The sequence below is a fragment of the Cibotium barometz genome, chromosome 43 (assembly GCF_041138505.1).
Source record: "Cibotium barometz isolate CiBa-2024 chromosome 43, ASM4113850v1, whole genome shotgun sequence".
NCBI lineage: Eukaryota > Viridiplantae > Streptophyta > Polypodiopsida > Cyatheales > Cibotiaceae > Cibotium > Cibotium barometz.
The window spans coordinates 27,599,980-27,669,868 of record NC_141088.1 but is presented as its reverse complement, the minus strand read 5'-3'; the positions used below and the strand labels follow the sequence as shown (position 1 = coordinate 27,669,868).

Here is a 69,889-nt window from a genome sequence, read left to right as displayed (position 1 = left end):
CTTCTTTCTTATGCACACGTGCACTCTCTCTCTCTCTCTCTCTCTCTCTCTCTCTCACACACACACACACACACACATGTAAATATATATTATCTATAATATTATGTTTTATTATATTTAGAGACGTATACCTATATATGCATGTGCATTTATAAAATAAATAAACACATATTCACATATACTTTTAATTAATATAAAATTTTAATACGTGAGGATGCATGGTGATATGTGTTCACTCTTAAATAAGTGTATCTTATATACAATGTCTTTTGTCTTATCTTTTGCATACATATATGTGTGATTGTGTGTGCACATACACACGTATGTGTGATTGTGTAATGTCTTCACACCTGCATGTGTCGTGCAAGTGTCTTGATTGTGTGTATGTGTTAGTGTGTGTGTGTACATGGTGTGTATGTTTTTATTTATGTGTATCCATAGCGAGCGTCTGCATGTACAAATGTGTGAGCATGCGAATATACTCGTGTGTACATGTATGTGTGTGCACGTGCAAGTGCATATGTGTGTGTGAGTGTATGCATATCCATGTGTGTACACATGTATGCACATGTACTTGTGTATGTGAGTGTATTTATGTGCTTGTGTGCATGTATACACATATGTGTATGTGCAAGCTTGAGTATGTGTGCAAGTGTGCATATCTCTATATGTTGCATATGTGTCCATGCATGCGAGTGTGTGTATGTGTGTGTGCACGTATCATGTGCTTGTGTCTGTGTGTTGTGTGTGGGAAACTCCTCGAAAATCCCTACGTGTAGAAACTCTAGATTTTCCTTTTCAAAACCCTGTTAGAAAGCTGTTTTGCTAGGCTGTAGAAGGTTTGTGCATGTACGCTATGCGGGTACACGATGGGTTCATGGGTACATGGGCTGGTCATGTCGTACAGTAGAAGGCCTGGTGCATGGGCTGCTGGTCTTACAGAGGTCAGGGCTGTTGGTCGTATAGCAAGGCAAGGAAAAGCATGCTTCGGAATTTAGAGAGTTGTTTTTTTTTTGGGTGAGATCCCTTTCGCATTTCTAAAAAGAGGGTTTCTTTAAAAAAAACATAAAAAAGTAGGGGTACATGAAAGTTCTTATTTACTACCTTGACTTCATCCATGATGGAGTAGCTCCAGTTTGATGACATCCTGTTGGACCATGAGGAGCATCAATCTGAAGGGGATCAAGTGAAGTACGAGCAAGAAGAATTCAGTAGTTTTATGAGATCATGTGTTACTTCTCTAGAGGGTAGCGATTGGTTTAGAGCCCACTCCTACAGATACGGTTGCAGTGGCTCCTTCGTTCATGCCAAACACTCTCGTGGGTGAGGAGGAGGAGTGGATATAGGAGGTTGTAGACTCTTGGCTTAACCTTTGGCATATTCACTTTGAGTTTCACCCTTTCTCGGATCCTCAGAAGATATAGATGGCGAGGAGTTTCTTGAAGGTGAAAGCCCTTACCACTACTTGGGTGGATTTTGAGACTCGATTTCGAGATGAGTTTCTCTTGGCAGGGGATGAGTTCCACATGGTGTCCAAGTTTTCAGACTTGGATATGCAGAACATGTCTTTTGACATGTATGTACACCAGTTTAGAGTTGTAGCCTCGAGCAGGGCACAAGGATGCCATGACTTTGTGTGGATTCTTTACCATGGGTTGGCATGAGATCACAAACTTCACATGAGGAACAATCATAAAAAAGCACTTAAGAATGTTGTCAAGTATGCTAGGGTTATTAAGGAGACAATGGCTGGCTAAAAATAGAAATAGGTCTCTAAGAAATTTCACACTCTAGGTAGTTCCGAACAAGGTTTCTAGCATAAGTAAAAGTTTAAGTTTGGAAAGGCTTCACAAAATCAAAACGAAACCCAGGCTTAAGGTGATTCTAATCCGAAGAAAGAGAAGAAAACCCTCTAGGGTCTCTGGACTTTCCGAGATTACCGGGTGTTCCATTTGTGGCCAGAAGGGCCATATGAAGGCGAGTTGTTTGCAGGCAAAGAAAGTGACCACCACCAAGGTAGCTCATGTGGTTGAAGGAAAAGGTAACCCTAACATTTCTTCCATTGATACTAAAGTTCTAGATCATAGTAATGTTGAAAAAGTATTTGCTCAATGCTCCACCCTCGTGTTATTACTATGGGTGACGGATGTGGTCTATTTTGTAAGGCCTCCTTTATAAGGAGTAGCCGTTGTGGTGCAACACCTTGGCATCCAACAGTTCCTCATTTAGACACTGGATGGTTACCAAATATGACCATGGTTATAAAGAGAATGTGGGGGACAGAGAGTTGCAACCGCACGTGCGCACACACACACACATACACACACAAGAGAGTGAAAGACACAAGAGAGATGGATGGTTGAGTTTTCTTCTATCTTCTTCTCTTCTCTATAACCATATAACTAAAATATAAGAGTACATACATAAAGCGAAAGTACTCTCCAACAACAACATACAAAATGGTCGGTCTATATAGTGTGAACGTGACTATATGAGCTGGCGCTATAACTATGTCATAACTCTAGTACTCCAAAGTGGCTGTCACATAGCCTGTCACATCCACCAACCACTGGCAGCATATCGACCATAATCTCACCAACCATGCCAGTGGCATAAGTGCGAAAGTTGTCACCCAGGCAGGTCATCAATGTTCGCCATAGCACTAGATGAGCTCGATATCTCAACACCTCCTCGAGCTCAACTCCATACATTGCACTCCAAGAGTCAACTCCTAAACTGTGGAGCTTCTCTGTGCCCAATGCCTTCGTGAAGATGTCAACCACCTACTAGATCTACATTAAGTGCTAGAACCTTCTCCCTCATAAAGTGATAGTGCACCTTAATGTGCTTCGTTCTAGCATGATATACTGGGCTACTGGCCAATTGTATGCTACTCATGTTGTCACAGTAAATGATAACTTCCCTATCCACGGGCTCACCCATATCACCAAGTAGCTTCTGAAACCAAGCTACCTCACAAGATGCCATAGCAGCGCCCCTGTACTCTGCCTTTGTACTCGATAAGGCACCTGTTGGCTGTCTCTTAATACTCCAAATCACAACAGCACTCCCAAATGAGAACGTAAAACCACTGGTAGATCTCCTGTTTGCAACACTACCAGCCCAATTAGCATCTATGTATCCATGTAGCTTTATCTCTATACTAATCTCATAGAAAAGTCCATAATCAACTACGGACTTTATGTACCTGCTAAGAATCCATCTAGCTACATCCAAGTGTGGCTTCCTAGGGGTCATGGTCAAGAAGGAAAAAGCCATGCAAATAAAATGCATGAGATTAGATAGTGGGAGAGAATATTTCTCCAATGAGTTCAACAATTTCCTGAGAAAGCAAGGAATCAAGAGACAGTCTACATGCAAGTACACTCAACAACAATAGAATGGTGCTGTAGAAAAGAAAAAACAGGCACATTATAGAAGTGGCACATGCCTTGATGGCTGAAAAGAATATGCCACATTATTTTTGGGCAGAAACAATAGCAATTGTTGTGTACGTTATGAACAGGACACCCACTGTAGCTGTTCATGGTATGATGCCTACCCAGACGTTTACAAGTATAAGACTGGATGTATCTCACTTAAAAGTGTTTGGATGTATTACATATGTGCATGTTCCTGAAGTGAGAACAAAGTTGGATCCAAAGGCAGAGAAATGCATCTTTATTGGTTACGCTATGGAGCAAAAGGTTATAGATGTTATCACCCTACCACTCGTGAGATGCGAGTAAGCAGAGATGTTGTCTTTGACGAGATGAGTAGCTGGTATTCACCAGCAGTGAAGGCAATAGAAGATGCAGATGTAAGAAGTTTTGATGTTACACCACATGTAGAGAAGCAATCACACATGCTTAGTGGACTTGGAGAGTCCTCTAACAGTGGATCCAATGTTAGCCCATGGTAAGGCAGGTTGAGGACATATGTAGGTACACATATATCACACAGAGGGAAGGAAAAGGTAGATCAACCTTTTGCACCTACTATGTCAACAAGTCACTCATATGTGGATGGTGACTCTAGCGGCTCTGAGCAGAGCCTTGATGAGGAGCTTGGCATTCCATCTATGGTTACTCCTGGTGTCAGGAGAACAAGGGCTATTTTGAGGACACGTGGCAGTGATCCAGGTGTACGTAAGTCTACGAGGGTTAGGTACCTTGTTGACAGGTTGAGATATGATGGATATACAACCCATCTCACAAAGTTAGATCCAAAGGCAGAGAAATGCATCTTTATTGGTTACGCTGTGACACTAATTGAAAGCCAATACATGACTTTTTCACGGTATGCAGCTCTTGTTTTAGCTACAATTTTCTTGCCTTTGTGTTTGTCTGGAACATCTGGACTAGATTCTACCATGCAAATGCTAGAGTGTTGGCATCATGTATGTGTCCTATCATTGTGTCTTTGACACTAATTGAAGGCCAATACATGACTTTCCTTGCATCCTGGTTCCAATCCTTGAATGCCTGTATGTCTACTAGAGTGGCATTCTCTTCAGACAACTCAGGACGCTCCTCATTGTCTCCTTCGACATAGTCTCAAAATCCTTTACCCATAAGGAAATTGATCATTCTAAACTTCCAAGCATGGAAGTTGTTCTTGTCTAGCTTCTCACTAGCAATTTGATTGATTCCGTCAACTAGACATGTTTTCTTGCAACAATAAAAAAACTACAACAGATAATTTCTATATGCAACCTGTAACACAATAGTATCTTCTATGACTATTGCAATGGTACTTCAACACAACCTGTAGGTCACCATATCTAACCAAAGTACATGTACAAACACCCAATGCCAACAATACATATGTAAATACTGTCTGCACTCCTAAAATGCACTATTGCATTGCAGTAACTAGATTTCAATTAGAGACAGTTCTCAACTAGAACTTCTCGAAACTGTCAAAAATACCTTGCAGTAAAATAGCAGGGACCGAGACGTACCTAAAACACGATTATAGCTGCAAAAGTGTAGTACAAAGTACTATGTACCAGACAGGCACCTCCAAGCCTACGAAGAAAGCTCCTCAATTGGAGATGTGTAGCTCTCGGAGCTATCGAGGAGTATTGTACCTAAACCAAGAAGGGAAAGAGATGTTGATGCTCTTACCCATGTACCTCTTCCTTCCTTGCTTGTTCTTGCCTCTTCCTTGCCTCCTTAGCTCTCACACAAACTAGAGCTCTGATATCGTAAAGAGAATGTGGGGGAGAGAGAGATTTTGAGTTCCTTACAAGCAAACACATACGCACACGCACACACACACACACACACACACAAGAGAGTGCAAGACAAGAGAGAGAAGGATGGTTGAGTTTTCTTCTATCTTCTTCTCTTCTCTTCTCTTCTATCTTCTTCTCTTCTCCATAACCATATAACTAAAAGATAAGAGTATATACATGAAGGGAAAATACTCTCCAACAACAACATACAAAATGGTCGGTCTCTATAGTGTGAACTTGACTATATGAGCAGGCGCTATAACTATGCCGTAACTCTAGTACTCTAAAGTGGCTGTCCCACAGTCTGTCATCCACTAGTGGCATATCGACCATAATCTCACTAACCATGCTAGCGGCATAAGTGCGGAAGCTGTCACCTAGGCGGGTCATGAATGTCCGCCAAAGCACTAGTTGAGCTCGATATCTCAACAGGGAGGAGATGGCTTATGTAGATTCAGCACTCTGCCAAGTCAAATGCATGCTTATTTGGGCTATGTGACTCCATTAGTGAGTGCTTGCATGGTAAACCTACAACGGTCTGTCTAATATGGTCCCAGTTGGATCATTAGGCTTATTTTGGACTCAATTTTGGCCCTTTCTTCTCTAGAGCGAGAAAGGGTTTGGACCAATAGAAAGAAATCCACCGCAACAAAACTTTTTCTATTTATGTAAATTTCATATATTATTTATAAGGATTTATTATTAATAAAGAAATACAAATTGCCTAATAAAATACTTAGACCAAACTATATATTATCAGTTTCGTTATTCATATATGAAAACTATGGTTACTGCTGTTAGCTCATTTACTTTCACACGTTTTAGAGATTATCTTCTTCCCTCTCCTTTTTTCATGTTAGATTAGCTCTCCTCTTGCATTCGCTTATCCCTTATCGTTTTCCATGGCAACCACATGACCTAGGCATTCAACCTCCTCTATTAGAGCTATTACAATATACAACAGTTTTGATGTGGATAATCAAAGGTGGATTCCTACCACCATCTCTATTAGCAGTTGGGGTATGTTGCAGATGAGGAAGAGAAAAGGATAAAAAAATGAGTTCATTGGCATATATAAAGCCATCGTTAAAGATTTCAAGTTCTCTGACACAAATAGAAGTATGAAAGAAATCCTTATACAATATGCTTACATGCACTTAGAGTTGCATTTGCAACGTTTACCTAATGGCATCCCACTCTATAGACCAAACTATAAGTAGGTGTTTTTTGAAATGATTTTACATTATGTCTATGTAATGAGTTTCTTTTCTATATTATCAATTGTCTTGTATGTCTGTATAGATGTATATCCTTCAAACTTGGTAGATTGGCAACCAATAGATAGTATAGTGGGAATTGTTGATGCGTTTCATGCTTCTATTGGTGAGAAGCAATACAAAGGAAGATCAAGTAGGTGTTTGGTAGAGAGAGGAGTTTTCTTTTATGAGAGGTTTTATATGGCACCTCACAGTGTTACAAATTATGGCTCTTTAAAATCATCATCTCTTCCTTCATTCGACAGTCCCAGAATGGCCGATACCAACTGCAGAAACAACTAAGTGCTATAGATTAAAGATATATCAAGATGTATGCAACCAAATGTGGCAAGTGATCAGGTGAAAATAAATGTGTTTATGCTATTGCATGTGTTCGTTGACTTTTTTTACGATGAGAAGGCTAGAAAAACAATGTCAATGTTTATCTGCAAGTCAGAGAAATGTTTGGATTTTCTGGATCAAAATTGGGATGTGAAAGAACAAAATGGGTTACCTGCAAAATCCAGCGGAAGACTATTATCCGTAAATATATGATTAGCTCTCATAATTTTATTTTAGCCTTTCATTACATGAGATGGCTATTGATCAGGACTTGGAGGATGACATTGAAAATCCATTGATTCTATTAGAGGTATCGTTTGAGCGCACGAGCTTCTGATAGTATTGAATATAAGGTCAAACAGTTCCCTACGCCAAGTGAGAACTGACTTGGCAAATGAGGATGACCTACAAGTGCCTGATAATTATGTGTTTAAGTGCAATGACTGTAAGTTATGTCAATCGAAAGGATCTTTTCTTGGAAAAAAAAGAAGTTATGTCAATCACACTAGCTATGTAAAAGTATTAACACATTATTAATACATGTAAAAGTATTTCATCGCTATGCCTTAATCATTATTATTAACACATTACTATGCTTTTTGTAAATAGGTTCTAAGGAGAAAAGAAAGAACCATTTCATGTAAAGACATCACCAACAAGCAAGTTTTCTTGGTACAGCTGGACTATGTAATAGGAAGTATTGGAATATAGTGTAACCGACTATGTAATAGGAAACATTGCAACATAATGTACTGGCCATATTGAAGACATCGAGAAAATGTTTGTCCAAAATTTTATACATTGTCCAAAATTTATATTTTTACATTGGTTCAAAATATTCTTTACATTGGTTTACATGAAAGAGAAAGCTATATGGCTGTTGAACTGTCCACTTGGGGGGATGTAGGTTCCTCATGGGGGGGTGTAGATGCTGGTTGGGCTATTGAAGCATCCGCTTGGGTCCTTGTAGGTTCCTCATGGAGTGTAGATGTAGGTTGGGCTACTGAAGCGTCTACTTGGGGAGATGCAGGTTGCCCATCTTCAATCGATTTCAACCCACACTCATGAGGATTGTTGAGGTGTTTGGGGATACTGCCAAGGCATTGGCCTTGGTGGTGGTTATGGCGGAGGAGGCACAAACACAGGTAGCATGTCAATAGGCCGATCACAAACGTTGTTGATTAGATGTTCTCTCAGACCTGAACAATCACAGATCGAAATTGCTGTACTCTCTGCTAATCTAGTATCCTGCACAAAAAGGAATAATTAGATTTGTGACATCAAAACATGAAAAAGAAAACAAACATATCATTTTAAAAAAGTGCATGCTTACAGTGCTTGATGACAATCCGAAAATAGTATCGCAGAGTAGCAACCTTGCGTTGTAGCACACCCTCCAACCGTAGCTATGACCATCTTGTTGTTCCGGGACTTTGCATCTCAAAACGTGTGTGTCACAACAAACAAGTCTTCTTGGGTGATGGCCTCGAGAATAGTTATTAACTTCCTTTTACTGACCTGCAGGTCATAAGGTTATGAAACAATAACCTATTTTGAATCAAGTATTGACTTCTAGCCACCCTAATAGGTGTGCTATGACCCTTGAATCTTGGTCTAAAATTGTGGAGCTCCTTGCCTAATCTAGCTTGCTAATATACAAACTACTAAAATGGCCATTGGTTTGACAAATTAACCGCTTTGAAATCATACAAATCAGTCTTCTCAAGAAGTCCAAAAATTGTGGAGCTCCCTAAATGAACCTAGTGCTAATATATTAAGACTAATGAAATGCCCATTGGTTCAACATAGCATCCCTCTCAAGAAATCATACAAATTAGCAATAATCTTGGTGAAAATCAAGAGATTCACCTTCCCAATCTGACTTAAAGTGTGTAGAATTTGATGATTTAAACTACCCTTCTTATACCAAATCTCCATATCAAAGTCTTGCATAAGCTGCTTTGCCCACTATGCCATAATCCCTCTCGACTTAGTCGATCAGATGTGCTTAATTGACTCATGAGGTCAGTCAAGACAAAAAATTTAGATGCATACTAATAATGTCTTAATGAGTGTATGATTGCATTGATTTTGAGTATGCCAGTTGACCTTGCTACTATCGATCAAGCTTCTTGCTAAGCCTTTCAAATGCCATAGGTTGGTTCCCCTAGAACAATGAGTATATAATTGCATACAACTCTTTCTTCTCAGTATGCCACTTAATCTGGCTATCAATCAAGCTTCTTGCTTTCAAATGCCATAGGTTAGTCCCCCAGTCCCAATCGTGTAATCATTGGCATCACTCTCAATCACAAACGGTGTTTGACTAGGATTTGGTAAGGCTAAAATAGGTGCATCCTTCACCTTGAGATTGAGAGTACAGAAGAAAGCCTTATCAGGCCTCTCATTCTAGATAATAGTACTATTGGACTTTCATCCTCGTGTCCTCTAATAAGGTTCATGAAAGAAATAATTAGATTTGAACAATGCTTTATGAACTTTTTAAGAAATACAGTGGATCCCAAGAATGCCCAAAGTTACCTCATTACCTGAGGAACTAGCCAATCTAACACCTTTTGAACCTAGTCAAGATCAATGCTCACACCATACTCAGAAACCTGATGACTTAGATATGTGAACAACTTATGAAAGAGCTTCCACTTAGAGAGTTTAGCATAGAGTTAATCATGTCTTAAAATGTCACATGCACCACTAAGGTGCTATGTGGTGGCACATATTCTCAATCATTATAGTGCGACATTTGTACAACATTAGAACCTTTTTAGGGATTTATTTGTTATACAAGGACATGTTAAGCACGAGCTCTGCATAGGTCTCTTTGAAGCCTTAGGTGTTATTTTCTTTCCCTTAACCCACTTTCAGATGAAGTGCATGTAGGTCATCCTAGCATATAGATGCATATAGAAAGCATGTAGTGCATGGTATAGGCTTGCCTTATAGCCAACCTAAAGTCCTTACTCTTAGGGCATCCCATAGGTCATCAAAGGGGTAAAGGATTAGCTTTAGTGCGCCCAACTAGCCACCCTAAGAGAGTATGAGACATAGCTCCATAGGTCTAGTGGTGGTTGGAGAAAGGCTAGACTCATGGGATTAGACAGAGCTCAGTTGATCCTATGGATCTAGTTTAAGTAGAAAAAAGACTAAATGTTCATCGATAGCATGGTAGATTTGAAATATGAGTACTTCCAAAATGCGATAAAATTATTTTTCAGAACGAGAAAGTTGGGATAAATAGTTTAGACCAACCAATTGTGTGGGAGCCTGGATGCTGTTGAAATCTCGCCTGTAGAGTAGGGAACTTCGATTCACCTCTCAAATTGAGAAAATGCAGTCATACTAGAGTAATCTGCTTCTTCTAATGTGCAATGATCTACATTAAGTTGTGGATTAGTTTTATTCTCTAGGTAAATGTAGCCATAGTGATGAGTGGACAAAGGCTAATACTAGATTATGAGGACACTTGTTTTCACCTTAGGAGGCTTTTTTTCCTGAGTGTGTCTCTTTTATGAGCATGTGTACACACACTTATTAGCATGTGTATACACTCTTACAAGTGTGTATATAAGATTCCTCCTATTTATGTTTAAATAAAATCTTAAATAAAAGAAATAAACTGGCTAAAAAATTGTAAATTCGTGATGAAGAAGAATTATGCTGTGCGCTTTTGCCGCACAGGTCGTAGCTGGGGACTTGCCAGACACCGTATGCGAGCCACGAATGGCTACAAGCATACAACCAGGGAAGGAAGCTCAAACAGAATGCCAAAGGGTGTGTCACTCACCGCTTAACTGCCGCCTTGAAGGATTCCCGCGTCGCAGCCGTGAAGGAGGAGCCGCCGTCGCCGCTCTACCGCCTCTCCGCCGTCTCGCCGTGCCGCTACACAGTGCGCTCGATCGCTCTCACTCTCTCTCTCTCTCTCTCTCACACGCAGGAGAAGGAAAACAAGGAGATAAGGCAAGAGCACTCTTCTATTCACAACACATGAGAATGAGGATTTTAGGGTTACATTTGACTCATATAGGTAACTTGGCCGTTCACACTTGGGCGCCCATACATGGCCGGCCGACCCTAACCCTTATCCTACTGATATCCAAGGTGCGCCTCTCATCGGCGATCACCCAATCCCTTCATCCTTAACATATGGTGCCGACAAGCCCGGCCCATGACTCAGAATATTTAAATTAATGACGTAAAATATAGTATGTCGCAATGTCCGCCATGGGTTAACATGCCCCCCTTCCTGATGTAGATTCCGTCCTCGGAAGCTATGGTATGGTAAGCTCGAGAGGGTTGTTGTGGTAGACCGTCTGCAAAACAGGGAAGTAGAGTGAAGGTATGCTGGAATTCAAAAGATATAAAGTGTATAAATTCAAGCGTGTGAGACCACAATGGATGATGCTATTAGAACTTAGTTTAAGGGTACATGAGTGAGCTAGTGTAGCAAATTAATAGGAGTTTAAAATTATTGAAAGGAATTCAAGAGTTAGCAAGGTGTCAAAGGTTAATCAAGGTTTATAACTGGCCTAAGTCAAGGAAAATAACCAAGCTTAATAAATAAACAGATAACCATACTGTGTCTACTCTAAGAACAAGTAGTTACCACGAGCCTAGGGACACAAGAAACATCAGAGTTACAGGAGCCTTTTGCCTTTTTTTTTTTTTTGCACATGACAATTTTTATACACAATGGCGACCTTCCTAAGGCAAAACTAACATCGATCCTGGTACCATGTTTAACACAAGGCATTATCCAGGAATCTATTAGCTCACTTTAGGCAAGGCTACCCCCTACCAACCAAGGCATCGGTCTGGAGTAGAATACTCCTCGCCTACCAAGTATCAATAAGGCGATAGGCCAACATTAAAGCACATCATAGACTTGTATTGCCATTTATTGTAGGCTTTTTTTTTTTAAAAGTTTGTTTTGATCTTCGCTCCTGAACTAAAATGTGTTCTTACATCTTTTCGACAAGGGGTAAAATCTATGTCCTAGAGGTCAACACACACACAGCCAGGTGTTCAAACATTAAGATGGTTTGACCCTAGACCTAAGACAATCGTATTCCAAGGTTAACTAAAGACGTCATGCTGCCTAGGAATATTTCCAATAAAGTTAAGCTCATTAATGATTTACACTAGCATGCAAGCAACTTCAAAAACTAAGTAGTACATTGATAATTTCCATGTGGTCATGCATTATAGTTTATGCAATTGATTGAACAGTAAAAACGAAAGAGAGTGGGTATGGAAGAATTACACCTGTAATTGGAGATCTCCTTGATTTGACGAGACAGCTTGCAATTTGATGTAGATATATTTTGATGAACGTTGCGGCAGTCTCTGGACTTGGAAGCGAACCCACCTCAAACTTTTTAACCTGTACAATCAACTAACAAGCACTATACCTCGAGAGGCACATGAGTGTGAAAATTCAAGACTCGTTTAAAGAATCTAAACTAGAAAAAACTTGAAAACACTAACCTACCTACCAGTCACCACACTACTACTGAGGATACGGTAAGAGGATGTTGTAGAGTCCTGGCTCTAGCCCTAAGGCTAAGCCTCTATCCGCATCATCCAAATAAATAAAATCAACCTCAGTAGTGCCATGAGTTTCATCCGTCCATTCATCATTGTCAGATATTTCCTTTTCATTTTCCCATCCACATAGACTCATCAAGAATGTAACGATGCGAGGATAGTCATCTTGTGGAAAAGGAAAGCATTGGGCTATCGGGGATATGTCCTCTACGGAGTAGGGGTCAGTCATGGTTAATAGGCGAATTAGCCATTCTAATTCCTCAACATTTTCCTCTCTGGCTAATACATCTATATGATCCCATTCAGTTTCAATTACAGGATAGCACATGTGAAATATCTGAGAAAGGTACAGATGATACCTCTCATCAAAGGCGGGAGTGGATGAAGTGTATGATGATCGTGCATCTGCCATATCTGCAAACACAGATATAGCATCAGTAGGTTTGTGAGACAGGTCAATCTAGTTCTTGATTGTATACGGATATTTATCCTCTTTTTGTGCTCTTGCTCTTTTTACTATTTTTTGTTTTTCTTTTCTTTGTTTTGTTTTTTTTTTTGTTTTTTATAATGTATGAAGCTATATATATACATCCCCTTGAATTTGGCAATTACATGGTCAGGGGAGAAGGTTAAGGAGGAAGCATTAGAATTTCGAGCGTGAGTACATGCTCCCCCTTTCCTTGGGTAGATCATATTATTTGCAATGATGTTGCAGCCTCTTGGAACCAATTTGTCTAGCGGGTCATAGGTTGTGATGTGGGCAGATAGCTTTTTATGACCCTTGTGGCCACATCCAATTGCAGAGATGGTAGTGTACGCTCCCATTGACGAATGGAGGAATTGGTTTCCATCGATACTATTACAAGGGGAGATGTAGGCTCATCGGTTTTTTGTTGGGTGTTGACAAGAGTAGGTGTAGAGCATGTAGAAACTTCTATATGAGTTTGTGCCTGGCATGAGGAGCTAGAAGCTTCATGTGGCTCCCCCCTTCCTGAGCTAGGTGGTAATGATCGATATCGTTTGGGAATCCAAACTAACTCTGGAAGTGGTGCGGAGCACTCTGTTACCTTTCCCTTACCACGGTCTTGAATTGTCATTGGGGTGGCAACAATTGGTTTGCAAGGTTTTACAGGTGATGTAGAGGGATTCACCTTATGTTTAGGGACCCAAATCTGGTCATTCCCCTCGTAGTACCCTTGGGCTACTAATAATTTTTTAGGGATCCATCGCGATGTTACATTGCCCTTTCTCGGGTAGGTAGCTGCTTTCCTCTTACGAGGCTTCTTGGTGGCTGAACGAGATTGAGCAGGGGAAGTAGCTGTTAACGAAGCTTTGGGGACCCATTTGTATGTACTCTTTGGCATAGTAAGTAAAGCTTTAGGGACCACCTTGCCTGTTTCCACTCTTGGCATTGAAGCGTTAGAGGGGTGGCCAACAATCGAAGATGGTTTTGCCACTGGACTTTGTGATTTTTCGTTATCTAATATTTGAGTGGATGACTTAGGTGCGGGATTTTGAGCGGTCAGACCTAGTGTTGGTTCTTGCGTTGTGACTTGCCTGGTTGCCCAATCGATATTGCACTTGGTGGCCATCATCCATTTGCGCCCTAAGATTACAGTCCCTCCCATGGTACCAGTAGGCATAACCAAAAAGCTTTGAATTATGGTTCCCTTATCATAGGCAACCGGAGTGTGCAGAATTCCTGATACAGGGGTTTTCTTCTTGTTGATTCCTTGAACTTGGATAGAACTCTTGGTTAAAGGTGGTTTTCCCAGTTGACACCACACGCCATATGATAGCAAATTATGTTGAGCTCCTGTATCCAATAATGCATTATACAGCACCTCCCCGTAAGGACTCTGTAACTCAATTGGGTATCTTAGAGGTGGGTCAGATTCTAGTGCATCCTCCTCTGCTTCCTCGAAAAATACTTGCGTAATTCCCAAGTTGGCTTCTCGTTGTCGCCTAGCACGCTGTTGACGTTCTTTGGCTTCGACTCTCGCTTGTATCTTTTTAAGCTCAGCTTGTTCTTTAGCTGCCTTCTTTTGATGGATTGCATGTAACTCCTCCTGGCTTAGGGGGTCATAGTATCTTTTGAATTTACTCCCATTAAGGAATCCAATGGTTTCAACTCCGTCGAGAGTCTCCACTCTGATGGTACCTTGCGGGGTAATTTCACATACTCTATATGGTCCCTTACCAGCATATTTGAGCTTCTTCTTTTCGTTTCGCACTCCATACATCAGGACTTTATCCCCAACCTTGATGTCCTTGTCCTTTAGATGGCGATCAAACCATTTTTTCCTCCTATCCTTCTCCACAAGGGCATTGTATACAGCCAATTGTCTTTCTTCGTTTAGTCGCTCAAGGATATACAGACGCTCTGCTAAGGGATTACCATCCCAACCCTCTTGAGTAGCAACACGAAGACTAGGAATGACAAATTCCCACGGCATGACTGCTTCTTGGCCATATACCATTTTGAATGGTGTGCAATTAATAGCCACTTTGTACGCAGTACGATAGGCCCATAAAGCTGTCGTGAGCTTTAGATCCCAATCCGTGCGATGAGCTTCAACTGTCTTTGTCAAAACAGAGATTAATGTCTTGTTTGTACTCTCGGCTTGGCCATTCGCTTGCGGATAATAAGGAGTAGATTTGTGATGGGATATCATGAAATTTGTTGTGAGCTCCTTAATCACGTCATTTATAAAATGCGTTCCATTGTCGCTCACAAGTTCAAAAGGACAACCGAAGCGTGTGATTATATTTTCAAAGAGGAACTTGGCTGTTGTCCTCGCATCTGCCTTACGTGTCGCTTTCGCTTCAGCCCATTTGGTCATATAGTCAGTGGCCACAATAATATAGCGAGATTGTGTGTTTCGGGCCGCTGGGCTAATTGGACCTACAAAGTCTAAACCCCACTTTTCAAATGGTTGGTTTACTTTGATTGGATGTAGGGGCATCTGATCTTTCCTCTAGGGTTTCTTATATCGTTGGCATTCATCGCAACCCTTCACAAAGAGTGATGCATCTTGGAACATAGTGGGCCACCAATACCCTGATTGTAAGATCTTTCGCGCAGTTAAGTCTCCTGAGAAGTGACCACCGGCTACGCCCATATGTGCCTCTTGTAAAATGTATAGATACTCATCCTCTCGGGCACAACGCCTAAGAACGTCATCCTTTCCTCTTTTATAAAGAGTCCCGGCTATCAGGCAATAGGGTTCGCATTCTTTGATCAGCTTTTGAGCTAGATCTTTACGAAGCTCCTTGGGTGGAAAGCCATTAACCAAAAAGTTAACAATCTTCTCACTCCATTCAGGCATTGTCTCCACCATGAACAGGGAAGTGTCAGGTAAGTCATCATCAACCCCTGTAGGAGCCTCACCATTGGGTATGCAAGACAAATGATCAGCCATAACATGTTTCTTGCCAGGTCTCACAACAACTGTGAAATCAAACTCAAGAAGAATCAATAGCCATCGTGTGATTCTTCCTGTGGAGCATGGTTTGTTTACCAGATACAACAATGCTTGATGATCCACATAGAAAACAAACTTGGTGGCAAGGAGGTAATAACGAAATTTCCTTACTGCATATATCATTGCCAACCCTTCTCGCTCCGTAGTGGTGTAGTTCATCTCAGCATCGTTCAACTGGCGACTGGCAAAGCTAATGGGGTAGTCTAGCTTGTGTTCTCCAGGTTGAGTTAACACACACCCAATAGCAAAGTTTGATGCATCAATATGCACATGGAAGAGTAAATCCCAGTTAGGCATTCTCAAGATTGGAGCACTCGCCAAGGCCTTCTTTAATAGCTCATAGGCACGGTCACATTCTTCGGTCCAAATAAACTCGATGAGAAGCTTATACAATGGTCGAGCTATCTCGGCGAAGAAGAGAATAAACCTTCGATAATAACCAACGTGGCCCATAAAGCGTTGGACTCCCTTGTAGTTGGTGGGTGGGGGTAATTCCAGAATGACCTTGATTTTACTCTCATCAGTGGAAATCCCATTTTTGGACACTATATGCCCTAAGATAACTCCGTGTTTAACCCAGAATTGGCATTTGAAAGGATTCAAGGAGATGCGATATAATCTACACCTTTCAAATATTTTTCGTAAACACATCAAGTGCTCGTCCCAAGAGGAATGAACACAAAGATCATCTAAGAAAGCTTCACAGAAGTCCCTTAGATATTCCTTAAAGGCCGTGTTTATCAATCGTTGGAATGTTGCAGGTGCATTGGTCAGGCCAAAAGCCATGACGCGAAAGGCAAACACTCCAAACTCCGTGATAAATGCTGTTTTAGCTTGGTCCTCGTCTGCAATTGTGATCTGATTGTAACCCGAGTACCCATCTAAAAAGCTATATGCCTCCTTGCCTGCCACTCTTTCAAGCACATGTTCAGAATATGGCAAGGGGTAATGATCCCTTCTGGTGGCTGCATTAACCTTTTTGAGATCAACGCACACTCTGAGTTTCCCATTCTTCTTTGGCACGATGACTATCGGAGAAACCCATTCTGAGTGCTCAATTGGGTATATGAATCCACATTTTACCAGCTTTTCAATTTCCTCTTGTACAATCTTTGCGTACTTAGGATTCATTAGGTAGGGACGTTGCTGGACTGGTTTAGCAGTGCTAATCATTGGAATCGTGTGTTGCACCACCGAGGGTGGAACACCCTTCATATCATGATATGTCCAAGCAAATATGTCCTTGAATTCTTTAAGAAGCTTCGTAAGTGCAGCTTCTTCCGCCTTGGTGAGGTCTTGAGCAATATAAACTGGTTTAGACTCCTCACCCGGATCTGCTAAGTCTATCTCCTTAACTACCGCAGGGCCATCGTAGACACCGCTACTCCCATTGGTAGGCGTTCGTTGGGCTTTTGTGTAGACCACTTTACGTTCCCCTGTGGTGAATGATTTGAAATGCTCGGGTGCGGGGTGTAAGTCTACTGGTTCTTGTTGTGCCAGACTTTTTTCTTTCAATTCCGCTTCCTTTTGTTGTTGAGCCAACTCTTGGTTTTGTCGCCTTCTTGCAGTACGACTTAGTTTTGGCTTCTCTTCGATTTCTAATTGGGCGACGTCATGAGGTTGCGGAATACACCACATGACACTTTGGAGGTATTGTCCCCAATTATCCGCTATCTTCCGATGAGCATCAATGGCTCCTACATAACTAAGCCATTCTGCAGTGGATCGCTCCTTGTTTATTGCAGTTCGTACCTTAGCTCGATAGCGTTGGCGCTTATGTCTCGTTTTCTTCTTACCAAGTTTTTGATTTTTGTTTCTATCAGATTCGAACTCACTTGGTCGATCTTCACTTTCGGATGAACTGCAAGAGGTCACTGTCCTAGGCCTTGAGCACCTTGCTTCCACCTTTGGGTGAATATTTGATTCATTTTCCCCATCAGGCTCAGGGTCAGTTTCTTCTTGAGATTCATACTCAGAGTTGCATTGGTCAGAGTCTTCGCTACTTTCAGTGTCGGTGGAGTTTGCCACGTTCTCGCCATCAGGAGTCAAGTGCATAACACCTATCATGTTTATTGGCACTAACGGTGGCATATCTTGCCCCTCAGGTGTTACCCAACTTGTGCCTCTATTTCCCCATGTGTCTATGGTTGCCGCTAGGTGTACCCAATCCACGTTATCCGACTCAGTCATACCCAGTAGGACATCCATATAAGGAGAATCTTTCCCATCATCAGTCTCTTTTTTGCATGTATAGCAATACCTTAATGGGGCGGAGTGAATAGTGGTATCCGATCGATTATCAATGATAACCTTGCTTCCTAAAGGATGTGCACGACCATTCTCAAGATCAACTCGAATGACAGAGTCCTGGAATTGTAGGTAGACATGGTTTTTCGACCAGTCATGCACCATTTGTGCTTCCCTCATGAAAGGACGTCCTAAGATCATTTGATATGACATAGGATGCTTGGAGAAATCCATTACAATGAAGGTATGTTTTACCTTGTATCCCAGGACCTTGATCTTAAGGTCCCTTAACATTCCAATAGGTTTAGCTATGGTTCCGTTTGCCATCTTAACCACTATGTTTGTGACTTCGAGGTGAGGCCTTCCCATAGATTCCCAACAGTTTTTAGTCACAATGCTCACTCCAGCACCACCATCAAGGATTCCCTTTAGAGTTAATCCCTTGGTAGTAATGGGGAGGGTGGCATTAGATTCGTCACCTTCAAAGTACTGTCCCAACTTGTTCACAGGTATTTCCACGACCGAATCTTCATCAAAGTTGGGTTGTAGATCCCACTGTTCTCCTTCATCTTGAAGCGTGTCGGGTCTATCCATATTTGCAAATTGTGGTAGCCCCGCCTTTAGTTCTCCATTGAGAAATGCCCGAAGAGCTAAGAATAGCTCAGGATCTCCGTATAATTTGGATATGATCGTGGTTCTGATCTCAGAGGACATGAAATCCATTAGCTTGGACACATTCAACGGTACTTTTCGAGACATCGCCCCTTGACTAGGGACTGGTGAAGATGGAATCACTTCCTCTTCGATGGGGTCAGGCATTCCCTCACTAAACATTCTTTCCAGCAAGAAGGGTGTTTGCCCACTTCCGGATGTCCTATCCTCACTTTCTTCCCAAATGATACTCGGTATAGCTAACGGTTTATGGTTCCGGTGAGGCTGAACTTGCGTAGGAAACACTGTGTCTGAAATTTTGACTTTTCTCGGGTTTGGCTCTAGTTCTCTTTGTGTTTCTTCCACCAAACCCCTTAAGTGTTGTACTTGTTCAATCTCCTCAACTGGGTTTGGGTAAGTTCCAATCTTTTTCTTGAGGGTTTTTGGCCCACGTGGCTTGTCTTGGGGAGTCTCAGTCAGTTTGGGTGGTCGAGGGGGCATTAACTGACTTGGTTGTGGGGCCGAGGAAGTTTCCTTCCGTTTCCCCTTATTTTTGTACTCGCCTGATTCTCCTTCATTGAGCTCCCGAGTGGGTTCCTCCCTTAAGGTAGTGGCTTTGGTCCCCATGGTTTCTATTGAATCGGAATCATCTTCAGGATCATTCATATACACGGGGTCGTCTCCTGTCCCTATGTTAGTCTTTGAACTAGGCTTGGAGCTCGTGGCATTAAGCGATCTCTTCCGCCGTGTTTTCTTTTTCTTTGCCTGAGCGATTGATGCAGTATCCCTTTCTTCAAGAATGTAGTTTTGATTTTGAAGCATTGACCGTGTAACTACATTCGCGGGTACAACGGGTGTGGTTCTTCGTGCTTGGTTGGTGACCTCAACCAAATTCAATGGCGTAATCTTGGGTGCATTAGGATTATGTGGACATTGAGCGATCAAATGATCTATGCCACAACGATTACATGTAAGTACCGGCATTCCCGATGTGCTCGCTTGATTTGGTTGCATCTGAGTAGAGATCTTCTGTAGCCTATTAGGGCACTCTGCTACACGATGCGGTCCACCACACTCGTAACATTGAAGAGGTGGTCTCCTTGCCAAGGTATTAAGGTTTTGCCCTCTTGTGGCAAGAGCAGCCGCTTGATATACAGGCTTGACTTGCCCGAAATGATCCTCCATGTAGTACTGGGGAATCATTTCAAACGTATCAATCCCATATGGAGCAGTAGGGTCTATCTCCTCTTCATAATCCCCACATGCACTATGTGACTCACAACCCATCTGGTTTATTGGGGTAATCCTTGGATGTGGAGGTTGTGGTCCTAGCACTGGCGGTGGTAACGGCACAGACTGGACTACATTCGGATTCCTTGGAACTATGTGCTGTGACGGTTGCTCGATAGGTTGTGCAGGCATTAGCGCGGGTACTTGAGGTGTGTTTGACCAAGCTAGTGGTGCCTGGTTTGCCAACATTCGCTTAAGTGTTAGGCAATCTTTAGATTGATGGCCATACTTACCACATGCATTGCAATTTCCATTGAATTTGACTCTAAATGTGGGACATTCACTCGTGCTATGTGGTCCTAAGCACACCGAACACCATTGTTGCTCTCTCCTTGGGTACATATGGCTATTCTGAGGAGCTCGATTACCCCTAAAGTATTCTTGGAGAGCCTTAGTAAGGTCGGTCACAGACATTTCAGATATCTTGGGCTCCTTGGCAATAGGTTTTACCGTCATTGGCTCGTGCCCAGATACTTGCGAACTAACGGATTTTGTTTCTGAAGACACCTTTTTACCTGCAATCATCAAGTTGTCTTCTAACTGGATTGCATTGGCAGTGACTGCTTCCCACGTTGTAAGACCTCTAATGACTAGGCCATTGTAAATGTCCTCGTGGCGCAATCCTCGGATGAATCTATCGAGGAGTTGGTTGTTATTGAAGCGTTCATCGGGAGTGCAGCGAGAATTTAGATGCTTCAATCGACTTATAAAGTCTCTCACTGACTCCCCTTCCTCGCGTTCAGCTTTTTGGAGTTGAGATGCTACCCCCCAAAGCACACCCTCACGTATGTATTCTTTCAAGAACAATCTCTTGAGAGTGGGGTAGTGAGTGCGCTCTTCAACCCTTAAGGTTCGATACCAATCTCCGGCCTTCCCACTCAAGGTTAAGCCTAAGGCTTTTCACTTATGCAGCTCATTGTGTTCTTCCAAGGAATCACACACGTGCTCAAAGACTTCAATGTGCTTCCTAACATCCTCGTTACCACTGAAGTTTTGAGTGAGCTTAGCCACTTGTACTGCCTTGCTTCTAGGTTCTCTCTCAGGCATACCCCGCATGTTTTCCGCAATAGATCGTCCGATCGTCTGAGCAAACGCTGCGAGATCACCTAGGTGAGCAGGCATAGTTGGTGGAGGCACTTCTGGGATAGCCTGGCTGATAGGAGTTGGCGTTGGTCTGAGTAGGTTGGCAAATGACGTAGGATATGATATGTGACTAGGCCTAGCTCCCCTTGGATAATGGTTATGATAAGGCGGTCTTGGAGCATACGCCATTGGCATACTAGGAGGCGTAGGAGCTACATGAGCATGAGTAACAATAGGTACATAAGGCCGATAGGCACTGGCACGCACTGTTGTAGGTACTGTTCCACTAGGTAGCGGTGTCGTACTAACTACAGCGGCAACAGGTGCACTTTCAGCTATGCTCATCATTGGGGTAGGCATTGCAGATTCCCTAATGGAAAGTTGAGCCAAGGTTGGAAAGCTAAAGTTACTGCTCGTGGGCTCAACCTGCATTGAGACTCCAGGCGAAACAACATATGAAGGGTCTATGGGACTCACCGAGGGAGTCTCCAATTGTGATAGGGTTGGTTGTTTTGCCTTGCCCGTATCCAAAAATCTCATAGGGCCAGTGGAAACTAAGTTCACTCCCCTATTTTGCCTCTCAATTTGGATAATTCTATGAATCACCTCACATATCATGTGTTGTTGCTCCTCTAGATTAGTGGCGCTAGATGTAGATCGTAGGACTTCTAACCAGCCTACATGATATGTGTAACCCGTGTATAGGTCCGTTAGAGTCTCTGTGTGTAGATCATATTCCCAATTTTCATTGAGAAATATCCCATCCAGACTTGGTGTGCCAAACGGTTCTCTTGAAGTGGACGCAATGTCACTTCTTATGGATTGGCTCCTAGGGACCTCTACTTTAGGAGGAGCATCGGATTGTGGTAGCTCAGTAGGGCCCTCATTAAACGAAGTGGGTAGAATATCCACATGGACACTCTTTGGGAGGGTAGGGTCTACATAAGATGTGAATGGCGAATCTACTACCCCTCCTTCCTCATTTACTTCGCTTGTCGCATGTTCAGAGCGTGTAGCTCTACTAAAGGTCTCTATTAGACGACTAAACATGCTAGATCCGGGTTGTGGGGCCCACACTGGCATGTTTTGGCTTGTCTCCTCAGGGTTCTTGGTAGGGTGTCCTTCCATGGCTTCTGAGTCAGAGGACGAGTCACTATCCACTATTCGTGGATCTTGGGTTGCACTCCCTTGGGTTCCAGCCGAAGGCCAAGATGCCAACGTGGAGGGATGGTGTGAGCCTACGTAGACTGAAACGCTTTCTAGTGGTTCAGGCTCTAGCACCCGACCAGAGCGTAGATGCATGTGACGTGGGTACCCTACGTGCGTTGGTAACTACCCTTGAAACTCACACAAGTGGTTTCTTAGGTGTTTCGCACCCCGTTTTTACTTGTTTTTGTGTTGTTTTTAACCCGTTTTTGACCCCCTTACTTACGGTCGAACTTGGACTAGGGCGTGTGATAGCTCGAAACGAGCGTATCGTTTAAAGGGTCCTAGTGTGCTTTACAGCACCGTGTTTGCCTATCCAGAGCTCTTGTAGTCCTCAAAACAGTCCGTTTCCTTTGGGGGAAAGGGGCAAAAGCCTATTTGCTTGTGGAGGAAAGGGTGAGGGCTTTATCCCACATGCTCACTTTACTCCTTGGGGAGTGGGCTACATATAGGGCACGACTTCCCATAAGCTCTCACTTGAGAGAAAGCTATGGAGGCTCACTCTCCTATATATATATATCAAAAGACCGAGACCGAGGCCGGGGCCGGGGTCGTGGGTCGTGGGTCAATTGGGGTTCTTTCTTTTCAAAAATTTTTTCTCCAATTAGAAAAGCTTTCCTCTCCACACGTTTGGTTCTTTCTTTGAAAATAAAATTTAATTTTTTTTCTTTTTTATAATTTTCTTATTTTTTATTTTCTGTTTTTTTTGTGGGATAAGTTTTCTAGGGTTTCCTTACGGTTCAACCTTGGCCGCGGCGCAGTTCGCACACACAGCACAGATCTGGGGATTCAGAAATCCCTCTCACACGCAGAAACCAGATAACAGAACGTACGCCCACACGCGGAGCGAAAATATAACAAAAGAAACAGGAATACAGAAGACAAATTGCAGAAACAGAGATTGAAAACCACAGAAACACCTCAACAGCAACACAGACGCCTTTCCTACAGTGTAGATTAAACTTCACGCAGTAGCCGAGCTGCAAACTGGAGCTTGGTGCAGGGCAACTCCCCGGCAGCGACGCCAAAAATGTGCGCTTTTGCCGCACAGGTCGTAGCTGGGGACTTGCCAGACACCGTATGCGAGCCACGAATGGCTACAAGTATACAACCAAGGAAGGAAGCTCAAACAGAATGCCAAAGGGTGTGTCACTCACCGCTTAACTGCTGCCTTGAAGGATTCCCGCGTCGCAGCCGTGAAGGAGGAGCCGCCGTCGCCGCTCTACCGCCTCTCCGCCGTCTTGCCATGCCGCTACACAGTGCGCTCGATCGCTCTCTCACTCTCTCTCTCTCTCTCTCTCTCACACGCAGGAGAAGGAAAACAAGGAGATAAGGCAAGAGCACTCTTCTATTCACAACACATGAGAATGAGGATTTTAGGGTTACATTTGACTCATATAGGTAACTTGGCCGTTCACACTTGGGCGCCCATACATGGCCGGCCGACCCTAACCCTTATCCTACTGATATCCAAGGTGCGCCTCTCATCGGCGATCACCCAATCCCTTCATCCTTAACATATGGTGCCGACAAGCCCGGCCCATGACTCAGAATATTTAAATTAATGACGTAAAATATAGTATGTCGCAATGTCCGCCATGGGTTAACATATGCACATGGGAAAAATATTCAAAAAAAGAAAAGCTGTTGAAAATTAATTTTTAGGTGATAACCCTAAAATCTGTAAAGGTTTTTCTGCTCACAAAATTATAAAAGTGTGATTGTGCACATATACACACATGTTTGTGTGTGTACGTCTATGTAAACGTACTTAGATCCCTAATGAATTTGAAAAATCTGAAGGTCCCGTAATTAAATCCGAAATGTGGGGTTTTGCCTAGTAAGACCAAGAGCTTGGGTAAATATGTTGGTAGCATCTTGACCTTAGGTAAATGTGTTGGTAGCATCTTGAGCTTGGGTAAATGTGTTGGTAACATCTTGAGGGATGTCCACATGGAGGTTCCATGTCAGCAGATATTTTCCATGTGACTAAGCGCTCGTCACCACCTCACCATCATTTTCTTGGTTTTTAATTAAAAAAAATCAAATAATCATTATTAATTTTTTTTAATAAAAAATTAAAATAATAATATGTAAATTTTTTGTTAAATAATATTATTTAATAAAAACATATAAAATATTTTAAAAAGTAAAAAATGTTTTTTATTAAATAAATAAATACTAATTATTTAATAAATAATATTATTTATTTAAAATAAATAAATATTTTTTTAATTCTTAAAATTATTATTATCTTTAAAAATATTAGTTAAATTGAAAAAATGATCCATAATCTAGTTCCAATCCCAATGAAATGATTACTGGCTTAGTATATATAACCTTATTTTTTGAGCCATCCCCATTCTTGGAGCTTTACCAATTTTGGACCTGTCTCCATTCCCATCATATGTTAATCTCATTCTAGTATTACTTTAATCTTAATTATCTTCATATTTAAACTCAATCTCTCTGTGCCTACCTCTTAGCATGGGTTCGCAAAGTCATAGGAGTAGAAAAGGTAATAGCCAATGGGATCCCTCGATCTACCATATTCATGAGGAGAACTTGCAAGGGTTCACATGGACAATAAGAGGAGAAGAGATTGTGAGAGCAAAGAAGGGCTCAATATTGTAGCACATGGCAGGTTCAATTGATGAGGCATCCTTCTTCCACCCATTCTCCATCTCTTCTCCCCATGACCCCACTCCACCTCCTTCTCCTCCTCATTCCACAAATATTATTTTGAGCCCTTTTCCACTCCTCCCTTAAATTCTATCCATGTGGTTGCCACTCCACCCTTGGGCCATGCCACCCGTGAGGAGGACACCCCTATCTTTGGTGCCTCTCCAACTTTTGGCACGCCCTCCAAGTTTGGCACTCCTCTCTTGGGTGTCTCACACATGAGCTAGCCACTCCTCCATTGGGCGCCTCTCCATCTTTGGGTGCACCCTCCGATCTTGTTGCCACTCCTTTCTCTCGGGCACCTCCCATGAGCTTGCAACTCCTCTACTCAGTGCCTCTCCACCCTTGGGTGGTGCAACTCTCAAGCTTGCCTTGCCTCTCTCTTGGGTGACACCTATGAGCTCGCCACTTCTCTATCTAGTGCGGCTGCGGCCCATGAGCTTGATGTCACTCCTCCTCAAACTGGTACTCATGTGCTTCTTTCTACTCCTCACTTCTATGATGCTGATGACATTGTCGAACATGTGCTTTTGCCACTCCACCCTCCTATGTCACTCATGAGGCATCTTCTCATGGAAAATCCCTTGCACAAAACCGTGCTAATTGTTGGAATTAGGGTTGCAGGAAAGCACACAAAGCTTGGAGAAGAAGAAGCAAGAATGCACACAACACAAAGTATTAGATTGTGTCAATGTACAAAAGATAAGTTAGCCCTAGAAGGATGGGCGTATATACAAGCCGGGGGAAAAAACCTCCTAAAGAGGGAAAAAGTGCCCCGGCGGTCCTAAGTGTGTTCACACACATCACTGCCTATATATATATGGCAACAAATCTCCCCTAGGAGTGATGGTGTGAACGAGAGCTGGCACTCATGTATAGCCCGAAGTAGATCAGTCCACAAAGGGGAGCAAGCCCAAAGCTTTGCGGAAAGCTTCGAACTTCTCACGAGGAAGCGCCTTTGTGAAAAGATCGACGAGGTTGTCCTGTGTTGGCACATAGGCCAAGCTGATCTCTCCTACTGAGAGTCTCTCCCTGACATAGTAATAATGCACCTCAATGTGCTTTGTCCGAGCATGAAAAACTGGGTTTCTCGCAACTGCCAATGCGCTCTGACTGTCAACAGTGAGGATAGAGGTGGCAGACTCCTGTCCAACACCCAAGTCAGCCGTAAGCCGTCTGAGCCACACACACTCAACCGTAGCTGTGAAAGCTGCCCTGTACTCAGCTTCACAACTAGAAGTGTGGCCACAGTAGGTTGCTTCTTGCTCAACCAAGATATGCATGAGCTACCGAGCATGAAACAAAAACCACTTGTGGACACTCTTGTGTCATAGCAACCAGCCCAATCTGAGTTCGAAAAAGCATGTAAATTTGGCGGCAACGATCCCTCCTTGGGATAAAACAACCCAAGATGTATGGTGCCACTCAAGTAGCGAAAGATGCGTTTAACTGCCTTCCAATGCTGAGACCCTGGACTATGCATAAACCTACTCACTTGTGAGACTGCAAACTGAATGTCCGGCCTCGTAATGCATACATAAATGAGGCAACCAACAGCTCTCTGATAGAGTGTGACATCAAAGTGATCTCCAGCATCATGAAGACTCAACTTCAAACCTGTCTCCATTGGAGTAGCAATAGGCTTGCAGTCTTCAAGGCCAAATCTCCGTAACAATGTCTCAATATACTTTGTCTGACACAAAGCAATACCTCCATCACACTGCTTAAATTGTATCCCCAAATAATGATGCAAATGTCCCAAATCTGACATCTCAAAAGAGGCATTCAAATCAGCCTTAAAATCAGCAATATGACTTTCATTTGGTCCTGTGAGCAGCATGTCATCGACATAGAGAGCAATGATTAGATGTACATCATCCACACATCTAACATATAAAGTGCTTTCTGTTGGACTATTATGAAAACCATGTGTTGTCAAATATGCATGTATTTTTTCATACCAAGCTCGTGGAGCTTGCTTTAAACCATATAAAGCCTTTTTCAACCTGCACACTTTGTTTTCCTGCCCTCTTTGAACAAAACCACGAGGCTGCGATACATACACCTCCTCATGCAAATCTCCATTCAAGAACGCAGTCTTTATGTCCAACTGATGTACATTCCAACCATTATGAGCTGCCAATGCACAAATGCTACGAATGGTAGTCATACGACAAGTAGGAGCAAAGGTCTCATCAAAATCAATGCCCTTTTCTTGAGCATAACCCTTTGCAACAAGTCTAGCCTTATAGCGATCAACACTGCCATCTGGATTTCGTTTCAACTTAAAAACCCACTTACATCTAATGGCCTTTTTACCAATAGGCAAATCACACAAAGACCATGTACCATTCTTCATTACAGCATCATATTCACTTTGCATTGCAGCCAACCAATTTTCTGATTTTTGTGCCTCATCAAATGAAAGAGGTTCTTCCTCTTCACACATACTAGACACAGCCAAAGCATAACAATCCTGATGCATAAGAGGCATGCTGAAAACCTGAACGAGTACGACTAGATATAGGTGCATCAATTTTACTATCACGCAAGGTTTGCACCAGCCATTTAGGCATACCTCTAGCCTGCTCATTTTCAGCCCTATTCTCAGAAATTACATCCCGTAAATCTGCATCAGAAATAGGCTGATCTATGATGTCGTTTGAAATCTGCATAGGTTGAATATTTGCCTCATTAGGACTTACATTTGAATTCCCACCTGTAAACAGAGGCAACAATGTATCAAATACATCCCGTGAGCTCACACCTGTCTCTTTGGTACATGATAACAAAGGCTGCACAGCATCTTCTACAAAAATAACATCTCGACTAATCAACATACGCTTTGCCTGCGGATGATACAATCTGTAACCCTTGCTCTCAGCACTGTAACCAACAAAAATGCATTTGACAGCCTTATCATCCAATTTTCTGCGTTGTTGCACAGGCACTAAAGCATAGGCCAAGCAACCAAAGACACGCAAGTGACCAGTAGAAGGCTTCCTGCCATGCCAAGCTTCGTATAGAGTAATAGACTGCAAGGCCTTAGTGGGACACCTATTGAGTACATATGCAGCACACATGATAGCCTCAAGCCAAAACGCATGTGGCAAACTTGGCTCTTGACCATACATCGTGCCATCTCCATAAGTGACCTGTTTTTCCTCTCAGCAACACCATTTTGCTGAGGGGTATACGGCACTGTACATTGGTGTTTTATCCCACGACTAGCCAGAAATGCATCAAACTCTTTAGACAAGTACTCCCACCGAGGAATCCTCCTCACACAAGTGAACAAGCTGCCACATGAGGTACATGCCCCCATGACATAAGCCATCCCATGATAGATGGCATCCTCTACCTACGAGCATAATAGTGAGTGAATAAGATCCCTCGAGCTATAAGGCACCACCCCCTAATTTCCTAGACAAGCCACACGAAAGATATCATCTAAAATCTAAAATCCAATGTGGTACCAACAAAGAAATGTGTCATGTTGCCTCGAGTAGCACACAAACCAAGGCTTGTAAGCCTTGAATGAATGTTGGCTAATGGTTATCTTAGGGTGTGAAGACCTAAACTCAAAGTACAACTCTATCTATGTCATCTCAAGCAAGTAAGCCCCATGCACTATGTACTCCCCACCATGGCGAACCCTATGTTACAATACCTTCTTGTACTCTGGTAATGCACGGTAGTGCTCCTCCCAAAACCTCTCTATCATCCCCCTTATCTTAGGGTCTAATCAACGAGCGCATCTAGGTGCACAACCACCACTATCCCATAGAGCACCCTTAACCCCACTCTCCAAGATCCTTCTCATCACAAACCCCACTCAAAAGTTCCTTATGATGATCTAAAGTATGTAAGGAGTGACACGATGCGTATAGCCCAACACGAGCATGTGAGCATCTTGGAGACCCTGAGAGAGCTAGAGAGATTGCAGATTGATATTAGAACCTCCTCCCTCTCTTTTATTGTATCTAGAGCTCTTCATTTTGTATCCTTCTCTCTCAGTTGTATCTAGAGCTCTTCATTTTGTATCCTTCTCTCTCAGTTGTATCATTTTCCCATATATGTTATGAGTTGGCTTCTCATTTGTCCTCGTATATTTGGTCTCTTTCTCTTGGTGGGTAGGACGTCACACCCATCTAGCACATCCGATGGGGTTGAAACTTTGTAAAAGTGGCTCCTTGGGGCTACTCTCCCTTACTTGAAAAAGTTTTATCCCCATTGGATGCTGGATGGGTGTGACAGTGTGTTGCCACATGTTCTTTGCATAGTACCTAAGGGGTCCCTTATGCAAAAAAGAGCAGGTTTGGGTAGGACATCACACCCATCCGCCGGTGTCCGATGGGGGTGAAACTTTGCAAGTGGATCCATAGGGCTTGGGCTTCTCTACCCCCATTTACAAGGTTTTATCCCCATTGGATGTTGGATGGGTGTGATGGTGTGTTGCTACTACCCACTCTTTTTTGTATATGGACCAAGGGGTTCTGTGTGCAAAAAAGAGCAAGTTTGGGTAGGACATCACACCCATCCACCAATGTTGATTGGGGGGGAAACTTTTTAAGTGGGTCCATAAGGCTGCCCTATCCCAGCTTGCAAAGTTTAATTGCCATTGGAGATCGAATGGGTGTGATAGTATGTTGCCACCTACTCTTTTTCTGCATAGTGCGCAAGGGTCCCGAGAGATCACAATCCGATTGTGAGTGAAAAAATCTGATTGTGAAAATTTAGAAACTAGAATCTCTTGGGCATATCTTGAAGCTCTTACAAAAATCGATTGTATTGGAGCTGGTTCTTGATGTAGAAAAGATGATGTAAGTTGTAAAGAGCCTTCTTCTCATAATAGTAGAGTGAGTTGAAAGAGGGCTTCAATGGAAAGCTTCAAACTAAGCTAGAAAAGACTAATGAAACAAGCTATTGAAAGCTTGAACACAAGTTATGGAAGCCTGTACACAATGTAGAGATCACACACACAATCCTCACAATGACAAGAACACAAAGGTGTAGAGTGTGCGAGAGAATGGCAAGCTCAAAGGAGAGAGATAAAACTTAAATTATAAATGAGGTTGCTTATATACTAGCAAGCCCTAAGGTACCCATTCACACCTAGATGGCCATGGGAAAAAAACCAATGGGACAAAAGGTCCCATGGCATAAGTACATAATCTCATGGTGAAGTACTATTAAATATTTAACAAAAAACACACATGTGATGCGATAAAGCCATGGAGATGGGATGAGAAATGGGAAGAGGTAGCAAGAGGATGTTAAGTGTGAACAGAAATGAAGGGGAAGAACAAGAAAAAGAGATCAAGTTTAAAAGAAGAGAGAAGAAGAAGCAATGAAAATGGAAGAGGAGAGTGAAATGCACAAAAAAGGGGGATTTGAAAATTGGAAAATGAAGATGGAGGATAGAGAGAAGAGGGGAGAAAGGGAGGCGGGGGTTTGGATAGGGAGGGACCTCAAAAGAATCCAAAAGTGCCTTAGGAAGGGTGGGAGCTAGAGTTCCCACCTAACACCCTAAACGCATTCGGGAGGCCCGATGATCTAGAGTCGGATCTAGCACATAGGGGCATTTTTCATGCAATGCATGAATAACCTCAACGTAGCAACACATTTTTACAAATTGACCACCATACTAAGTTTCCATCACTTCCAAAGAGGTGAAGTGCAATCCCAACTATGGAGAACTTAAGAGGAAAAGTACACATACGCTCACTTTTTACGATGTAATATGAGGTAAAGTGTAGACACAATGATAATGGATGAGTTTCCACCTAGGGCACAGTTAGCAAGCCACCAGCACTAAGCAAATCCTATGTGTTGAGCTCATAACCACATAGATGGTGGACGATTTAGTCTTTCTACTTTATTATTATCCCAAATTGCAACTATATGTCAACTAGTTGTGCAGCATTGACACTGGCCCAATGCAAGGATAACTAAAAACTACTAACAACACACACGCACGCATGCATGCATGGGCAGATGGATGGACCCAAATCGCATTGATGGATCGAGTTACAATGATTTGAATCTTGGATAGAGAAATCTCTACTATGTAGCGCAAACTAGTGACTGGCCTTTCGTGTATTTTCAAGTGGCTGAAATTCAAATTTTTCGGCAAGAACTTAACTTCATCAATCAACAAATTTTTTACATATTTACTTATAAAACCAATTAGTAGCAAGATTTTTATTAATGAAAACCAGCTAGGCTTCAACCTTATCCTTTTTTAGACTGGTTGAGAAAAAAGTTTTTCGTGAGCATCAGCTTAAAAAATTTAATGCGAGTGTAAGAGTTGCGCTGTTGTTGGCGGTGCATGTGTAGCAAGCAGTGTTCGAAAAAAACCCGGAGTTTAGTGTAGTTTGCACTTGCATATTTTGAAAAATACCTTCAAATTTAAAACTTGAAGGTACAAATAACTCCAGATTTTGAGAAGATTTTGAGAAGTTATAGGAGAAAAACCTTCAGATTTCAAGATTTTTCTTTTATAAATAATTTCACGATTTTTAGATAAAGCGTTTCCACACTAAATACTTTTTTTTTTTGGGAACACGGCTCACATAATTTTAAACTTCGAATAAAACATGCAGATATCGTAAACCAGTCAGGGAAACAGCTGCCTCGTAAATTAAAAGATGTAAGAAAGCCGGAATTAGAAAGTTTGTTGGAAGTTGGCAGTTTCTGCTTTTGGCTTTTTGCAACTCCCTGTGTGTACATAGCATGTATAAGTACGTAATAGAGAAGAAGGCGTGTACATGTATACACACCCGATTGTACTGTGTAAGTGTTGCAGCAGCAGGCAGTGTGAGGAGGGAGATGGAGCTGCAAATCAAAAAAGGAAGAAAAGAAGAGAAATGTCGAATTATATTCGATTTCCTTCTCAGCGCGCTAGTTCTGAGTTTGCCGAGCTCTCCCGCTGCTCCATCTCCCAGCTGTTCTGCGACGCCACCTTGTCGTGCATGGGGGAATATTCCTACCGCGACAGAAAAATTATCCTGATTGAATTAGTTTCCAAAAATCTTCTGATCGAAAAAGGCGGAAAAAACCAGTCACAATTCTGAAAAATCCCCCGCTTTAAAATATATATATAAAAAAGCATGAAAAAATCGAGAGAAAACAAATTAAAACTTTCGAAATCCTTGATATAAAACACGAGGATTTTTTTTAACTTTCTATACGAGGATTTTCTTTATTTTTGTTTATTTTTATTTTTTCCAACCACTAGCTAGAAAATTGGTCCCGAGATTAAGGTGCCTTTGCATGCATGGGTGCTGTAAAAAAGAACCCAAGAAAAAAAAAAAGAAAAAAAAGCAGAAATGTCAAGGATTGTTTGTGGTCTCTATGGAGTTAATTATAGCAGAGTTGAAATTATTTTTACAATGAAATAATGGTGGATTTTTCATATTTTAATGAACTCGAAGTGGTAACACGAGGGATCTCATTGGAGCTCGATGTCCCTTGGGCCATTTTAAAAGATTGGGCCAAGAAAGCAAGGCTGAAAATTGAAATCCTACCCTAACCTTCAATTTGAAAGCTTTGAACTTTTCAAAGCCATAAACAGGCTTGAGGTTGAAAAGTTAATTTAAACATGTAATTAAATATGTATGTTTATGTCTAAGAGGCCTACTCCCCACCAATGTGGGATTATAATTATGATTAAGCGCCCAAGATGCCACAAATCTCCCACACAAGAACAAACGTCCAACACTAACAATGCCTTTAATCTATGGATTGAGGAGTGAAAATCATAGGAGGAAAAACACAGTGAAGGAGTAGAAGGTAGCATACTTCCAATCTACGCAGTAACTCTCTGGCATTTGGGGCAGCCACAAAGATGTGTCTGGATGCAGGCTTGATAAAGCCTTCGAGGACAGCATTGTCAATGAGAGCAAGTAAAAAATTGTAGTAGCCATCCACGTTTAGAAGGCCGACCTGCAGGAATTGAATGGTGTTTCTGAGTGCCCAAGGAAAAATTGAAAGCTATTGAAACGACCTATTTTACCATAGTACATCACCAGACTACTTAAAGCTAGTTTGTTCATTTAATTATTTCTTTTCTGGAATTTATACCGGCTTGTCATGTATGCCCAGTTGAGACCACGTTATCATCTCCATGAGCTCTTCCAGAGTTCCGTATCCACCTGCACACGCGCGCGCGCACACACACACCCCCACAAGGCCCATAACCTTAGTAATGTGCATTGCAAAGGCACATAAAAGCCTCACGTTCTCACAAGATACCCTGCAGTAAAGAGACGTCTCCTGAGTCCTCACAAGATAAAAGCTGCATATATAGCTAGATGTCCAATAATATTTACTGCAATATATGGGTACCAGACAAAACACTTGGTACCAGGGGGTGTTCATCAATCACGTGGTTACATGTCAGCACTTGTACGCTATCCAAAGATGACACCTAGGCCTGGTTGGCCAGGCAGTGTGTGTGAAAAAAAACCCTAGGTTTAGTGTATTCTACACCCCTAAAAATTTTAGGGGTGTATTCTACACCCCTAAAAATTCTTCCCCCCCACGCCCACAAAAAAACGAGATTTAGTGTATTTTACACCCCTAAAATTTCCCCAAAAAAAACACTGCTGAAGGTTTCCACATTGCTACAAATACATTCAAGCTATTTAAAATCAGCCACAAACACCTTCATATCTAGATTTTGGGAGGCCTTTATTGTAAATACATTCAAATTCTTTAAATCAGAGGGAAAAAAAAGGTTTTCCACCATTCTTTTATTCCACACACCGGTTGGCCACTCCTGTCATGTAAAAAAAAAGTAGCCCCCTTGTGGTATGTAAAAAAAAGTACCCCCCTTGTGGTATTGGGGTGTGTGGGGTTAAAGATACACGGGGTGTGTGGGGTTAGTACGGTGTGTAGTCGGGTGAAATTCTAGTGTGCAACTAGAAGTGGAATAAGATCTCATTAAAAAAAACAACTTTCATCGACTACTAAATTTCAAAAATTTGTCAAAGTTTAGGGTATAATTGTTGTAAGAACTCAAGGTGCTAGCTTTGAAAGGTCACAACTTTGAAGAGAGGACTTCTCTGGATTGGGTAAAGTTTGAAACCTTTGATAGAACTCTTGGGATTGTACACCCTAAAACTTAGGATTGATTGTACACTCTCAAATTTGAATTTACTTTTAGCCCCACAATTTACATTTGTATACAATTGAGTCACTCTCAAAAAATCTAGACCCACAAGGTACAGACATTGCAAAAAAATTTAGAAAACACCATTGAGATTCTACTTTCGTTTTCATACCCGAGAATTGTCTTTTGTAATTAACTTATTTTGGCACTAAAAGCTGGTTAGAATTTTGATTCATTTTAGCATTAGAAAGAGCTTGTTTTGTCTGCATCACTGCCGAATTTTATAGCTCATTTGCATTTTGTATTGAAACGTGTTTAATTGTGTAGTTAGACTCCATTAATGTCAACCCAATAGCGCTGCTGTTCTTCTAATTAATTATCTATGATTAAGCAGCAGTTGTTAATAGTTATCGTAGCCCATTTGCTTTGGTGTTTTATAAACGTGTTTAATTGTGTAGTTAGGCTCAATTAATATTTACCCAATAGCGCTGCCGTTCTTCTAACTATCTATGATTAAGCAGTAGTTGTTGATAGTTATACCTGGAAGCGCGATGAAGGCGTCCGCCTGCCGAGCCATCTCCGCCTTGCGCTGGTGCATGTCTGCCACAGCCTTCACTTCCCCCACTGTTTGGCCTGTTATCTGCATAATAATTTATAAAAAAGCACGTTACAGTAATAATGATCAGCCATGTGCTTTGCCAAATCAATCATGCCAGGCGCTTTAATATAGAAAAACCAACGTGGGATTAAGAAATTAAGAAAGCTTTTATGTACACGATTTACCTCGCTTGGCATGAGCGTCCTTGGTATCACCCTGCTCCAAAGCCACACTCCAGCACATTAGCAGAGCAATGAAGCGCATTTCCACAAATTCATTTTCTTAACACATAATTAGCATGTATTTAAAATCATTTAGCCCTAAATACACACTAATTTCAGGCCACTAACCCCAACACATGCCTCCCCCCATCATGAACTTCTTTAGAAATGAGGCCCATTAACCCTACACTTCCTCCTCCATAGACTAGGTCTATTTGACGCTTGACCTGCACACACATACACAGAGTGTGAGGGTGACGTATTAACGAGGGTAAGGATGAAGGTGTGGATGTTTAGAGCACCCATAGTGCATATTAAGATCAATGTCAATAAATTTCCCAAAGTATAAAGTGAAGAAATGATTAAGATCTGTCAAAACATCAAAATGTGCTTAAAAGAGGGTATATGTTGGGACCATCGCATATACCATTTCTTTGCCGAGTTCAGTGGCTGCATCCTGGTAAACATTCCTCCTGCCGATGCATGCTCCACAGAAAACACATATCCTTTTGAATCTCGAGGTGACCTGTTGCTGTTCCATGATCTGGGGGCAGGGCAATGGCGACAGATGCTGAATAAATATTGAGAGATGATAAAATTCGACGATCAGAGCTTGCATCCCAAGGGTGTCATACAGAGAAACAATAATATATGCGAGAGAGAGAGAGAGAGGGAAGCAACTTGCAACAAGTGAACAAGAAGCAAACCTTGCAAAGTACGTATGTCTAGAAGAAGCAATGGAACCAACTCAGGGTAATTAGAGGGGACTGCAGGCTGCAGCTAATTCAACTTTAGGTAGGGGTCGTGTGTGTGTGTATGTGTGTGAGTGTGAGTGTGAGTGTGTGTGTGTGTGTGGGGGGGGGGGGGGGTGTGGTGGTTTCGATTTCCTTATCGTTCAATGCACCGAGAAGAAAGCGAAAGACACACAGGATATATATCGCTTGCGTTCATGAACAAGAGTCTAGTATACCTTTCGCGAGTCGATGGCAGCCGCTGTATATATATCTATAATGGGCGGAAGTTTTTCAACATTTGGAAGCCTGGCTTCGTTATATTGATGCGGCCCAGACAGCACTCACTGCGAGGCTCCAGGCCACAGTTAATCCGAGTTAATCATCATGCTGTAGCACGTTCACAGTGCGGCGATATACTAATATACCATTAATAAGTAATTACTTACAGTACTTCTAAGCCCCCCATCCACACCTCTCTTTTTTTTCTCTCTCTCTCTCCTCCTCCTCCTCCTCCTCCTTTTCTCTTCCGTATTATATATACTTCAACTGCTCCGTCTGCGACTCTGTGGGCTTGTCTGTCTACTGTCGTCCTGCAGACGGTTGACAAAACATGCCCTCTTTCTCCTTCCCCTAAGCCCTTCTGCAGTTCACAATTATTAAAAAAAAATTGCTCTCGTTACTCATAGCCTAAATCCTTAGTCTAAACTCTAAAGCTTAATTGCTGGCCTGAGATCAAGCCTTCAAAGTTCCATATCCTCTAGTCTAGAGTCTACCTAGAGACTATACAATTCCAAGTTCCTTTCAAGTTTGAACCCCTTCTTCTTCTTATCGATTAGATCAAACGCCGAGTATCCCGAGAAGCATGAAATCAAGTGTGTGTGTGTGTGTAGTATACTATATACGCTGTGTAACTACGTGCAGAATTCTGCCCAACGTTTCATACGACTTACAAGTTCCTACTTGCTCGTTCAGTTAATCTTTCTTGAGCGTCAGACGTCCGGATGCCAAGATTGAAGAGCTCTGTACAGGAGCGGAGCTGCAGTGTACTTTGACAAGTTTTATTTCTACGTGCCAGTAGGTAGAACTCTAGCGCACATGAGTAATATATGAGTGCGCCTCGGTTTTCTGTACAAGAAAAAGAGTTGCCGTGTCCCGTGTCCCGTAAGCAGTAGAACAACTACAGGAAATATTTTAAAAAAATACAAAACTCGATTTTTTTAAATTAAAAAAAGCCCACATAAGATGAAAATTTAAAACCCTCAGATAGAAAAGTATGTGTTTACTAGCTAAATTTTAACATTTACTCAAATTTAGAATCAAAGCACTATTAAATAAACGATGCATGCTAAAATATAAATACATAACTATATATATATAATATTTACAAGAACAAAGCTGCAAAAAATAAAATAAAAAGAAGAAGCTAGGCAACTGTATGTCAAAAAAGATCATATGCAACTACAACAAAGAAAGATGCCCCTTAGCTAGGTGTAGAATAAGGTCGAGCACACGCAAGATGGGTGTATCCTCAAGTGATGCAACAATCCCCCAAATTCCCCCTTAGCCTAGGTGTAGAACAAGGCTGAGCACATGCAAGATGATGCTTGGCACGTGGTAGCCGGATGCCCTCAAACTTCAATGAGCCTCGACTCTTTTTTTAAAACTTTGCCATCTTTCTTGTTAAAGCCCAATCCAATCTTCAATTCACTCTAGTCCAACCCCTTCTTTCCCAATCAGCCCCCTTCATGCAAGGAGCCATGCAATCGTCTTCCCCAATGATCCCCTTATTCATTCGAGCTTTGATGAGGTTTTGCCTTTCAACCCTCTTTTTTTTAGCAGGAGGGGGGATGGTAGGTCGACAAGTTGCAAGTAGTGGGGTGTAAGTGGTGACGACCATAGAGTCATTGTCTCGCTGGACATAAGGGGCTCCTAATTAAAATAGAAGTTCTTTGAGCATGATGGAAGAGTTTATGGAAGAGATGAAAATCAACCTGCTCATAATGGCTCTACATAGAGACAAAATCTTGGGGAGGAGCAACCACACGGAGTTGGTAATGAAGAAGTCGGAGGCGGTAGCGATTCTTACAACAAGGAGAATAATGGAAGTTCAACAGGTAAACTTGGTGTCTCCCTTCCTTTCCATCTGGTTAAGGTCTAGCTTGAAGTTTATGAGATTTTTGCCATGGCGTATGAAAGTTTTATATTTTTAATCTCTCTTTGTTTTGTTGAAGGAAGTGTCTCATCCTCCAAAAAGAGGAATACAAAAGATTTTTGCCATGGTTTTTTATATTTTTAATCTCTCTTTGTTTTGTTGAAGGAAGTGTCTCATCCTCCAAAAAGAGGAACACCAAATAATCCATGGGCCTTCTCTTCGCACGGCAGAGTATCCATAATATCTTTAGGACTAGTTGACCCACGGTGTGAAGAGGATGCCTCTAAGGTTCTCTTTGGCATTCTCTTCACACGATCGGGTACCCACAAGTTAACTGCGTAAAACACAAGGATTAAATTATGCTATAGGAAAATAACAATTGAGAATTAAAAAAGGAAAAACCTCATTCAACAACAAGGAATGAATATCTATGATTTTACCTCCCATACAGAGTTCATATGTTCGTAGTTTAAGCTTTTGTGAAGCAAAATTCAGTCAAATTAGACTAGGACTCTTGAAACACTAGAGCGTGTATGCTGTAAATAAAATCAACATTCTCATAGTCGTGTTATATAAATTTACATTGAAGTAAGTTTTAAAAAACTCACACGAGTAAAAAATGATACACAATTTGTGCCACATGAACCTCGTCTCATAAAAAACCAAACAATTTTTTAAAACTGACACAAGTATTAAACGTTTGTTGGCACATTTAAAAAAATACATATCTCAATTTAAAGAGCAACGAAGCTCTATTTCTTTCTTGAGATAGATTTTCTTTTTCAAGATAGTCTTTGTTTTTTCGAGCAACAGAGCTGTTTCTTGAAAACATGTAGGCTCTTTTTCCAAAGTAAGTGTCTTTTTCAAAAAATAGGTGTCTTTTTCCAAAGTAATAGTCCTTTCCAAAAAGCACAAGGGCTCATTTTCCAAAAAGCATAAGGGCTCATTTTTCCAAAGTAATAGTCCTTTCCAAAAAGCACAAGGCCTCATTTTCCAAGGACATTCATTAGCATTAAACTTTCTCAATTTTTAATTATAAACATCTTGTTTTTTGGATAACAAGGCTATTTTTTGAGCGTCGAGGCTAGTTATCTCTTATCTCTTAGTATCAAATTATCCAACCTATTCAAACCCCACTAGATTTGACTTTATGCTTTTTTTTTTTGCATTCTCTAGTACCACCATCGGCAATAGTCCATAGGCATCATCGACACCTCGGCAATTTAAACACATTGGCAGCAACAAGCACATCATCTTCGACTAATAATGTCTAAGAGTAACAATGTTCCATCAAGCATTTTTTTCATTTTTCCATATCTACGTCATAAATCTTGCACATCATCTTTGACTGGCAACATCTAAGAGCAACAACATCATAAATATTGTGCATCATCTATGATTGGCAACATCTAAGAGTAACAACATTCCATCTAATAATTTTTTCATTTTTCAACATCTACATCATAAATCTTGCGTTTCTTAGGGTTTTAGTGCATTGGAAGTGTTGAATTTCCACAAACTGCTCAAGGTATCCCACCGTGCAATAGGAGCAGCTGTAGAGGTCCTAACTATATCCTCATCCCGCGCAGAGTGGGATACCCATAGTGCAGTTTACTTATATTCTTTGTTTCTTAGATGGCAATAACAAAGAAAGACATAAAGAAAAGTGGGGGAAGACATAAAGAAAAGTGGGGGTAGGAATAGGTCTTGTTGCTAAGGTAGTAACTATAAAGGAAGAGCATGTAGCTAGCATGAAAGGGCCTGATGATTCTCACAAAATGTATCAATGCTTAGAGATATCAGAAAAGCATAAAAGGCACTTATAAATAATATCCCCAAGATTCCTTTCTAGAGATTATATAGGAGCATATGCTCAGGGGGATTCACTTATAAAGTATGTAGCATATCACCTGAGTTCAATAGAAGGATATTTTTAATTTAATTTTTTTAAAGAAATTGATTTATATAAGGGTGCCATTAATAGGACTTTTAAAAACATTTACAGATTTTGTAAGATTCCTCCCCAGCCTCTCAAAATGTTCAGCATCTTCCCTTTTTTATGATTTTTGTCTTCTCTAAATTGAATGTGATGTTATGCCTCATTGAAAAAAGGCATTCCCCTCTCTTCTTTAGTAAATCCAACCATTCTTATCCTAGATGAATGATTAATGGATAAAATCAAGTTTTTCATAATGTTTCTCTTTGATAAAGTAGAAAATGCTTACATTAGAATGAATTAAATACTCTTGGTGAACTTCTAATTAATTGTAGAGTTAAAAATTAAAAAATGGTCAGCCATACAAAGGAGGTTATGGCGAAATGTTTCTAAAATTGTGAAAAATAAGTTTTACTTTTTTTATTGAAAAAGAGTAATTCCCATCGTATATGTATTCTTAAAGTGTTATTTTTCATCCTAGATATAGAAAAATGCTTACTAAAAATATTTTATAAAAAGAAAGTGTTACTTTCTTTAGAATTAAATTCTATGTATAGAAGGAAGCTTATTGAAATTTTATTTTGATCATAAAAGAATGATTTTCATCGATCATAGATTTCATAACTCAAAATTTCCATTCAATCCCTTATTTCACAAAAGCAGTACCACTCTTGACTCTCCGTTGGGACCAGCTGGTCAGCAACCAACAACCAGATCATTTTGTCAGCAGAGCAGTAGCAGCTGGTCAGCAAACAACGAGATCCAGTAACAGATTACAATAATCATTTTCTCAACATTACATATATATATCTTTCTCGATATAAATATGGGTGTCCTAAGCACCGCGAGCCCGTGCATTGCCTGGTCAGAACCTTCCAGGATCCTCCTTAGGTGTCCTGGTACTTCACTCAGGGACCGCTTCGTTGGCCCTCGCCCATCGTACCGGAAGCACACCATTTTTCACCATACTCAGGCTAGTCAAGACCTGGGCAGGTTTTTGTCGCGAGCTGTCCCTCGATCACTCCCCACCAGCTGTTGCAACCAAACTTCCCTTAGATAAACATGTATGCCAAATGCTCCCTCCAGCATTCTGGCGTAAGACAGTCCTTTAAGAAAACAGGGTTTCTATGCAAGTTTTTAGTTTTGATTTTGTTTGAAAACCATGAATAATCTTAAATCCGTATCTCAATACTTCTAGATCCAGGTCTGAATTCCAAATAGAATTCCTCGAATTTTGTTAGCTTGATCCTCATATCAAAATCAAAAGTCTTAACTTAGTTTCAGATTCGGTGGGGGATTTGAATACATTTTTTCTGAACTGGGCACATCGTCATTGATTGAAATTGACGAAGGAATTAGGTCTTGGTCAATAGTCTGAATCACAGTTTGGGTCTGGAAAGGTTCTTCCTAAACTATCTTTCTCGAAAGGTACTATTTCAATTTCTCTTTTTCTAAACTTCGTTCGACGAATATTTACTTACAGATTTCTAAAACATGAATTTCTTATGAGAAATAAAATAATCATTTATCTCGATCTCCGACTTCGATAGTTTAATTGAATTTTCTCATTACCATCTTAGTGAATATGAAACGGTAGCATTTCTTCTCACAAATTATCTACTTATTTATTTTTTTAATTTTTGTAAAAATTAAAGAGAGGATTAAGAGAACCCTTATTTAAATATAATCATTCTATATGCATCTATTTATGCATAAAATCTAATTCTGATGAAAGTCACACTTTTATCATCATAAAAATCATTTATGATGAAAATCACTCTTTTAATATGAAAGAATTTCTTTTATGCATCCATTTATGCATAAAAATCATAAAAATCACACTTTTAATATAAAAATATCTTTTATGCATATGTTTATGCATACAAATCATTTATGATAAAAATCACTCTTTTAATATAAAAGAATTTCTTTTATGCATCCATTTATGCATAAAAATCATTTATGATAAAAATCACACTTTTAATATTAAAAAAATATCTTTTATGCCTATGTTTATGCATACAAATCATTTATAATAAAATCACTCTTTTAATATAAAAGAATTTCTTTTATGCATCCATTTATGCATAAAAATCATTACACTTTTAATAAAAAAAATATCTTTTATGCATACAAATCATTCATGATAAAAATCACTCTTTTAATATAAAAGAATTTCTTTTATGCGTCCATTTATGCATAAAAATCATTTATGATGAAAATCACACTTTTAATATAAAAAAAATATCTTTTATGCATACAAATCATTTATGGTAAAAATCACTCTTTTAATATAAAAGAATTTCTTTTATGCATAAAAATCATTTATGATGAAAATCACACTTTTAATATAAAAAAATATCTTTTATGCTCCCCTTTTTGCATAAAAATAATTTATGATAAAAATCACACTTTTAATATAAAAAAATATCTTTTATGCATATGTTTATGCATAAAAATCATTTATGATAAAAATCATAATTTTAATATTAAAAAAATATCTTTTATGCATATGTTTATGCATAAAAATCATTTATGATAAAAATCACTATAAAAGAATTTCTTTTATGCATCCATTTATGCATAAAAATCATTTAGCTTAGACAGCTGTTAGAACAAGGGTTTGTAAGACCCAGTGTTTCACCTTGGGATATGCGCTAGTTCTCTTTTAGAAAAAGAAAGATGTAACGCTTAGACTCTGTGTGGACTATAGAGGTCTAAATCAGCTGACAGTTAAGAATAAGTATCCTATCCCAAGAATTGACGAGCTTTTGGATAGGCTAAATGGAGCCTAGATCTTCACAAAGATAGATCTCAAATCCGGGTATTACTAGATCAGGATCAATGATCAAGATATACCGAAAACAGCCATCAATACTCGCTATGGGCATTTTATGAATTTACTGTTATGCCGTTCGGATTAACTAATGCCCCAGCTACATTTAATCGCCTAATGCAGGATATCCTCAGAGAATACTTGGATGATTTTGTTCTAGTTTTCTTCGATGACATTCTGATTTACTCAAAGAATGCAGCTGACCATGAGACTCATGTCCGAAAAGTCATTGAGATTTTAAGGAAGCACCAACTCTTTGCCAAAAAGAGCAAATGCACTTTCTCTGCCGACCACGTTGCATACTTGGGCTTTCGGGTATCCAAAGATGGAATTTCTCCAGATTCCGCGAAAGTCCAAGCAGTCATAGATTGGCCTGAACCAAAGACAGTGAAAGAAGTCAGAGGATTCTTGGGATTGACTGGTTGGTATAGAACTTTTATACCAAAGTATGCTCTCATAGCTTCCCCCTGGCTAACCTTCTCAAAAAGAATACCCCATTTCAGTGGTCTGCCAGGTGCCAAAGTGCTTTTGATAAGCTGAAGACCGCTTTGGTAACCAATCCCATTCTGAAACTACCAGATTTCTCTCTACCCTTTGAGGTAGTAAATTGATGCAAGTGGTTTTGCCCTGGGAGGTGCACTCATGCAGGAAGGTCATGCAGTGGCCTATCAATCCTGAAAGCTCAGAATGCATGACAGGAATTATGTTGTCCACGACCTAGAATTACTTTCAGTAGTCTATGCCTTAAAGTTGTGGAGACATTGCCTAGTGGGAAAAAGATTCACTTTGATGACAAATCATCAGAGCTTAAAGTGGATCTTTACTCAGAAGGACCTCAACATGCGCCAAAGAAGGTGAATGCAGACCTTACAGGAGTTTGATTTTGAAGTCAAGTACCGCCCAGGCAAAGAAAATGTGGTAGCAGATGCCCTCAGCAGAAAAGCCTCCTTGCTTGCAATTACTGTAGTATCAAATCCTTTGATTATTGAAGCAAGTGAGAAGATCATGCAGGATAGATTCTTTGGCCCTATTGCTACCCTACTTATGCAAGAAAGCAAAACTCCTCAGGAGTTGAACAGAGTTCAAGGCTACAGCCTGGATGATGGCATTATGTATTATAATCGCAGGCTATGCATTCCCAATGATGAGGGAACCAAGGACCAAATTCTGAATGAAGCCCATGACAGCCTTATAGCAGGACATCCAGGTTTCATCAAAACCTACGTTTGTAAAGAAAAGCTTCTTTTGGCCTGGTTTGAAAAAGGATGTACTGAATCATGTACGTTAATGTCTGACATGCCAGAAAGTCAAAGCTAAAAGAGTAAAAATGCCTGGGAAGTTACATCCATTGGACATCCCCCAAATGAAGTGGGAATGTATCAGTATGGACTTTATTACTGGATTACCTTCAGTGCAATCAGGTTACAACTCCATTTTTATGGTAGTTGACAGACTAACCAAAGTTGCCCATCTGATCCTAGTAAAAGAAACCTACACTGCAGTGGATGTGGCTAGAGTGTTCCTCAAAGAAATCTTCAGATCGCATGGCCTACCCAGGAGAATAGTAAGTGATCGATCCCAAATTTACTTCAAGGTTTTGGACTGCATTTTTCGCAGCAGTGGTGGAAACTTTCTTGGATCTCAGCACATCTTATCACCCTAAGACCGATGGTCAAACTAAAAGGGTAAACCAAGTAATCGAAGATATACTTCGGTCATGCTGTGGGGCAGGGAACCTAAGAAGTGGCTAAGCTATCTGCACTAGTCGAGTTCGCCTACAATGCTTCTTATCACGGAAGTATCGGGATGAGCCCTTTTAAAGCTTTGTATGGACAAGATTGCTTAACTCCATTAACTTGGTCCGACCCATTGATTAGGGTCGAGATGTCCAGACAGATGCTTGACGACATGGAGCAGCAGATGCAGTCAATTCGTAAAGATATTAAAGCTGCCCAAGATCGATAGAAGCAGTATGCAAATAAGAAGAGGACAGACAGAAAGTTTGAAGAAGTAGATATGGTCTTCATTAGAGTACGGCCCAAAAGAAGTTCTCTATCTCTTGGGAAGTACAAGAAGTTATCCCTCAGATATTGTGGGCCATATATCATTTACAAAGAAAGTAGGAGACTTAGCCTACTAGCTTCTTCTGCCTCCTCATCTCAAAGTTCATGATGTATTTCATGTAAGCCTTCTAAAGAAATATGTGCCAAGCCCAAATCATGTACTTGATGATGAAATCCTAACCTCTTCAACCCAAGGGACAGATTGAACTCCAACCTGAAGAAATTCTTAATGTTTGAGAAAAGATTCTGAGGAACAAAATTCTCAGAGAATTATTGGTAAAATGGAAATTCTATCCTTTTGAAGATGCCACCTGGGAGAATGAAGCCCATTTCTTGTTGTGGGATGAGGGCATCTCGCGTTTTTCAAGTGGGAGAGAAAGTAAGATTCCTCCCCAGCCTCTCAAAATGTCCAGCATCTTCCCCTGTAATCAGATCCCTCTTTAGAAATATAAAAGATTTTGTTTCTACCAGTTTTGGCCTAGAGAGAGAAAATCTTCTAGAGAGTGGTAATTCAATTTTTAAATATTTTTGGATAGAAAAATACCTCATCTTATTAAAATAAGCTCCCCTGAAACAGAAGTTTAAAAAGATTTTCAGCAGAAGGTGCATTAGAAATTAAGTATAATCTGTTCTTCAAGAGGCATTATCCTGGGGGTCAAGATTTTTTTAAAATTTTAAATTAAGGTTCCTATGGACCAATAAGATTCATCCAAATGTAGGGAGGAGATAAATAGAAGAATAAAAGAAAAATCTCCCTAAAAATGAGTAAATACTCACATAAGATGAAGAGTTCACTAAGGACAAGATTAATAGTTAAAAAAGAGAGATATTTAGATGAAATGATGCATTTTTGACACCTCAGTATGGGGGAATTTCCCTCATGAAGGAGGTACCTATTTTACATGTGTGGGAGAGTTTTAAACTCTCAAATAATGAGATATTTTTATCTCTCCTCTCTCCTGTTTTAACTAGATCCAAAAAGTGGACTAAACTGACCCAAAAATGGTAAAAAATTGACCAAACTGATCTGGAAAGTTCTAGAATTAGTTGGCTTGTTTAGAAGCTCACTTTTTCCTATAAATAGAAGCCTTCCCCTTTGTTGAAGCTTACTAGTGTTTTTGCACTGTTACCCTACTTCTCCCAAGAGCCAGAAAACTGTGAATTTACTCATAATTCATTAGTTTTTTTTTACCTTCCCTCTTCTAAAGATTGGTGGCCACTCTTGTTTCAACAAGAGTAGAACCCTCAAACCATCAAGCCAAAGGAAAGCTCTCAAATTCCTTCGTAAGTTGGAGATTCTTCTCTTTTCTATTCATTTTATGGTTTTTATGATTTTTGTCTTGTCTAAATTGAATGTGATGTTATGTCTCATTGTTGAAAAAAGGCATTCCCCTCTCTTCTTTAGTAAATCCAACCATTCTTATCCTAGATGAATGATTAATGGATAAAATCAAGTTTTTCATAATGTTTCTCTTTGATAAAGTAAAAAATATTTACATTAGAATGAATTAAATACTCTTGGTGAACTTCTAATTAATTGTAGAGAGTTAAAAATTAAAAAATGGTCAGCCATACAAAGGAGGTTATGGCAAAATTTTTCTAAAATTGTGAAAAATAAGTTTTACTTTTTTTTATTGAAAAAGAGTAATTCCCATCGTATATGTATCCTTAAAGTGTTATTTTTCATCCTAGATATAGAAAAATGCTTACTAAAAATATTTTATAAAAAGAAAGTGTTACTTTCTTTAGAATTAAATTCTATGTATAGAAGGAAGCTTATTGAAATTTTATTTTGATCATAAAAGAATGATTTTCATCATAAATGATTTTTATGCATAAATGGATGCATAAAAGAAATTCTCTTATATTAAAAGAGTGATTTTTATCATAAATGATTTTTATGCATAAAAGATATTTTTTTAATATTAAAAGTGTGATTTTCATCATAAATGATTTTTATGCATAAAAGATATTTTTATATTGAAAGTGTGATTTTCATCATAAATGATTTTTATGCAAAAAGGAGGGCATAAAAGATATTTTTTTATATTAAAAGTGTGATTTTCATCATAAATGATTTTTATGCATAAATGGATGCATAAAAGAAATTATTTTATATTAAAAGAGTGATTTTTTTCATAAATTATTTGTATGCATAAAAGATATTTTTTTATATTAAAAGTGTGATTTTCATCACAAATGATTTTTATGCATAAATGGACGCATAAAAGAAATTCTTTTATATTAAAAGAGTGATTTTTATTATAAATGATTTGTATGCATAAAAGATATTTTTTATATTAAAAGTGTGATTTTCATCATAAATGATTTTTATGCATAAATGGATGCATAAAAGAAATTATTTTATATTAAAAGAGTGATTTTATTATAAATGATTTGTATGCATAAACATATGCATAAAAGATATTTTTTATATATTAAAAGTGTGATTTTCATCATAAATGATTTTTATGCATAAATGGATGCATAAAAGAAATTCTTTTATATTAAAAGAGTGATTTTTATCATAAATTATTTGTATGCATAAACATATGCATAAAAGATATTTTTATATTAAAAGTGTGATTTTCATCATAAATGATTTTTATGCATAAATGGATGCATAAAAGAAATTCTTTCATATTAAAAGAGTGATTTTCATCATAAATGATTTTTATGATGATAAAAGTGTGACTTTCATCAGAATTAGATTTTATGCATAAATAGATGCATATAGAATGATTATATTTAAATAAGGGTTCTCTTAATCCTCTATTTAATTTTTGTAAAAATTGGAAAAATGAATAAGTAGATAATCTGTGAGAAGAAATGCTACCGTTTCATATTCACTAAGATGGTAATGAGAAAATTCAATTAAACTATGAAGTTGGAGATCGAGATAAATGATTATTTTATTTCTCATAAGAAATTCATGTTTTAGAAATCTATAAGCAAATATTCGTCGAACGAAATTTAGAAAAAGAGAAATTGAAATAGTACCTTTCGTCGAGAAAGATAGTTTAGGAAGAACCTTTCCAGATCCAAACTGTGATTCAGACTATTGACCAAGACCTAATTCCTTCGTCAATTTCAATCAATGACGATGTGCCCAGTTCAGAAAAAATGTATTCAAATCCCCCACCGAATCTGAAACTAAGTTAAGACTTTTGATTTTGATCTGAGGATCAAGTTAATAAAATTCAAGGAATTCTGTTTGGAATTCAGACCTGGATCTAGAAGTATTGAGATACGGATTTAAGATTATTCATGGTTTTCAAACAAAATCAAAACTGAAAACTTGCATAGAAACCCTGTTTTCTTAAAGGATTGTCTTACGCCAGAATGCTGGAGGGAGCATTTGGCATATATGTTTATCTAAGGGAAGTTCGGTTGCAACAGGGCGGGGAGTGTTCGAGGGACAGCTCACGCGGCAAAAACCTGCCCAGGTCTTGACCAGCCTGGGTATGGTAAAAAGATGGTGTGCTTTCCGGTACGATGGGCGAGGGCTGACGAAGCGGTCCCTGAGTGAAGTACCAGGACACCTAAGGAGGATCCTGGAGGGTTCTGACCAGGTGATGCACGGGCTCGCGGTGCTTAGGACACCCATACGTATGTCGAGGAAGATATATATATGTATGTTGACGAAATGATTATTGTAATCTGTTACTGGATCTCATTGCTGACCAGCTGCTCCCAAACAACGGAGAGTCCAGAGTGGTACTGTTTTTGTGAAACAAGGGATTGAATGGAAATTTTGAGTTATGAAATCTGTGATCATATCTGTTTTGTCAATGGATTATTTTTTTATATTAAAGTTTTAAAGAGGAGTGTGTGCGTATTTGTTTTCTAAAGCTAAAGTTAAGAAAGGCATTTCAATTATGGGTGGGTGAGTACTTGTTTGGTTCTACTGATTCCAGTGGTAGGGTGGTGGCTAACCCATGGGCCGGATGGGGTTAGGCTGGAATCAGTGGAGTTTTAATAATCAAACTAAAAAATCTTAGGATTACACCAAGATTCGAGTAGAAAATTAATTCCCTGATAAATTTCTTAATTGAGTGGATCAATGGCTATGCCTGATCTTGATTAGGAAAAAAGCATTGAAATTACTTAGATGATCAAATTATATCAATGATAGTTTCCTTCTATCTGGTTTATTCAGGTGAAGGATAGTTTAGAATTGATCTCGTTAGAAAAATTCGATAAGAAAATTCAAAAAGGTGGATTCGTCCCCGCTTTCCGAGCATGGGAAATTTTCTCGGTTTTAGTTTTTGGAGTGACCACCAGCCTAGTCTCGTGCCCTGACATTCGTGGGCGAGGCCCCGAGTGAGAAACCCTACCCCGCGCATGAGGGGGCTGCTTCCGCTTTTTCTGTCAGCTACCAGGAGTCCGTGCGTGGAGGGGGCAGAGGAATCTCACAGATTTGTATTGATAAAAAAAGGGTTAGTTTTAAATATGCAAAATCTATAGATAAGGAGATTTTGATATAGGCCTTGAATGCATGTGATATACTAGGTTTACATGTAGCGAACTCCTTGAGAGAATATGTGAAAAACATTAAACCTTACAAGCTTTTCGGTGGTAGACAAAAGCCCTTGATTGTTTACAAGAGGCTTCAAAAGTTTTTTTGATTAAGTTTTTGCAAGATAGTTACATGTTGGCTGCACATGCTCACAGGATTGCGCTCATGGAAAAAGATATACATCAATAAGGAGAGTGCGATATAGATTTGATATATCAATTGAGCTCGGCCCATGGACAGATAAAAATCCCTTTGAAATACTAAATATCCCTCCAAGCAGGAAACCACGTGATTATGGGGGATAAAGATTGAAGAAGTAACTCATGATATAAGTAAAAGGAAGGCAATTGATTTTAAATTTGAAGAGTCTCAGAAACTTGCAAAACAGAGGGCTCAAGAAACACAATAGAGAGTCATCACAGTAGATGCACACAATGAACAATTTTTGTTGGGAATACCTCAAGAGTTCAATGTGCACCTCATTTCTATAGAGGGAATTTTTACTGCCCACAACTGAAGATGTGGCAATTCTAAAAGAAAGAAGAAGGGATATCAATGATGTGATTATTCTTCTCTCTGTAAGGTATACACTAGGCCCTTCATAAAGTCTAAAACTGTATTGAAAATAAATTATTTATGAAACTAACTTCATCTCTTAATGGTAGAGAAGCAGATGACATCCAAAGATAAGTTTGGATAGTGGATCCTATGTTCTCAGCTTATATCAAAGATTCAAATAGAATAGAAGATTAATTGAGACATTGGTTCATTAGTGTCCCCTTAGATAGTCTCAATTTTTTTGTGCTTCCTTACCATGAAAGATCCTCCCTCTTTCTATTTCTCCATGAGAAAGTATTTACTAATGAAAATGTTTCTTATTCAATATCTTTTATTTCAAGAGCCAATGTAGCTTAATTGCAATTGATATTGAACGAAAAGCAGCATATTTCATGAACTCAAGTCTTGGCCTTCATAGAGAGATGTGAAATTGTAAGCATTTGTTTCAAGGTACTACACTGTGTGTGATAATGGAAACCCCAAGGCAAGAACATCCCCTTCTATCGCACCATGGTCATCTTGATGTCTCTCTATGTGAATTTAATGTCTTTCCTTTTTTTATTTACAATGTACAGATATATATGAAGCATATGGTTAGAATAATAGAGCATACGAATTCAGTAGAAGATTTATACAGGTCAATGAAATACTTCAACAAACTTGTAAAACACTTTTGCAAGTTAAATAGGTAGTTGACCTAGACTACCTAGAAAGATTCCCTTCCCAAATATTGAATATATATATATATTTTGAGTATTGGACATAAATTTACAATGTGATTCTCACAAAAGACTGAAATTTGCTTAAATTTTAAATAACTTAAAGTAAATTAAAGCGCTACCTTCAAAAAGACATAAATTTACAATGTGATTCTCATAGAAGACTGAAATTTGCTTAAATTTTAAATAACTTAAAGTAAATTAAATCTCTACCTTCAAAATATATCAATTTTTTTGTACTTCTATCATCTTTAAAATAACCATGTTTATACAAAGCTTTATTTTTTTTATTATTACACAAATAGTACTTTAAAAAGAAACAAAAGTTTGTAAGATTCAAAATACTTGAACATACAAGGCAAGCTAGAAAAAAAAATTATTAGTTTATTTAAAAAAAATCAAAAGCGATATAGTTAGCAAATTTTAAGTTAATGAAAGTGTAAAGCTTGTGTAATGTTACATTCTTTTATATAGTAAAGCTTAATCTTTTGAGAAATAATGTCAAGAAAATTGTAATGTTTGTGTAATTTTACAAACATTAGGATTTCTCATTAATGATACATCAAAATCTATAATTCAATAAACAAATTACAACACATCATCATTTGAAGATAATAAATAGTGCCCTTAACACTTTTCAACAATAACAATTTCAAATCACAAGTAAACTAGAACCAATTAAATATAAAAAAAAGAATGTAATGCTAAAAAATTACTAAAAAACATATTAAGTAAAATCTAATTGCCATACAAAGTGTCCAATTCGCTAAGGTGAAACCTAGCACGACTAAAAGCTATCAAAATCATAATATGACATCCTATTATTGGTACATATGCACCTTGTTCAATTACAAAGTATCAATTCTCAAATATAAAGTCCTACCAATCCTATTAGCTATGCAGAAGCACTTTATTTTAGTACCAAATACTTAACTAGGGATCAATTATTTGTTTCGGGGTTGAGGATCTTTCTCGCATATCATTATTATTTTGATCTCCCTCCTCCACTATTGCTTCTTATGTGTTTGAAAGAATTAAGACATCACCTTCAGATAGAGGAGGTAATGGTTCTTTAGAAGCAAACTGGAACTTTTCATTGTTCTCAATAGAGGTTTCTCCGACCTCTTGGTCTTGATCAGGTAGCTCTACAAAGCCCTTTATTCGCATGGGTATAAAGCATGCTTGAGCCTCATCAAGCTCCACAGCCACACAATTTCATTTGCATTGTAATACACAAGCAATAGTCATCCCTACAATAAAGTTTAAATCTTTAAGATGAAAATACATACTTTGTGAGCTCAAAGCAAAAAAGCTAGAGATCCAATATATACCTGTCCTCATAGAGAAGAGATCGAAAACCCAATCATCTTGAAGTGAGAAAAGATCAATCAAACGATTAATTAATTGCTGAGGCTTCTGATATGGATTTACTCTAATAATTTGGACTCTGTTACATGATGAAGCTTGCGTGTAATCGCAGGAAAAACAAAAACATTAGAGACATTTATTTTAAAAACATGAGCCGCCTTAATACTTTTTTTTCTGTCTCGTCATAATATCCAATTGTCATCATCTCAAAGCAACTCTTAAAACCAAACCATGGGGCACGTGATCAATATTGGAGACATTTATTTCAGAAACAAGAACCTTAACACGTTTTTTAATCTATCTCGTCATAAACTCCAATTGCCATCATCTCAAAGTAGCTCTTAAAAGAAACCCTCGTACGTGATCAATATTGGATTTGACCTTGTAAAAAGTATTAAAATCTTTTAAATGTAAAGCTTTGCATATTGAAATAAAAACAATTTGTTGAAAAAAATGAAGAAAACAAAAAACAATGAGACATATTGCACTAAATACTCATGAGCATGAGTCTCACTCCTCGAAGTAACATTAACAGATGCTGCTTGCACAGTACTATGAAAAATAACCACTCACCAAAGAGAAGCTATTGTAATAAGCTTGATTAGTACACTAGAAGGGAATGATGGTTTATCGGTGCCTAAAGAAGGCATGGTAAATGCCACAAACACTGGTATGCGCACCAGTATACCCCTTGGTACATAGGCACTGATATCCGCACTGGTATAGGGCATTGGTATATGGGTCCATAAAAGTAAAGTTTCATCGCAAATACCAATGCAGATACTGGTGCGCATATTGGCACATATACCAGCGTCCTATATGTAGGGAATGTTTTTTGGACAGAATGGTGCTGCTAGTTGCAGCTGGCTTTACCATTCTTCCTATTGATAAGAGTACTTGTCCAATTGTACTCAGAATTGAGAGAAAACCTGTATTTTGTATTAATTCAAAAAGATGAATACATTGTTCATAATTACATGCCGGTGTTGATCCAAGGCATGGATAACAACACTTTGTATGTCCTAGACCATCATATGTACATGTAAAAATGGCAGTCTAAAATATGTGTAACAAAGTAATTTTACATGAAAGTGTTGATGCATTGATCGGTAACAACACGATAAAAAAACATGTGTACAAGCCGTATGTAAACCTAGCTAGCACCTCACTACTCGTCGCCAGGTTTTTCTTGAGGCATATCCTATATCAATGCATGCATAAGAAGAAATTAGTATTTAATGCAAACATGCCAATACAAATGAGTAGATGCATGCAAGTAGTAGTAGGATGCTTACCACATTCATTGCTACTCCCCAATTGATAAGCATACCCTTAGACTCCAATTGCTCAAGTAGCACCTGCATGCCAAACTTGTAGCCATATCTCTCCTCCTGCAGAAATGGAGGATGGCCTACCACGCTCTCCTACATTAACCAACCAACACAAGGTTTATGGCATGCAACCAATGCACATCATAGACAATGAATGAAAGAGATTTTTAAAAAAACTTACAAAGAGGACTCATAGCCTCCACAACCAAGGTGTGAAGAGCCAACACTCTCCATCGGATCCCATGTGGATGCCCTCAGCTGGTTGTACCTACATGCGCATCTCTATACTCGACATGGATCATCCACTCCTCCTCATCGAGCCAAGTAGGTTTTGACTTCCCCCTGTCACATCATCCCGCACCTCGGATCTACATGATGCCATTGTTTTAACCATGACACTGTTGACCCATTAATTTGGCACTACATCACTTGGGAGTGGACTGTCCTTTAATTTGCTCAATGATGAAGTTTTTCTTATCTTTATCCAAAGCATCCCACTTCTTCATAACTTCATGCACAAATTGAATCTTTAAGAGCTGCTGGATACACCTTTTAATCTCATTGCCTATGTCATCCATGAGCATGGCTCCGTTGCGCACATGATACACTTTCTCTGCGGATGCTGTACGAGGAGCGTAAAGACTCCTAGGTGTGTGCGGTGTACTACTAGATGAAGAGCTGGGTGGGCGTTGATGTGTAGGAGACATCGCATTTATGCCACCACTCTCAAAACCACCACCACAACCACCCCCACCACTAGTATGTCTACGTGTAGTCGAGCGACGACTAGGCGTGCATACTGATGTAAGTGAGGAAGTGGAGATTCGTGTGGCTATAGCGGTGGATGGATTAGAGGGCCCAGCCTCCCCCAAAGTATTGACGTGCCACGTCTCTCTACTTAGGGGTAGTCTATGAGATAAACTCAAAGGACTACTTTGGGTTAAGAGCTTGTGGTGTAGGCATGACAAAGGTGTGTTGTGGTGTGTCTAAGGGGCCATAACCTCTCGGGGTATCGGCGGGTGGTTGCAAGATGAGGTTATCTAGTTTCATATAGTGGGCGCCCTTGGCTTTAGCTGGAAAACAGGCATTTTTTCAAGAAGAATAGCCAATCTCTCATAGTTAGCCAAGGAGTTTCACTTCAAGGTCTTCTAACGAAACATCATATGCAAAGTTGGGCACCTAAAACTATAATCTGATCGAATATCCAATAATTACAAGTCCCCTTTTCTTTGGGAACCAAGTTTGTATACAGGCCCTGTCCTAGGTTTAGACAGGTACAGTGAATGTGAGTAAATTGCCTATAACTTTTACATTATTACTCATATGATGTTCCCACTTTGCATATCAGAAATACAAATAACATAGAGCTTAACTTGATTTATCGAGTAATTTTTTATGTGTTCTACTATTTTCTATATTATTTAAAAGGTATTAGAATTGTTAAAAAACATACTATTTTATCTTCCCACCACATCTACCATTTAAAATGCTCAAATTGTATGGATCTAGTGATGATTAGATTGGGAAAGATTAGTATAATGTGGGAATAAGGTAAAATTACAAATCTAACGGTTGGATTTTTGTAGATTTACTTTGGAAAATTTATTATGACTGTTAGAGGTCCATTAAATCAATAGTAATTTAATTCTAGAAAATTAAGTAAAGAATCTATTAATCTAAAAACTCAAGGGATCAATACTCTTGTTGCCATGAATTTATTAAAAAAAATTTGGCTTGAATTGAGTATGGGAAGGTCCATTTTCAATCCTCCCAAGTGAAAATTCCCATATTGTGTCCACTCTCCCCTTTTCAAGTCTAAAACCAATCCTAGTTAGGTTTGGAAATCTAGGCTTGGTAAACTTCACAGCTTAGGTTTCATTCCATGTGTGAGGCTTGGGTAGGCACAAATCTTATATATGCATGCCACTTTATGTCCACATGAGCATCGAGAGGATCCACATAAGCAGCTTGCCACCTCCACTCTCCATGTCAACATGGTCAACCTAGTTGACTCCCCACCTCATCATCCTAGTCATCATTAATGCCACATCATCTTGCCACCTTTGCATGACACCTCGCACATGGTGACATGGCATGCCACATCATGGAATTGCCACATCAACCATAATAGTGCCACATGTCAAGAGAATGCCACGTGTCATACACGCTTGTGACATGTGGCATCTCCTTTCCACCTCCCCTCTTTTTTCAAAAACATATTTTTGGAAAAGTTAATTTAGTAATTTAGAGAAATAGAATATAGAAATTTAAATAATAAAATATATGTAACTTATTAAATAAAAGAATTTAAAATCACTAATTTTAAAGGATTATATTTTGGGATTAGATCAATAAAAATATTATTAAAGATCATATTATTAATTTAAAAAAAATTAATTTAATATTTCTTGAAATTATTTTATGTAGAATAAACCTTTGAATAAAATTAACAAAAAATACTTTATTTAAAAAAAGCAGTTATATAATTATAAAATAAAAGATATATTTAAAGATATATTTATATATCTAGTAATGATAAATATTTAGACTTGTTAATAAATATTATAAATAATATTAATTTTTAAGTGGATAACAGTTTATCTTTAATTATCTTTATGTTTATCTTAGTTATCCAATCAATCTTAGATAGGAAATCCAATGAGATTTGAAGTGGATAACCTATTTTTCCTATATAATCACACATCTCTAGTACTATCCCACACTTATCTCTAGTACTATCCCATCATTGAGCCTTTATAATATTTTCTCTCTTAGCTTCCTTGAGAATGGGTTCTCAAAGTCGTAGGAGTCGGAAATGTGATAGGACTAGACTCCCCCCCATCCACCAAGTTCAAGAGGAGGAGAGGAGAAGGGTAGCTCGTGAGAGAAAGAGAGAGTGGAGAGCACGTCAACGAGCAACACCTTCCGTTTTGGCGATGATCCAAGCCTTGCTCCTCCTCTTCCACTTCCTCTCCCTATGCCCTCTTCCCCTCCACTACCCCTTAGTTTAGATAATCCACATGAACCCGCCCTTCTTGAGTCCTCTCTTCTACAAGAACCCACCCAGGGGCACATCGTCGTGCCCATGCAATCTTCCATTCCTATTTCAAAGACCTCACGCCTTCATCACAGGCATGTGTGCTTGATGCTTTGATTGATTTGCCCAACATGGCCAACTGCAGGGCGCTTTCCGACATTGGAGGTCGAAGAGAGAGGAGAGCTGGCATGGCGGTGCTACAAAGTGTTCGTCATTCCTATATAGTTAACAAGAAGAGGAACTCTGCGGACGCTTTGGCTGCTCGACGGGCTATTGTGGCAGCCATAAGTAGCTCCCAAATGAAGGGTAAGGTTAGTGCCACATCTCGCATCCTTTCCATAGCACCACACGCACTTAGAGTTGGGTCTATTAGGCAACAAAGTTTAGATGCCAATGAGGTTGGTGCTATGTGGGCGAGTAGTGGTCGTGTAGCTAGGCATGATCGCCTACTAGATGAAACCACTAGAACCTTGATAGAAAGTTTTTGGGAGGAGAATTATCGTGCATCGCCAGTTTTCAAGAAAGCTTTGCGTAAGAGAGTGACAAGAGGAGTGTTCATTGAGCACGGTGCTTGCTTTCTTGAAATGACCCAAACTGAGTTGTATTCTCAGTTTGTGGCTTCGTATCCATAGCTTAAAATTGGGCAAAGGTCATTTGAGGGGTGTAAGCCTTGGTTTGTGACGTACTCACGTCAGCGTGACACATGTTGTCGCTACCATGTTGAGTTCAAACTTTTTTATGATGTGTTCCGTTCTCTTAGTGGGCATAGAGAGTTGCCTCGTAGTCCGCGTGATTTCATCCACTCTCTTTTGTGTGCACGCACGGAGGATGCCCAGTTTCATAGGATGCCTTGTGTGGAGAGCAATTGCACATCATGTGGTTCACTTGCACATCTACAGATGGTAGATCTTGATGCAAGTGACCAAGAGATAGTGGCATGGCAACGTTATGAGTATGTGACACACCAGCTTCGGAGTGGTGGACAGTCCAGGAAGTTGCAGCTCGTGGACAAACATACACCACGTTGTCACTTCACAGCCACATTTAGGGAGTAGATCTACCCCTACATACGGCACAGTCATTGTGCCAAGTGGCAGGATCGTCAGTTCCGAGCATGCCTAGCAGAGTTTCCTATTGGTGTGGTCGTCTCTGTGATTGATTTTGCAGAGAACTACACTTTCACACCTTTTCAGGAGATACAATCTGAGTATTACTTCTCAGAGCAGGTAATGGTTATATTTTGTAATATTTGTCTTATGTTTGAGCTACATTACTTATTTGATTTTTTGTGTCCTAAACGTATGTATTGCTTACCTCACCAGGTTGCTATTATGGTCCACATTAGCTATCGACATGCAGAGGCTCATGTAGATGGGATAGTGAGTACCCCCGAGACCCGTGTCATTATTCGAGAGTATCATTTCTATATCAGTGATGATCGTTCACATGATGCACATTTTGTGCAACACTGTTTTTGTCTCCATGACGATTTTTTAGGAGATTGTGGGATCAGACATGTCCAGCGATGGGTTTGGTCGCGGATGGTTGTGGCGCACAGTTCAAGTCATCACGTCAATTCTATTGGCTCTACAGGTAGTACTTATGGCTTTCTTACATTTACAATTAAACTAAATTCACTAGAACATCTTAAAGAAAACAATAACTAAGACTATCTTTTATGGATTTATAGGTGGCATGTGCAGTCTAGTATCCCAGTGATTTGGTCATTCTTTGAGACTGGTCACGGGAAGGGAGAGCATGATGGTGCGGGCGCGTGTGTGAAACGTGCCTTGAGGCGTCATCAGCTACGACAGGATGCTCAGCGGTTCAGAGATGCGGGCCACGTAGTCGAGTGGTGCTCCCAACATTTGTGTGGGAGTGCAGCATCATCGTACCCCAAACGTGATGCTCGGATTGTCAGGAGATTTTTTTGGCATGTGGATGGTGGCATGATTGACCGTAGAGCCTCCCATGATTGTGACACAGTACCTGGCACCTTGGGCTTACATTCCATCAGGAGCACGTGCATGGCGGCCCCCACGATTTACACACGACGGTTTGCATGCTTCTGTGGAGCATGTATGGATGGCGAGATTGGTCACATTGTGCCTCGAGAGGATGGGCAGATGCATGGATACAGACATTCCTCTCCCCCGAGCATCCTTCACATCCCAGTGGTGTCTGATGAGCACACAGGTCCTGCGTTCATGGTCAGTTATGATGACCTGACAGATTTGCTACAGGAGGGTGATGTATTTGCTGTTATTGCCAGTGAGGGAAATAGCGAGGGAGTAGACTACTATCTGATGAGTTGCACTAGGCCAAAGTGCATGCTTGACCAGGATACAGTGGATGATCATGGGTTTTCTTATGACGCCCATAGCATGATTGTGGCAGGCCGGTTCTACCAGCAGATTCGACTTCATCGGGGGAGTCTTGAGTTCCAGCAGTGGAAGTGGGAGTTAGAGGCATTTCAGTTCTCTCATCTAGTGGTTGCTACCAGGCTCACTCTTGTTCGAGTACAGAGCCGAAAACACAGTTCTCACCCTCGTTTTCGGCTTTGAGTGGATGACCATGAGAGCATTCTAGAGCAGTTGAGAGCTAGAGAGGGTGCTGCTGACTAGATCTCTATCTTGATAGTGACTAAACTCAGACTAGCTGGGTTAGCTCACTTACACTGTACTTAGATTTTTGGGCAGTGACTAACCTCAGACTAGCTGGGGTAGCTCATTTTCATTCTGATGTACTTATTTGATGTTTATATCATTATGAGTTTTCTCATTATTGAGGATCATTACATTTTAGTTGATGTTCTTGATTTTATTATATTTTTTAACACTTTGGCTATCATATTTTTTGTTGAAAATCTCCATGCCATCGTACCCAAACATGCTCCGATGGGGACCAAACTTTGCAACCTCACTACTCGTCGCCAGGTTTTTCTTGAGGCATATCCTATATCAATGCATGCATAAGAAGAAATTAGTATTTAATGCAAACATGCCAATACAAATGAGTAGATGCATGCAAGTAGTAGTAGGATGCTTACCACATTCATTGCTACTCCCCAATTGATAAGCATACCCTCGGACTCCAATTGCTCAAGTAGCACCTGCATGCCAAACTTGTAGCCATATCTCTCCTCCTGCAGAAATGGAGGATGGCCTACCACACTCTCCTACATTAACCAACCAACACAAGGTTTATGGCATGCAACCAATGCACATCATAGACAATGAATGAAAGAGATTTTAAAAAAAACTTACAAAGAGGACTCATAGCCTCCACAACCAAGGTGTGAAGAGCCAACACTCTCCATCGGAGCCCATGTGGATGCCCTCAGCTGGTTGTACCTACATGCGCATCTCTATACTCGACATGGATCATCCACTCCTCCTCATCGAGCCAAGTAGGTTTTGACTTCCCCCTGTCACATCATCCCGCACCTCGGATCTACATGATGCCATTGTTTTAACCATGACACTGTTGACCCATTAATTTGGCACTACATCACCTGCTGGGAGTGGACTGTCCTTTAATTTGCTCAATGATGAAGTTTTTCTTATCTTTATCCAAAGCATCCCACTTCTTCATAACTTCATGCACAAATTGAATCTTTAAGAGCTACTGGATACACCTTTTAATCTCATTGCCTATGTCATCCATGAGCATGGCTCCGTTGCGCACATGATACACTTTCTCTGCGGATGCTGTACGAGGAGCGTAAAGACTCCTAGGTGTGTGCGGTGTACTACTAGATGAAGAGCTGGGTGGGCGCTGATGTGTAGGAGACATCGCATTTATGCCACCACTCTCAAAACCACCACCACAACCACCCCCACCACTAGTATGTCTACGTGTAGTCGAGCGACGACTAGGCGTGCATACTGATGTAAGTGAGGAAGTGGAGATCTGTGTGGCTATAGCGGTGGATGGATTAGAGGGCCCAGCCCCCCCCAAAGTATTGACGTGCCACGTCTCTCTACTTAGGGGTAGCCTATGAGATAAACTCAAAGGACTACTTTGGGTTAAGAGCTTGTGGTGTAGGCATGACAAAGGTGTGTTGTGGTGTGTCTAAGGGGCCACAATCTCTCGGGGTATCGGCCATGATCCTACACACATACGTAAAGTTAGAGTTTGTTGGAAGCATGCATAAAGCTTAATGCATGCATAGAGATAGATGCAAGAGCTAGATGCATTAAGCATGTATGCAATAAGCATGCATAAATCTTAATGCAAGAAGCATGCATAAATCTTAATGCAAGAAGCTTAATGCATGTATGCAAGAAGAATGCAAAGAGCTAGATGCATTAAGCATGTATGCAAGATCCTGCATGGAAGAGCTAAATGCATTAAGCATGTATGCAAGAGCCTACATGAAAGAGCTAGATGCAAGAGCCTGATGCATAGAGCTTGCAAAGAGCTAGATGCAAGAAGAATGCAAAGAGCTAGATGCATTAAGCATGTATGCAAGAGCCTGATGCATAGAGCTAGATGCAAGAGCCTTCATAATAGAGCTAGATGCATAGAGCCTGCATAGAGCTAGATGCAAGAGCCTGCATAGAGCTTAATGCATGCATAGACCTTTATGTAAGAAGCATGCATGCATTAAGCTCTATGCAAGCTTGCAAGAAGTCTATGCAAGATCTATGCATAAGCTTCATGAAAGCTTGCAAGAATCCTATGCATAGATCTTGCAAGAAGCCTATGCATAGATCTTGCAAGAAGCCTATGCAAGCTCTATGCAAGCTTCATGTAAGCTTGCAAGAAGTCTATGCAAGCTCTATGGATGAGCTTCTTGCATAAGCTCTATACAAGGAAAAAATCCTATACAATATGCTTTATCTACCTACCTCCCTATCTTGGGGCCTCTTGTATATAAGTAAAAAGAGAGAAAAAACAACAAAAGCAGTAAGGGTTTACGGTCCATACCTAGAAGTGAAGAGATTATATAAAGATATTGACTTATAAATAGACACAACATAAGCAAACGAAGAGTCTTCATAGGCTTCTTTCAAGCTTGCATGAAGCTTATACAAGCTTCATGCAAGCTTGCAATAAGTCTATGCGCATAGAGCTTGCAACAATCCTATACATGAATAGAGCTTGCAAGAATCCTATGCAAGCTCTATGCATAAGCTTCATAAGCTTCTTAAAATGGCTATGCATAGGCTTCTTGCAAGCTTGCTTATGCAAGCTCTATGCATAAGCTTCATGCAAGCTTACAAGAAGTCTATGCAAGCTCTATGCATGATCTTCTTGTATAAACTCTATATACAAGGAAAAAAGCCTATACAACATGCTTCATCTACCCACCTCCCCATCTCGGGGCCTCTTGTATACAAGTAAAAAAAGATAAAAAAACAATAAAAGCAACAAGGGTTTATGGTCCATACCTACTAGAAGTGAAGAAATTGTGTAAAGATAGGCAGACTTGCACAAATACACACAACACAAGCAAACCAACAAGTAAATTAGACCATTAATAGAGCTGGGGAAGGTAAAGGAAACAAAGTCCCTTTCTTTTGACACCATTACGTTTAGTGAGAGAAGGATAAGAAGAAAAAAAACCTGCAAAGCAAAACAAACACACACACACACACACACACACACACACACACACAAATTACTAAATCCATGGCAACAAGGAGGGAAATAAGAAAAAAAAGGATGGGGTGAGGAGTCTTCACCTCTAAATCCAAATCTGTATTTCAAGAAACATGAAAAATGATCACGTGCAGCAAAGTTCTGTAATTTTTACGGGCGCTGGTATAAGCATTAGTATATACACCGATAATAATTAAAATTATTTCTAAAAACTATACTAGCGCTAATACAAGTGCAGTTATCGGACTCGTAATTTTTCATAAACTTTTAATTTAAATTTTTGCTTGTTCCCGACATTTCACATTACATTGACCGACAAATTTGGTCCTCCCTACATAAGAGACTCCCATTAGACCAAATTAAAAACATCCCAGTGCAATGGAGATGGCAAACAATGACAATGTGGCACCCCAAACACTCGTGACATGGAGCCTCCAAATACTGGCGTGGTGTCCATTGAGGCTTCTGTTAATCTTGAAGAGAGATGCATATACCTCTGCATACGTTGTAAGTATTAAGTCACTTGAAAACGGAGAATTAGTAGTAACCATGTACGCATGTATGGTATATATCTAGTGGAACGTCTACAAAAACTATGTTTTCACTCTCACAAAGATCCTAGTAATATTGATGATCATGTTGAGGGTTGTTGCAAGATCAGGGTATCCAGTTTTATCCAGTTTATGCTGGACTGGGACAATGCTTGGAGAGCAAATTTTGGGGGGCAAGGTACTTAAAATGAGATCAAGCAAATAATAGAAAATATGCTTACCCTTAAATTAACCCAATATAACTTAAATTAATATAAATTAGTCTAATTAATCAAAATTAATCAAAAATATGATGAAATGATAAACAAATGATCTTTCCATACTTAGAGTGATCCAATTTATTTTTCCATAGATGCACCATTATAAGTACAATAGTCCCTATAGGTTTTAGATGATTCACATCAAAAATGTAATTTTACTAATTAGATTATTGATATTTGTTGGCCTTATGATAGTCTGGAAGAATTTTGAAAAAGAGATCATTAAAATTCCAACCATTGGATTTGCAATTTTTACTAACCACCACATTCTACTAATGTCTTAGTATCTACCCACTCTTTTGATCTACAAGATTGAGGATTTTAAGTGGTAGCTATTGCGGGTACAAAAAGTGGCGTATATTATAACACTTTAAAGACCTTGAAATATTTAAAGAAAATAGACATATATCTTAAAATTTTCTCAAAAAATCAAGTTAAGCTCCATATTATGTGAAGAACTAAGGTACAAAGTGGGAATCTCATATGAGTTTATATGTAAAAGATATTAGCATTTTATGGAATCAGTTTAAATTTGGGACATGGTGTATACATTGACTTTGTACCTAAGAAAATGAGGACTTTTGACTGTCTAATGCTTAATCAAATTATGCAACTATATTACCAACTTTGAATATGATGTTCCAACAAAAGAACTTGAAACGAAATTCCTTCATTTACTAGGAGAGATTAGCTACTAAAGGTAAACAAATGCCTGTTTTTTTACTGTTTACAGGGTGCCTGAGTGGACAAAACTGGGCACCCTGATCTTGCAACCACCCTTGAGCACATAGAAATCCAGCCTGACAGAACACTACCAGATACAATTTTCAGGACAAGAAACCGAACAAACCAAAATATACATGACAGTTCTTCTTGGGAACCCATCCAACAACATCAACACAATTTAGGGAGAACCTACGAGGTAGCTTCTAAGCTTATGATTAGTGATGTTACACCTGCCATGTTATAGAATGCAAGTGGTATTAGAAGCAAGTGATGTTACACCTGCCATGTTATAGAATGCAAGTGGTATTAGAAGCAAGTAGTTTGATTAAACAAGTTATACACTATTTATAGCTTAAGCAATGAGAGTTCTCACTTTCCCCATGCTAACTGGGTACTTTCCCAAGGTTGACTCAAGATGGCCTTGTCCATACTGCAATGCTCAGATTGATATTCCTAGGCAAAAAAAGACAAATGGAAAAGGTATTTAGAAGGTTGGTTCTATTGGGAAGGATGCCTCCGAAAGGTCCCAAGAAAGGAAAGAAGCAACAATAATCACAAGACAAAGCACCTACAGACGCGCACATAGACGCGTTTACTCAACTAAAAAAAAACTTACGAGCGTGTCTATTTCCACGTCTATTAGCACATCTCCAGACCCGCATCTAAAGGCGTGTTTAAAAGGTAGCAAACAGACGCGCCTTTATACGTGGTTATATATGCGCATCAAATAGACGGTCGGGGAGAAATTTAAAAAATAGATAGACGTATGTAAAGATGCATTTATACATGCAAACCAGACGTAGAGTAGATGCATTTATAGATGCTCAAATAGATGCATCTTGAACAGACAAATGCGTATAAAGACGCGTTTATAGACGCGCTATAAAATATTTTTTAAATTTTGTGTGCTTTAACAGAATGCTGTGTATGTTGTGTATGCTACGTAGTTACAAGAATCCCATTTTCACATTGTGTAATTCAATTCTTACAGCTAATTGCATTTTAATTAGCACTCTTACAAGCACGTCTATAGCCGACATTAATTACAATTCCAAATAAAACATTATAACTCCGAAACATTTAGTTACAAGGCATTAATTGATAGCTCAAAAAGTGCTTATATGTACATATAGCACTAAGCTAAACCACGTCCTGTGGCTTCAAGTACCAAAAATAAGAGGAGCGTATATACAAGAGGCACGAAGCCAAGCCAATGGGGCTAAGTACAAAAAAGAGTAGCTAGCACTACTCCTCGCTCCCTTCTGTGCTCCCTTCTCCGCCTCCTTCTTCCTCGTCTTCTTTCTCATCTTCTTGTGCAGGGTCCTGTGAACAAGGGACAACATATATCAATGTATGAAAAATCAAATCTTTATTTATAATATTGACATTATTTAATTACTTTCAAATACCTTGGGGGACTCTCCAGTAGCCCGGATATACTGCTCCTCAGTAATCAACCCGTCATTATAGAAGTGCCTCCATGTATCTCCTCTGCGATGGTGGTGGTGGTAGGCTGTCTCGACACAGGAGTAGGGTACCTACCCCTCGATATCAAGCTGCAAGATGACACAATTTGTGGAGGGGTTAGTACAAAGAAACAACCTCCTAATAAACTACATAAACAACATAATTTGAGATCGATACTTACAAATTGGGCCTCCCATGATTCAACACCCCCTGCTCCAAAATGCACGCTTCCATATCGCTCCATTTGGATCCTTCGTGCCTCCACGTGCTTTAGACTGGGTTCCTCCTTCGCTGACTTCATTGCTTTCTTCCACTCACACTTGTGAGCGGTGTGGGGTGGGCCCCTTGGTGGTTGACCTCCCTGGAGCCTGGCAAGCTCCGCTAGTGCATGCCTCTTAAACGAAGATCTTTTATTGCTAAGTATCGAAACAATCTTTGACTTGGTCCATTTATCAGTGAACTGAACATTGGGAGGGTTAGGATACCTAGAGCAAACAGCAAAACGAGGGTCTCATCAGCTAACCTCTTTAGTTGATCTTTGTAGTGAATAAAGCAATCTTTGTAATTGTTAGCAATTACAGAGCGCATGAAGGCCATGATGTCCTTCCCCCGTGCATCCATCAAGATGCCTCCTGTCTGAGTGATGTCATAGTAGATCGTACCATCACCAGAGGCACCTCTTGATCATCTGAATCATTCTCGCCCCCACCACAACCCCCCAAAGCACTGTGTCATGCATCCCCCACCGCTCTCCCTGCTACTAAGCCTGCTACTGTGTCGTGTCAAGCTACTACGCTGGCCACCTGTAGTAGCTGCTGGAGAACCAAGTCTTGACTGCACGAGAGTACGCCGATGGCTCTGCGAGGCAGAAGGGCCTCCTGACGGCATGGAGGAAGGGACAGGACAGCATGGGGGAAGGGTCTCGGCATGGAGGAAGGGACAGGACGGCATGGGGGAAGGGTCTCGGCTATGTAGCCGGTTGGGATGTGTTGACTCCACTGGGGTAATCTCAAAAGGTGTGGGGTTGGGGTGGTTTGGAGTCTATAGTGCCGACTCCTGGGGGGGTGTTTAGAGTACCCGTCATGTAGCCGTATAACTCTGCAGGACTGGGAGGGTGCCCCAAAAGGTTATATAAGTCCCGAAAGATGGATTCCCGAGGATCAGGTGAGCCTGAAGCGCTTCTTGGCCACATGATGAACTGGAAAAAAGAAAAAAAGAAGATTACTGAATGAACTGAGAAGAGAAAAAGAGAGAAAAAAAGAGAAAAAGAACAGAAAAAGAGAGAAAAAGAGAGAAAAAGAAGAGAAAAAGAGAGAAGGAAAGAGAGTAGAAAAGGCATACACAGCGGGGATAAAAGAGAAGAAAGGAGAGGAAAAGAGAGGAGAAAAAGAGGGGATAAAAGAGAGAAAAAGAGAGGAGAATAGAGGAAAATAGAGCGGGATAAAAGAGAGAAAAAGAGAGGAGAATAGAGGAAAAGAGAGGAAAATATAGAGTGTAATCTATTTTTTTAATCATGCTTTCCCTTACCATCATTAATGCAATCCCCTTCTTCAATCATGCAATCCCTTTCCATCATTCATGCAGTCCCTTTCTTCATTCATGCAATCACTTATTTCCATGACAGGAGAGGAAAAGAGAGGAGAAAAAGAGAGAAAAAGTGGGGATAAAAGAGAGGAGAAAGGAGAGGAAAAGAGGAGAAATGAGAGCAAAAGAGAGTAGAAAAAGAGAGGAGAAAAGAGAGGAAAAGAAGGAAAAGAGAGGAGGAAAAAAGAGAAAAAGAGAGGAGAGGAGAGGTGAAAAAATAGAGAAAAAAAACACAGTGTCTATTTGCGCATTTAACAGCGCGTCTATAGACGCAGCTACCTATTTCCAACACAGAGTAGACGCACCTATAGACGCACTTTTAGATGCGCTTTTAGATGCTTTCTCAGATGCGTCTATAGACGCGTTCTGACAGACATACTATTCAAAAAGACGAAAAGGACATACGTTGCGCCTGACGTGCCCGACACAAAAACATAGTTGTACAAAAACACTCGTTTCAAAGAGAGCAAAGGACGAATCAAACGAGAGCAACTTTCAAAGAAGATCAACCCTAAAAAAACTTACCTTGGATAGAGGTATGGAAGCTTCTTGTCCTTCTTCAAAGCTATTTTCTCTTTCTTCTTTTCCTTGTTCACCCTTTGCTTCTCTTTCTTCTCTTCCTTGTTCACCCTCTTCTCTTGTGTGCTTGGAGATGATTGTGTAAGCATGGAGATGATTGTGGGTGCCTGAAGATAAGTGAGGCTGTCAATCTGTTAATAGCAAAGCAAGCCAGTTAAAAGTATGTGAAGAAAAGCAAGCGCGCTAAAAGTAGGTTTCAAAATGAAAATCACATCTAAAGAAGCGTCTAATATCGTGTCTACTATTCCATCTAAAACCACGTGTAAATGTGCATATAAACGTGTACTGCACAGAACAGACGCGCAAATAGACGTGCCACAGAGTTTTTAGATTAAATATTTGATACAAGAGCAATTTTTTTGGGTTGTTTATTTGTAGGATGTCTTGATCTTCATCAACAAGTAGCTCCAGTGAGGATGAATCCCTCCGTATCCACCATCGAGAAATGTGGTTGGAGCAAAAAATCAAATGTATGTGTGATCGATGTCAAAACGTGTATCGTGCATGCAAGATTACACTCAATCACATCTCAAAGTATCGAGAATGGGATGCGACCGTAAACATGGTAAGTGTTAAAGAGTTAAGGTTGATTGAGATACCTATGGGTGTTCATATGATTGAGTTATGATCCCGTTTTAATTTGATACAGGATGCAGTGCCACACCCGCATATGTTGCCCTATGCTCCTCTCGAGAGGAGGCAAAGCGTCGGCGATATGAGGTGGGATCTTCAGGAGGGATCGTTACGGATGCATGGAGTGATGGTGATAGTAGCCCTCCGCCATTACCTCATGAAGCCGTGGAGGAGGAGGTGTTTGATGATATGGTGCGGGATTTATATGTCCATCAATCGGAAGGGAGGGATGCTAGCATGGAGCAGGACGATCTTTTTACCACAGCATCGACTCCACTATTTGAGGGATGCACATTCTTTGTTCTACGTGCCTCCCTTGAGTTACTAAACTTGCAAACCATCTATGGATGGAGCAATGCAAGTTTGAATGCATTACTCAAGTAAGCTTTAAAGTCTATTTTGCAAACATGGTGAATTATGCTAGTGGGTCAATTACTCGAATGCTTTTCCTCATTTATGGTCTTCATGTGCAGGCTATTGTGTAAAATGCTTCCAAGGGAGAATAAATTACCGACCTCAAGAGATATGGCAAGGCAACATGTGACCTCTCTTGGAGGATTAGATTACAAGCACATCCATGCGTACGTCAATGATTGCATTTTGTTTTGTGGACTACATAAGGATGCAAGAGAGTGTCCTACTCGTGGAGAGGCAAGATATATAGCAGATCTCAAAACTTTGGATGTACCTCGTAAGGTTCTACGACATTTTTCCATAATCCCTCGCATCCAACATATGTTCAAGGGAAAATCCATTGCAGAGCTCATGTCATGGCATTCCTCCCATCGATCAACCGATGGCAAGTGGAGAACTCCCACAGACACTCTTGCGTGGAATCATATTGAAGACACATGGCCAAGCTTCAAGGAAGAACCTAGGAGCTTGAGACTTGGATTGGTGGGTATGGACGGTGTGAACCCATTTGGTCTCAAAAGCACCTCTTACAGTGTATGGCCAGTGATATTGGTGGTGAATTATAATCTTCCACCCTCTATGGTGATTAAGAAAGGTCATGTTATGTTATCCCTTCTAATTCCAAGGAAACATAAAGTCAAAAATCTTGATGTTTATGTGGAGCCTTTGATTGATGAGCTAGAGATACTTTGGAGAGGTATCGAGGTGCATGATGTGAGCAGGCCTCCCTCGTCACACGAGACTTCAACTACAAAGCAATCTTGATGTGGATGATGCATGACTTCCCAGGCTATGGTGAGTGTTCAGGTAAGCATTGCACTTCTAATTATGAGTAGGCAAAGGATGTGGCACCCTAAACCCACCTTCAACTCTTAATTTCATCTATTGTTCAGGTCTCACTACATCGGGTTACCATGCATGTCCTATTTGTGGTCCTTCGCTTGTTGCCTCATGGGCAGACGCATTGAATAAGGTCATCTATGAGAATCACCATCGATTTCTTCCACCTGATCATCTTAGATATGTTGCCCCTTGGAATGAAGTCCTCCCACAATCACTCATAGTAGGAGATTGGGTGAGAATTTGGGACGGTTCCACGACTCCTCCACCACTTGGCATGAGCCGGTAAGGGTTTGTAACTATTGTGTGCTATATTGGCAAGAAATAAAGATTGCCCGCTAACACAAGCTTTTGTTTAGATACTCCATCTTTTATCGTTTACCATATTGGTCCCACCTCAAGATCAATCACCTGCTTGATCCCATGCATATCTTCAAGAATGTGGCATCTACCATTTGGGAACATTTGAATGGGACACAAGATTCCGTATGCATAAGGGAGGATCTATGTACCACAGGGAGGATGCGTGAAGCTTGGCCACAAGAGAGACCAAATGGGCATGTTTTTTTACCTCGTGCACCATGGAGGTTATCAAAGCTAGAGATGGTTGCGGTGAAGCGTGCTATTACTACAATTCATACTCCCACTGGATGCATGAGGTGTTTGAAGGGGGCCTTTACAAAGAGCAAGAAAAGAGGTGTAGAGAAATTATATGGCTTGAAATCTCATGATTGGCACAAGATGCTCCAAGTAAGTATTTTATGTGTATAATATCTTTTTCCTTTCAAACTTGTGAGTGAATTAGAAGCAACTAATCAACCATTCCTCGTGTGTTTAGTTCATACTACCTACTAGCATTTCTCGTAGTGCATCGAAGGACGTGAAAGATTGTATTTACAAGATGGGCAAGCTTGTGAGGTACTTTACATGATACAAAATGTGATGCGTATCAATGCTCCATGCAAGGTGTTCATATTGCTAATATGGTGTACTTTTTC

At 40.0% G+C, this 69,889-nt stretch overlaps 1 protein-coding gene across 3 annotated transcripts; it reads right to left on the bottom strand.

Moving 5' to 3' along the window:
- Nucleotides 1-31,651: 31,651 nt before the first annotated feature.
- On the bottom strand, nt 31,652-36,580 carry LOC147613744 (cytokinin riboside 5'-monophosphate phosphoribohydrolase LOG1-like). 3 transcript variants are annotated; one of them, XM_086781210.1, is made up of 8 exons: nt 35,948-36,580; nt 35,405-35,548; nt 35,107-35,204; nt 34,942-34,972; nt 34,699-34,798; nt 33,129-33,199; nt 32,847-32,990; nt 31,652-32,031 (listed from the first exon to the last, which is right to left on the bottom strand). In XM_086781210.1, exons 2-8 carry the CDS (start codon nt 35,516-35,518, stop codon nt 31,939-31,941), a joined length of 651 nt encoding a protein of 216 aa, XP_086637336.1. In that variant the 5' UTR covers nt 35,519-35,548; nt 35,948-36,580; the 3' UTR covers nt 31,652-31,938. The 3 variants fall into 3 exon arrangements, with proteins under 3 accessions (XP_086637336.1, XP_086637334.1, XP_086637335.1); XM_086781208.1 differs by having other exon boundaries at nt 35,405-35,521; nt 35,948-36,577; XM_086781209.1 differs by lacking the exon at nt 35,948-36,580 and adding an exon at nt 35,685-35,771 and having other exon boundaries at nt 35,405-35,521.
- Between the last annotated feature and the right edge of the window lie 33,309 nt (nt 36,581-69,889).

What these genes read in the sequence shown, in the direction of transcription:
- LOC147613744 (XM_086781210.1), bottom strand. Translation starts at nt 35,518, where the DNA reads ATGGAACAGCAACAGGTCACCTCGAGATTCAAAAGGATATGTGTTTTC. An exon ending in GGGGGGAGGCATGTGTTGGG is followed by an intron (nt 34,973 to 35,106) that starts GTTAGTGGCCTG and finishes GCTTTGGAGCAG; the next exon opens with GGTGATACCAAGGACGCTCA. An exon ending in TGGGCATACATGACAAGCCG is followed by an intron (nt 32,991 to 33,128) that starts GTATAAATTCCA and finishes CAATTCCTGCAG; the next exon opens with GTCGGCCTTCTAAACGTGGA.